We start from the raw sequence: 71,680 nt of genomic DNA on the forward strand, positions 1-71,680 counted from the left end.
ATCCTCACTACTCACGTCCTCTCCCCGATCCCGTGCCTCCTGCTTCAGTTGTTTCGCCTTCTTCATCTCTTCCCTTGCTTTCTTGTCCCGCTCGGCCGCGAGTCGATTCACCGCCGCCATGACCTTGTCCTTTGACAGTGGAACCGGGCTGTCTTTAAAGACCAGCACCCTCAGCTGGTCCCAACGTCATAAAGCAAGTGTTAAAAAATGGAGATCTAGGAAAAAAGAAAAGAGCACGGGAGAGGAGGGCTTACGAATTCAAAGAATCTAGGCTCCGGCCACATTGGGGGGTGTCCGGGCATCGGATACACAATGTTGAGGACCCTACCTGTAGAATCCTTCGTTGGCTCCATCGCCTCCTTGATGCGCTGCGCCACTTACGAGTAAGGGAGCGCCTCGTCAATAAGCACCGTCCCCTCGAACGATATCTTGGGCATCATCCGATGCAGGGGAAGCACACGCGCCATCAGGGGCGCCACCCTCCTAGCGTGGTAGGCACCGATAATCCCTGTCCCCTTTACACCCCAACCCTTCAGGGCTTGGAGGGTGGAAAGAAGGTCGGAGATGTGTTTCTTGTCTTTGGACTGGACGCCCCAACCCCACGACTCCGGAACGTCCACAATAAGACATCCAGTATACTTCGGTAGGGTGGCACTCGCATCATCCCTAATGTAAAACCACTGCGAGTGCCATCCCTTGTTGGATGTCGCTAGATGCATATATGGGTAACCCTTCGACCGGGTATGGCGCAGATGAATGCTGGCACATCTCATCGGCGCGTTCACATCTTTCCCCCCAATTTTCCTCTTTGACAGACTAATGTTAAAGAAATACCGCCACAGATCAAAATGGGGATCGATCCCCAGGAAACCCTCGCACAGGGCAACAAACGCTGCCATGTGCTGAATCCCATTGGGAGTTAGATGCTGCAGCTCTACCTCATAATAATCCAACAGCCCCCGAAGGAATCTATGCGTGGGTACCCCGAATCCCCACTCATGAAAGATGGCAAAAGAGACGACATACCCTTCAGGCGGCATCAGCTCACCCTCGTCGCTAGGTAGCAACCACTCCTGGACGGTGGACAGTGGGCAGAGAAGGCCATGGCGGACGAGGCCCTCTAGATGCTGGGAGGTGATGCTTGATCTACCCCACAACTCCATTAAAACAGTAGGGAGGAAGGGCAGGCGTGAGATTGACGGCGGCTAGAACACAAACGCAGGCCGGTCGACGGTGGTGATGTGGGCGCGAGAGGCTGGGATGATTGGCGGTGGATGTTTCAGAATGCAAAGGCAGGGGAGCAAAATATGGAACCTTGGGGGCGAACCCCGTGGTTTTATAGGGGGCGATGGACGTGAGAAGGGCAACCATCCGCCTTGATCTTCGAGCCTACCACACGCGCCACCGCATCATGTCGCGGGACACGTGCCCGCAGTCCCTATCCTCTAACCCCAAAAATCTTAGCGGACGGTTCGCCTTCCCCAGGCGAATCCGGACTCTCTACCCACCTGGGAAACGCAAGCCACGAAGGCCTTTTTTTCCTCTCCTTGGCCCACCTAGGGCCTCGAAGCTCAGTGGCCGGCCCAACTGAGGAAGGGTCCGCGAACGACCCGAAATCAAGGGCGCAAGCACCAGTTAGGTTAGCCCTGAAATAAGTTCCCCGTGAACAGGATACCACGACCCTCTCGAAAAATGACCAGTTGACGAAAAGATTAAGTCCTTCAGCCTTACCCACAAAAGGACCGATACAACCCCCTGGGCAACTCTACTCAAATCACCCGGGGGCTCGGGGGCTACACCCATCGGATGCGCTCGCGCGCACCCTCTGGCAAAGAAACTCTGACGAAATCAAAAAACACCCTCCAGGCGGTTTTACTCGAATCACCTAGAGGCTCAAGGGCTACTGTCGGAGACCTAATACCGGGGTATCCCAGAAGGTGGAACCAATAACCACCGAACGTTAAAAACTTCTAGACGCACAAGAGCGTTGCTTCACCCCTTATTGGGGTGATAGGAGCTTGGTTCCACCTCGCTCGACGCCTTTGGGGTGGGCTCGGTCTCGCCCAAGGGCCGAGGATTAGTCTCCATCTCGCCCGACGCCTCTGAGGTGGCTCTTCCTCGCCCAAGGGACGCAGGGCATGTCTCCGTCTCGCCCAACGCCTTTAGGGTGGGCTTGGTCTCGCCCGAGGGCTGAGGGATAGTTTTTGCCTCGCCCGACCCCAAAGGGGCAGGGTTGGTCTCACCCAGGAGATAGGGATTGGTCTCCGCTTCGCCCGACGACAAGGATGATAGAGACAGGGCAAGACAAGATGTTCGGGTCAACCATGGCTCCAAGAACCATACCCTACGCCCTGGCAGGAAAAGTACTGCTAGGGGAGGATGGGACGGGTGCTTTAGACCCTTCCGGGCACAGCAGGGCCCGAAAGGTTGTACAGGTGCATGCTCCTCACCCTGTAGAATTGTAGGCGCCGCCTTCAGCCCTGGGACATGGAACCCAATGAAGATATACGACAACCGCTACACTCCAGAAGAAGATTTGCTATCTCTACAAACGATGGGAATTCTGTCACCACGCTGTAGACCCGAGGGAGCAGCGCCCACTTCCCGACCCCTCAGGTCCAAAGCTAGAAGGCCTTGACCTCGGCGTTACTCCAGACCCCGACCCCTCGACACTTCGATGAAGACTCACAAGAACCAGAAGACGTGCGGAGCAAGGCTGGGAAAGGCTAATAAGTCAAAACCACTGTACTACAGCCCATACCCTGAGCAGGACAACATTCTGTAATCAACCTGACACACTATAGGGACATCAACAGTGTTGTAGGCACTTATCTTCCTTAGCACTCATCAGAATAAAGGACCAGGCCGGGTAGACATGAACCACAAGATTAGATAAAGCCCTCATCCTTGTAAAGCCACCCCCTTGATCTATAAAAGGGGATGCGCCTATCCCATAAAGGGAGGGGAAGAGGGGAAGAAGACCAGGCACTCATACACATAGTCAAGCGGCCTCGAAGCTCTTGGCCTCCTTTCAACCCATCCATCAGAGACTTGGGACCAGTCCCCCTCTTGATTGTTTGTACCCCTTACTGCAGACCGTTCACGGTGCTAATAACACGAGCAGCAGCAAACTGGACGTAGAGACATTCGGCCCGAACCAGTATAAATCTTGTGTCCTTTAGCACACCATCCGAGCCTAACACGCATTACTATAAATTTACTTACCGGTGCTTATACGAAACACCGACACCGGTGTTTGTCCAGATAGTTCCAAATGTGCGGCTAAGTAGCCGATGAAATAAGGGTATTGACTAGAGAGTCAATATCCAGCATGTTCATGATGCATGATAAGGAAGAATGAATAAATTGTCAATTATCTTTTACTTAGATATATAGATCTTGACTAGCCGATGAACATGAAAACATATAAAAGGTGTAAGGATAGGCATGTAAGCATTCATGTGAGATACATACTAGCTTTTAAATAAGATGAAAACAAATAAAAAGCATGTAAATAGTGAAAGGTCCTTGTTTGGTTTTGGTAATTGAGTGACAACCTAGGTGGACTAATTGTGTTTATGTGAGATACACAGGTGATTAGTCCACAGGTACATGTGTGTGAGCAACATATGCCATGAAGGTGAAAATGGCTTTGGAATGTTGCAAAGCTCACACATGTGATGATGAAGCAGCTTAAATGCACATGAGACATGACATTGAGTCATGTGATCAAGGTGGAGAAGATCAAGACAAGATTTGGCTTGATGGACCGGTTGCAAGTGTGAAGGGCAAGTCGAAGGCTTTGGAGTGATGGACCGCGTGGCGGTGAAGCTTAAGCAAGACTTGGCGCTGATGGACGATGGCAACAGTGAAGAGCAAGTAAAGTCAAGATCGATGAACCAATATGATCACGTGATGATATGAAGTGGATCATATCATTGTTGATCATGTTGGTGCATGTGTTGCATCAACATTGGAGGAGATGGAATGGAATGCGCAAGGCAAAGGTATAACCTAGGGCATTTCATTTCACCGATCATAGGTGTGTAGAGAAGTTTATGACCGGGTTTAGGATAGATGGCCGTACTATTAAGAGGGGCAAACTTATTTGCATATCGGTCATCTAGTGCCACTCGAGTGATCTAACTTTGCATCGTCGCTAGGATCGAGTGGCGTGGCAAGTTGAGTGGCTAACATCCTTTGGGAAATGATTGTGAAAAGCTAACACACATACACATGGTGGTGTACACTTGGTGGTGTTGGCACATTTACAAAGGAGATGGAGTTGGAGTTGATGTGGATCAACTTGGTGAAGAAACTCCACCAGTGGAGTGTCCGCTCGTAGAGTGCGGACAGTCCGACGGTGCCACCGGTGCCCTACACAGAAAAGATAGAGTCTCACTGGGTGCACTAGACGCTGGCACTAGAAGTGACCGGACACTAGCAGGGCACGTCCGGTCAGGCTGACGCATGGTGACGCAGGAGCTGGAGTGTGACCGAACGCTGGGCTGCGTCCGATCAAGTGCGATCGGACGTGTCTGGTCAAGGTCGGTACCTTACTATAAACGACCAGACGCTAAGGTCCAGCGTCTGGTCAGTTGAAGCTGTTGCGTCCGATCAGGTCAACTGACCGTTGGAATCAAGACACGTGGTCATCTGCGGGTGACCGAACACTGAGGTCCAGCGTCCGATCAACACGACCGAAGCGTCCGGTCGACCCGACAGTTGCCTAGTGAAGGGGTAACGGCTAGTTTAGCCCTTGGGGCTATAAATAGAAGTGGCCTTCGGCCATGGCTGGGGCTGAGCACCTTGGGGGACTTTGTGTCCATGCTTGAGAGTGCTTAGGAGCCCTCCATCTCACACATACTTGATAGTGATCATTCGATTGTGTGAGTGAGCGATTCTAGTGCGATTGCATCGTGAGGTTGCATCGAGTGGCACTAGGTGATTGAGTTGTAAGCCGGTGGTGCTTGTTACTCTTGGAGGTTGCCACCTCCTAGATGGCTTGGTGGTGGTCTCCGTCGAAGCCCGCAAGAAGCTTGTATGGCGCTCTGAAGAAGAGCTTGTGAGGGGCATTGTGCTCGCCCTGCAGGAGCCGTGAAGAGCAACTTTAGTAAAGTGTGTCATTGAGCTACCCTCATTTCCAGGGTAGGTTCTTGCGGTGCCTGACGTGCGGGCTTGGTGGGTGATGCCAATTAGCCGCTGAACTACCAAGTGAGCGGTCGACACAACAGGGAATAGCGTGTTGGCAAACACGTGAACCTCGGGAGAAAAATCATCGTGTCAACCCTGTTCTTCCTGTTGGTTTGCATCCCTGTTACACAAGCTTGCGATTACTTTCATATACATTGAGCTTGTGTTGTTGCTTTTGCAATTAGTTAGCTTGTGTAGCTTGCTAGTTACCTTCTTGCTTATGTAGCATAGAAGTAGCTCCCTTGTGTGGCTAATTTGGTTTGTGTAACCTTGTTAGTCATATTGCTTAGTTTGGGTAGCTAAGTAATTGCGCTATCTAATTTGGCATTGGTTGCCTTGTTATTGAGCATTGCTAGTAAGCTTAGTTGGCTTTGTGCTTTTGCTTACTAGCATGTGTAGGAGCTCCCTTGTTGCTTAAAGTACTAGTGGCATATGTTTGTGTGACCTTGCTCCTAGAATTGGTTAGGTGAGCTCTAACTAGGCTGGTACCTTTGTTGCTTAATTAGTATCTTTGGAAGGTGCTAGAGAATATAGATAGAGGGGTGTAGTCTTGGCTAGACCGATAGTTCTAATTCTGCACTTGTTTCGGTTAGCCGACGCGATTAATTTTAGAAAGGACTATTCACCCCCCTCTAGTCCGCCATCTCGACCCTTTCAATTGATATCAGAGCCCGGTCTCTCATTTGTGGTCTTCACCGACCCGAGAGAATGGCATCTAATGGGCTAGATGTTTGTGAGGCACACATTTTTTATGGCACAAACTTTGCACTTTGGAAAAATCACATGCTTGATCATTTTCGTGCAAAGGGACCTAAATTTTGGTGGGTTGTCACAAGTGGTCTCACCCATATCTTGGATCATAGAACTCTAACCAAAGCTCAAAGAGTCCTCTATGAATTTGATGCATATGCTTGTTGTTTTCTATTGGATGCTTTACATTTTGATTTGATGAAGCAAGTAAACTACAAGGGGACCGCTCGTGAGATATGGGAGTCCATCAAGGAAACCTTCGGTGATTCCTCCACATGGAATGATGGCAAATTCAAGAAGGAGGTGCATGAGTGTGTTGAGCATAACCACAATTTGGTGATTGTGGAAGATTGCTCTACCCCATGGTCAAGTGATGATGATGATGATCGATCCACTACAAGTTCACTTGACAAGGTTGATGATGATGCCACAAGTGTTGCAAGTGATGATGCTACCACATGCACACTTGATGGTGATGATGGTTCATGCTCAAGCCTTGATGAAGATGCTACTACAAGCTCTCTAACTACATCACCACATTGCTTCATGTCACAAGGTGACACCAAGGTAACAAATGATAATGTGGTTGATCATGTTGATTCATATGATGAGCTTGTTAGTAGACTTGCTAGCATGATCATGTCTTTAGAAAATGAGAAAGCTAAAATATTGAAATTAGAAAATAAAAACTCTTTTCTAAAGAACTCTTGTGAAGAACATAAAGACTTACTTGATGCTTATAAATCTTCACATGATAAGCTTAAATTGAATCATGAGACACTACTTGCATCTCATGATGAATTATTAGAACAACATGCTTCTCTCATTAAAGTATTTACAAAGAAACTTAAAAACAATGAGAGTTCATCACATGGGTCAATTGATCAATCACATACTATTGCTAACCCTTGTGATGTAGGCAAGAAGCATGTATCCACCTCTTGTGATGATTTATTAGATATGCCATGCTCTTCACATATAGATGCTTGTTCTACTTCTATGTCTTGTGAGACTAACCTTTTGAAGGAGAACAATAAGCTCAAAAATGAAGTGAAGAAATTGAGCAACAAGTTAGAGAGGTGCTACAACTCAAAAGTCACCTTTGAGCACATGTTGAAGACTCAAAGAAACTATGGTGACAAGTGTGGCCTTGGCTTCAAGAAGAAGATGACAAAGGGTAAAAGAAAGAGAGAAAGAATGATGAAGAAGCTACAACAAAGAAAGCTCTCTTATATCATGTGCTACCGGTGTCATGAAGCGGGACACCTTGCAAATGGTTGCCCAAACATTGAAAAGCTCAAGAATATAAAAGAAGAAGAGAGGCTAAAGCATGTCAAGTGCTTCAAGTGCCGCATTTGGGGTCATCTTACCTCAATGTGCCCAACCAAACAATTAGCGAAGCAACAAGTGAAGCCTCAACCAAAGCCACAAGTTGAGCGAGAGAAGACACCCCAAGAGCAAATCAAGATCAATCATGAAGATGGTGATTTGATGATAAAGAAGAAGAAAACAAGAAGGGGTGGAAAGACAAGGCATCCAATGCAAACTCAAGATGCCAAGATGATAAGCAAGAATGAAGATGAGAAGAAAGATCATGCTCACATCATGTGCTTCAAGTGTGGAAGTGTGGGACACTTTGCCTCTAAGTGTCCTACCAAGCTTGAGAAGAAGGCTCAAGCAATCCATGAGAGGCAAGGCAATGAGAAGCACCACATGAGCAAAGAAGAAAAGGCTTAATCAAAGAGAAAGTGCTACTCATGCCGAGAAAGGGGACACATGGCACATTCATGTCCCCTAGGTAACACTCCTAAGCCTATTTCAATTGTTGATAATAATGTGCTTAGAAAGGATGGCAATGGTACCTCATTGATTGCAATTGCAAAACATCCCGCTATTCATACTAAGGCATTGCCTAAGTATGTTGCTCCTAACTTGAGAGGACCTAAACTAGTTTGGGTACCATCAAAAAGTGGATGATTGATTGTAGGTACCATCAGCATTGGAGACTTGATTCAATTGATCTCTCATTGTTCATCATATGTTGAATCGAGTTATGAAGCTTAGTGTTCATCCAAACCCAATGCTAATTAAAAATTAGATGAAGTCCAAGTGCTACAACATACAAGTGTCATATTCAAGTTGTGGTGATTTATTGGATTATTTGATGACTTACAAATAATTGAGTTAAAGCTTGCTAGTTGGATGATCATGAGCTAACCAAGGTATATCTCTTGTTGATCATTTCATTTGGGTGCATATAAGTTGATTGAATTGGATAAATATACAATGTTGCTTGCTATGAGATGTTTGAATGGATAATTGATTAGTAGTCAAGTTTGGATTGATTTGTGTTGGATAAGTTCATAAGATGACTTTTAGTAAGTGGTTTGAATGGATATATGTCTTATGAAAGTATTCAAACAAGTTAGTATCAAGTTTGATTCATATTTGATGAAGAATAGCTCAATTGTTGAAATCTGTCCTATATTGCAAAATCCGAGCTAGCTGTGAACTTAGCCATGTTTGAGTATTGAAAACTTATTGGATTGGCATAAAAATTGGTTTACATGCTCTAGACTTATGGTATAAGATGCTTTACAATTTTCATGAGAATTGGATAAGAAATGCTTCGGTTTTGGAGTGGATCTTGTCAGCTATAGTACAGCAGTTTTCAGCATGTAGCAGTGGTGGAAGAATTGATATATAGCAGCAATCTAGAAGTCAAATGAAGCTCAAATTTTTACAGCTACTAGATAACTTAGTAAAGAACATCTCCACCAAATTTTGTGGTATTTGGATTTGTACTTTAGGAGATATGCTTATTTCTTTAAAGGGTACAAAATCTATCAGAAAAGTGACAAATATTGGATTGATCTAGAGTCACTTTGATTGAAAGGTCCTCAAGTTGGAAACATGTTTACAAGTGTTTGAGATACCTAAATTTAGTTTTGAGATGATCTAGAAGCATGACAAGATATGAGTACAAGGCCATTTGTTTGTGGAGTGTACTTTGCACACCTTTGGTACTCAAGATGAAGATCAAGATCAAACTCAAGTTGAAGATGAAATTTAAGTTCTAGATATGATTTGAGATCATTTGGTAGAAAGAAAAGGACTTAAACAAGAAGAAAGAAAAGGACTTAAAGAAGGAATCAAGGTTACTCATCAAGTTAAGTCCATCACTTGGATCAATCTATCAAGTCATTTCAAGTGAGTGTCAAGAATGATTCTTGGAGAGAGGTCACTTCTCCCTAGTGTAGGAGCTTGCCGCCTATGTATAGGAAAACCAAATGTGGTATTTGGAAGGCTAACATGGAAGTGGTGATCCAAGGAACATTTGAGATGTTTAGTTGAAGCAATCAAAAGGGTTGATCAAGAAAAGCAAGCAACACCCAAAAAAGAGCTAGTCATGATATTTCAATTGGTATTCACAAATTGATACTCTCATACAAGCAAAGATCAAAAGATAAAGCAAGTCAATCACAACAAGAAAGTGCACTTAATCATAAGTGGTATTCATTTCATATGAGTGAAGAATGAAATTCAATATGGTATCAATTGGTCTTCACCAAGCTTATAATTGGACTTCATATTGCTATTGGAGTAATGAATTAGAATCTATGTGACTATCCTCTACTCCAACATAGCAAAGGTATCATTGTAATGTGCATGATCATTTCATTCCTTACTAGTATGCGGTTAGTGCATATAGTACACGCCTCATAGGATCATACATAACAAATGAAATGTTTAAATTCATAGCCTACCACTATTGTTTGAATGATTACTTGATCTAGTGGTTAGTATATGAATTTGTTCATGAGCTAGTGAACCCAAGTACTTGACTTAATTTAGATTGCTAACAAGTGACAAGTACAATATTGGCAAGATAACCCTTGCAAGAGGTGTGAAGAAGCTTGTCATTGGTTCAAACCGGGCTTGGAAGCTTAGGCAAATTAATTTAGTTCAAGTCAATATTAGAAGCTCATGATAGTGATAAGAGTACAAGCACAAGACAACAATGCAAATGGATATCTAGTTTGTTTGTTTCAAATAGTATCTAGACTCAAGTATCAAGAATCTACAAGTGATGTCTAGATCAACTCACAAGTGATATCCTATAAGTGGTACTCATGAAGATAGCAAATGTTCATGAAATGATCTTTATTGATAAATCAAACAAGTGGTTCCATACTAGAAGATTCTCTCAAATGGTATTCACTTCCTACAAGTGGTATCTATACATAGTATCAATAATGTAAGACGATGGTTCCACAAGTGATCATCAAATAAAGAATGCATCCCTCACCTACAAGAGCTCAAATGTATCAATTGAATGACCCATGCTATCACAAAGGGGAGTTGTCACACAAATTAATAACAAGATCAAAGAATCTAAGTGTGGTATCTCAAGAAGCCCTACACAAGTTACAAGTGGTATCTACAAATGGTGTCATTCCAACAATCAAGTGATGTCTATAAAAAATACAAGACTCAAGCCTCAACCATCTACCCAAAATGCATACCTTTGCATCAATAAGAAGCTCACCTTTTATGAAAATTGATGACAAAGGGGGAGAGATTGTACAAAGATATGAAAGCTTTTGTAAGGGGGAGAGATAAATTGTGTAAGGGGAGAGATAAGATATGAAAGCTTAGGAGGTTGGACATGGACATGGACAAAGAGGGAGCAACATTGAAAAAAAGAGAAGGATCAAAATTCTTGGACAAGAGAAGCACACAAGTAGGGAGAGCAAGCTCATGAACTTTGATTGATTGCATTTGATATGTGCATATTCATGTGCTTGCTTGCATTGCATAAACTTTCAAATTCAATATGCATGCTTGTGTGGTGTATGCTAGTTGTAGAACTTGAATGATGATTTGATAACTAGCATGCATAGGATGATAGCTAGACACTTGGTATGCTTTGCAAGCAATGCTAGTACCTTGCTTTTAATGTTGATCTCACAAGGTATCTAGTGCTTTTATTTCCAAGTGATATCTAGCTAACCATGGTGCTAAGGATGAACTTAAAGGTGCAACTCTGATTGGTACACGCTTCAAAGGTTTATTCTATACACCTTAGCATCATTTTGTAGTAATTACTCTCCCACATTTTTAATCTATGCATATGTGCAAGCTACAATCCAAACTCTTAGCACATATGTAGGGGGAGCAATTGCTACCATTTGGGGTTCATGAAACTTGTCCAAAATCATTTTCACATGGTAAAATTGCTTGGGCAAGCAACATGAATCCAAAAGAGCTTAATTTCCATATCTTTGTAGAGTTGTCATCAATTACCAAAAGGGAGAGATTGAAAGGTCCTTGTTTGGTTTTGGTAATTGAGTGACAACCTAGGTGGACTAATTGTGTTTATGTGAGATATATAGGTGATTAGTCCATAGGTACATATGTGTGAGCAACATATGCCATGAAGGTGAAAATGGCTTCAAAATGTTGCAAAGCTCACACATGTGATGATGAAGGAGCTTAAATGCACATGAGATATGACATTGAGTCATGTGATCAAGGTGGAGAAGATCAAGACAAGACTTGGCTTGATGGACCAGTTGCAAGCGTGAAGGGTAAGTCTAAGGCTTTGGAGTAATGGACCGCATGGCGGTGAAGCTTAAGCAAGACTTGGCGCTGATGGATGATGGCAACGGTGAAGAGCAAGTAAAGTCAAGATCGATGAACCAATATGATCACATGATGATATGAAGTGGATCATATCATTGTTGATCATGTTGGTGCATGTGTTGCATCAACATTGGAGGAGATGGAATGGAATGCGCAAGGCAAAGGTATAACCTAGGGCATTTCATTTCACCGGTCATAGGTGTGTAGAGAAGTTTATGACCGGGTTTAGGATAGATGGCCATACTATCAAGAGGGGCAAACTTGTTTGCATATCGGTCATCTAGTGCCACTCGAGTGATCTAACTTTACATCGTCGCTAGGATCAAGTGGCGTGGCAAGTTGAGTGGCTAACATCCTTTGGGAAATGATTGTGAAAAGCTAACACACATACACATGGTGGTGTACACTTGGTGGTGTTGGCACATTTACAAAGGAGATGGAGTTGGAGTTGATGTGGATCAACTTGGTAAAGAAACTCCATAGGCAGAGTGTCCGCCCGTAGAGTGCGGACAGTCCGATGGTGCCACCGGCGCCCTACACAGAAAAGACAGAGTCTCACTAGGTGCACCAGACGCTAGCACTAGAAGTGATCGGACGCTGGCAGGGCGTGTCCGGTCAGGCTGACGCATGGTGACGCAGGAGCTGGAGTGTGACCGGACGCTGGGCTGCGTCCGATCAAGTGCGACCGGACGCGTCCGGTCAAGGTCGGTACCTTACTATAAACGACCGGATGCTAAGGTCCAGCGTCTAGTCAGTTGAAGCTGCTGCGTCCGGTCAGGTCAAGTGACCGTTGGAATCAGGACATGTGGCCGTCTGCGGGCGACCGGACGCTGAGGTCCAGCGTCCGGTCAATACGACCGGAGCGTCTGATCGACCCGACAGTTGCCTAGTGAAGGAGTAACGGCTAGTTTAGCCCTTGGGGCTATAAATAGAAGTGGCCTTCGGCCATGGCTAGGGCTGAGCACCTTGGGGGACTTTGTGTCCATGCTTAAGAGTGCTTAGGAGCCCTCTATCTCACACATACTTGATAGTGATCATTCGATTGTGTGAGTGAGCGATTCTAGTGCGATTGCATCGTGAGGTTGCATCGAGTGGCACTAGGTGATTGAGTTGCAAGCCAGTGGTGCTTGTTACTCTTGGAGGTTGCCACCTCCTAGACGGCTTGGTGGTGGTCTCCGTCGAAGCCCGCAAGAAGCTTGTGCGGCGCTCCGAAGAAGAGCTTGTGAGGGGCATTGTGCTCGCCCCGCGGGAGCCACGAAGAGCAACTTTAGTAAAGCGTGTCATTGAGCTACCCTCATTTCCAGGGTAGGTTCTTGCGGCGCCCGACGTGCGGCCTTGGCGGGTGATGCCAATTAGCCGTCGAACCACCAAGTGAGCGGTCGACACAATGGGAACTAGCGTGTTGGCAAACACGTGAACCTCGGGAGAAAAATCATCGTGTCAACCTTGTTCTTCCCGTTCGTTTGCATCTCCGTTACACAAGCTTGCGATTACTTTCATATACATTGAGCTTGTGTTGTTGCTTTTGCAATTAGTTAGCTTGTGTAGCTTGCTAGTTACCTTCTTGCTTATGTAGCATAGAAGTAGCTCCCTTGTGTGGCTAATTTGGTTTGTGTAACCTTGTTAGTCATATTGCTTAGTTTGGGTAGCTAAGTAATTGCGCTATCTAATTTGGCATTGGTTGCCTTGTTATTGAGCATTGCTAGTAAGCTTAGTTGGCTTTGTGCTTTTACTTACTAGCATATGTAGGAGCTCCCTTGTTGCTTAAAGTACTAGTGGCATAGGTTTGTGTGACCTTGCTCCTAGAATTGGTTAGGTGAGCTCTAGCTAGCCTGGTACCTTTGTTGCTTAATTAGTATCTTTAAAAGATGCTAGAGAATATAGATAGAGGGGTGTAGTCTTGGCTAGACCGATAGTTCTAATTCCGCACTTGTTTCGGTTAGCCGACGTGATTAATTTTAGAAAGGACTATTCACCCTCCCCTCTAGTCCGCCATCTCGACCCTTTCAAATAGCCAGTGCATTCTCAACAGATCGAGTCGCTGATGCAGCATTGATAGTGGAGTCATACTAGATACCGGCGATCAATGAACCTATCTCTTAATAGAGCGTGCCTTGAAACACCCACCATGTACGATCAGGATTGAGATAGAATAGTCATTAAACATGATCTAACGTCAAGAATCGAATTCGACCATAAAGATGTTTAGCTGACGATAGATCAGAACAACGTGACTAATAAATCTCAATCTAGATCAGGCAATTGGTGATATTGTATCAGCAAACTATTTAACACAATATCGATAACTTTGATTAATACTAGCGTTTATAAGAGATCAGTCATCTGTTGCAGCCTTGTAAAGGTTGATACGAATTGATAACCAATCTATACCGTGATTTGTAAGAGATTAGTCGTCTATTGCAGCCTTACAAACAACAATATAGATCGATAACTAACTTATACCGTGACTTGCAAGAGATCAGTCGTCTGTTGTAGCCTTGCAAGTAACAATACAAGTCATGACAGATATTCACAAACAAGCCGGAGGTCAGGTCGTCCGATGTAACCCTGCTTGCCCAAAGAACTCATCGAAATCTACTCTACTCCTACTCCTAAGGGGTGGCGTAAGCCGAAAAGTAAAGGTACTTGTTTGGTTGATCGATAAGAGATATCTATTACAACAGTCGGGGTCCAATATTTATACCCGAGGCTTGACTACGAGTTCTGGTCGAACAAGACCGATCTCAAACTTGGAAAATAAAATAAAGTTTCCTAAATTACGATAACTTGGACCTCAATCTTTCCCTTCTATGAAGTCCGACGTATCCTCTCGCTTTCTGCCTTGTCATGCTTGTCAATGGGGCCCATTCCCCTGATATGATGCGTCATCTTACTTATTTGACGGCAACTTTGGTTAGCCGATCTTGTTCAATATTTTAGCTTTCCTTTGAGAAATTGAGACCTCGGGGTCCTTTTCTCTTGAACCAAATTTTGGTGTTAACAACGCACATTTCATACCTTTAGCTCATCCATTTACTGCTCTCACGGTGGCCATATTATTCCTCTCCAGTGTATACCGTCTCCATGGCCTGCCGACGTCCATTGTGTCTGACCGCGATAGAGTGTTCACTAGTCAGCTGTGACCAGAGCTCTTTCGTTTGGCTGGTGCCACCCTCAAGATGTCCTCAGCTTATCATCCGCAACCGGATGGATAGACAAAACGCGTGAACCAATGCATGGAAACGTTCTTACAATGTTTTGTTAGTGCTTGTCTAGCTAAGTGGCTCGATTGGATCTACCTTGCCGAGTCTTCGCTGAGTTATTCCCCGTTCTATGTTCTGTATGGTCATCATCCTCAGCATTTCGGGATTTCTGAGGACAATGCAGCTCACTCTGTTCCTCTGGATGATTGGATGAAGGAGAAAGCCGTGATGAACACACTGATTCAGCAGCATCTAGCTCGGGCTCAGAAGCGAATGAAGACACAGGCGAACAAATTTCGTTCTGAGCACCAATTTGCAGTGGGCGACTGGGTGTATCTAAAGTTGCAGCCATACGTCTAGGCATCCCCGGCGCCACGCGCAGAAGCTTGCCTTCAAATTCTTTGGCCCCTTTCAGGTCATCTCCCGCGTGGGCGACGTCACGTACAAGCTCAGGCTCCCGGAGGACTCCGCGATCCACCCCGTCTTCCATGTGCCCCAGCTCAAGACGGTGGTACCTACATCTCACTCTGTGGCTGTCCTGCCCCACACTCTCGACGGGCTGCAGATTCCTGTGAAGATCTTGCTGCGGCGCGTCCACACCTCCGACCACGACGTCGTGCCGCAGGCAGTGGTCTAACCTCCCGCGCTCGTTGGCCACCTGGGCGGACACTGAAGCGCTACGACAATGATTCCCGCGTGCCCCTCCTTGGGGACAAGCAGGTCTTCGTCGAAGAGGGGATGTCAGCATCGCCGAGGGGCTGGAACATGACATGGTCACCAGCTAGGCGGACGCAGCGGGACCAGACCGCGACGCGGTCACCGCGAACCAGGACGAGCCAGGACTCAGGAGAAGCGACCGAGCCAAGCGCGCCAATGTGCGAATCGGTGGGCACGAATGGGTGTGAACCATATGCTAGACACAGCTGCGGCTGTGGATTCACACCGAGACCGAGGCCTTGTATAAATACCGAGCGAGAGATGAGGAAGGACAACAACTATTATCACAAACAGATCAATACTAAGCCTTCCTCTGCCCTCTATCTTGCGTGTATATGCTTCCTGCTCCTTTCTTCTTCCCCAATTATCCTCCAATTCTTCCCAATTCCTTCCCCTGCGAACTTTGATGCTAACATGCTCGTATCCAAACCTGGCGGGCGGCGGTGCTAATAATCAAAGCCCCAGGACGTACACACGTCTCGGCACGAGTGAGCCACCCAGCGTCAAGTGGCACTGTCAAAGACCGCCACTACTACCTCATATATATCCTCGTGCACGTTAGCCACGTACCATCATATCGGTCGGGGCGGTGGCCATGACGATTGACGACAAGGGAGTTCTTGGCGCGGAGTTCATGCATGGACTAGCAGCGTGCAGCGCCCGACCTGCTCCACACCTCGCGTGCGACGGTCGCGTCAAGTCTACATCTACGTTCTAGCGATTTGGGATTTTGATTATTGATAACCACAAGTGTTATGAGTAATATCTATTTTATAACGGGATTTATATTTGAGTTAGTTACAAGTTGCTTGCATTGGCTATGGCTACAAGTATTTTTGCCCTCCAAAATTTGGATTGATGCTTGAAGTACTGTGCAAATAATATTCGTGGAGACTAATTAGTGACAAATACTATAGAGCGAATGTAGCTTCAGGTTTGACGCTTAGAGATATTTATTTATTGTAGTGTGTATTAAGGTTTTTGTTTTTTTCCTTTGGTCCATTGCTATAGAAAGTTTATTATCGCTAGGTCTAAAATCCTTATCATCGTCGGTTTTGCCTTTCGACGATGAAAGTGGCCAGCGGTAATAAATTTCATCCCCATCGATTTTCAAACCGGTGGTGAAAATGATGATCACCGCCGACTCTTTTATATCAACCGGCGGTGATGACTAGAAAAAAAAAACAAAAAATGTAGCTACTAGCAGGCTGAGCCCTCTTTCAGCTTGCTGCTGACTCCATAGTAGCAACATCATCACTCGCTGAATCTGCATCGCCGTCTTCTCACCTTGGCCTGCCGCCACCGCCAGATCTAAGAGAGTGGGAGAGAGACTAATATATGAGAGGGATAGTAAGATAGAGAGGATGAGGAACTTACCTCATGCCCGTGGTGGTGTACTGGAAAGAGGGGTGTTGCCACCAAGACGCCAGCACCGATAAAGAGAGGGTGTGACCCCGTGCTGGGGCGCCGCCGCCATGGTGCGCCGAGGAAGGGGTGCTATTATATAAGTACTACTCCACAATCCATAATATATTTGTATAATTTTTACTATTTATCATACCGATTTAGAGGTTAGCAATTACTTCCTCCGTTTACAAAAGAATATAATTCTAGCACAATACCAGCTTAAAGTATCTCCAGTTTGACTAATCATATATAAAGCTATTAATATTTATGATATCAAATAAATAACATTAAATCTGTCGCAAGATATATTTTTTATAATATGCGTATCTAGTGTCGTAATATTAATATATTTACCTATATATTTATCAAACTTTAATTACTTTAACAAAGAATATATAGAATTGATTTTTTTGACTGAGGTATAAAAAACCCGTCGATGAGTAGCGTTGTAAATTCAAAGGTGCCCTTCCTACCACACCATAAACGCAAGAGGTGTCAGCAGGATAGACGAATGAAACCGGATGTGCCCTGCCCTGCCACCAAAGATCCCTTTCCTTCTTTCTCTCTCCTCACCGTGCCCGCTGCTGAGCAGAGCTGACTTTTGCTCCGCCTGCCTGCACTTTGCCTTGCCCCCAGCCTCATATTTCTCCTTCTCCCCCCTCCTCCTCCCTGTAGCTGTAGCTGTAGCTTTCACCCCACTCACCGCGCCTCCCTCCCCCTAATCTCCTCCGCTCCCTCCCGAATTGGGCCAATAGCCTGCTTCCAGTTGCGGCGTCGGTCAGGGAAGACCCGTCCCGGCCCGCAGATCGGGGGAGGAGCTCCCTGCTCCCCCTCGCCGGCTCGGCCGCTTCCCCGCCGCCGGTCTCTCTCCCGCGGAGGCGTCAGCGTCGCCGATGAGCTGCTTCGTCTGCTTCGGGTCGGCGGCGCAGGACGGGGAGGCCAGGAAGCCCCCCGCCGCTGGCGCCGGCAAGGACGCCCCGCCGGATCGCGCGGTGGCACGCGTCGGATCAGGTACGCTACGGCGGCTGGACCTGGACCTGGATCTCGGACCCGTCCCTCCCTCCCTCGCTCCGCTCTGCTCTTTCGGCTAGTCTAGGCTTGCTCCCCGTTGCTTGCTAGGCTAGGCTAGGCTAGTCTACCTGCGCGTGCGCGTACGGCGTGCCACGAGCTCCGTGGGTAGAATCAGCTGCGATCGTTCCGGTGAGACACTAGTGGCGGCTGTGGATCGGGGGAACCCTGCCTTGTGCTTCGTTTGTTTGGTCGGGGAAACCACGGGAACCGGTGCTGGTGGTGTTGGGTTCTCATTTCCTTTGTGCCTCTTGGCATTTAACTCTACCTCCAGCGTTACTGCGTTACCAGTGCGCGTCGTCCGTGAAGAGTGTCTGAAACCGCGTTGGGCTGTCTGGATACAGACATATGGTGTCCGGACTCCGAAGTAGTAGGAGTATTTGTTTTCTGGGTATGGGTGCCACGAATCTCAGTACCTATTCAATATCGGTGACCTGGTACAAACTCATGGATACGTTGCTGCAGCCCTTGGAATTTGTTAATAGTCGATAGGATTTAGGTATTCTGCTGTTTAGACTATTGGGATGTGCTTGGACTCTACACAAGAGTATTTTTTCCCCCACCTAGGCAGCTCCCTTCCTAGCTGTGTGTGTGCTGTGCAAATTGTGTAGTGATTTGGTGGTTTCATATTGAGAAATGCTGGATGGGTTATGGTGGTGGCCTTCTGCAGTGTAGGTAAAAGATCAGGGATGGGGGTGTATTATATAATAGCTATATAGGTTGTACTTGCTCCGCCTTGACATTTGATCCGTGTGATCTTGATGTCAAGCTTAGCTATTGATTCATGAACTGAACTTTCTTTTCTTGGGCCGACGCCATAGCTTCTTACACAACATTTTTGCTGCTGTGGGGAAGAGGAACATACGAGGATAAAACACCTATTTTTATGAGTCTATTTATACAACCAAATGTATCCTTCAAAGTGCAATGGACCATCTAGAATCGTAGGGGATGTGTTTGGACCCTACACCAAAGTTTTTTTCCCCACCTAGACAGCTCTCAATGTGTGTGATGTGCAATTTGTCTGCAGTGATTTGGTGGTTTTATATTGTAAAATGTTGGATGGGTTATGGTGTCCTTCAGCACTGTACAAAAGAGATCAGTGATGGGGGTTTATAGTCATAGGTAGTACTTCCTTGCCCATTACATCCTTGTGATGATGCCTCGACCGAACTTTCTTGGGTTGGCTGCATAGCTTCTTACACGGTTTTATTGTTGCTGCAGGGATGAGGAACATACTAGGATAAAACAACTGCTATTATGAGTCTATGTACAAGTAAATGTATCCTTAAAAGTTAAAAGTGAAATGCACCATCTAAAGTTGCAGGGGATATTATATTCGTATTTTGCCTTTGTTCCACGCTAGGCTATTACTTAAGCGCTGAAGCAGTTAGGGGCCACGATAGAGGCAAAGCGTCGCCCTGTCGCCTTATGCGCATGCCGCCACCCACTCGATTGCGCCATCTCCCACTCGATGCTGCTCCTATCCCACTCGATTCTGCCTTCTCCTGCTCGATTCCGCTGCTGCTCGCTTGATTTCTTCCATCCTCACTTGCCAATCGCTCAATCTGGAATGGGACGGTGTTGGCGGTTGGTCTGAGGGCGCAGGACAGTGATGGAAGTGAAAGAAATTGGAGAGGTTGCGGTTGGCGGCAGCGCATCTGGAGAAGACAGAGACTCAGAGAGGGAAGCAAGAGTAAGGGTGGGGCAGGAGTGGAGGCGGAGGCGGAGGCAGAACAACAGCTCTGGAGAATGAGTGAGCGAGTGAGTGAGTGAGGGATGCCTCTGGATCGTGATGTATATGCAGGCGAGGGGCACATGGGCTGCCTGGTGGACTGAGCCAGCCCACTTCTTACCCTTCCTTCCTTCCTTCTTTTCCTTTTCTTTTTTCCTATTCTTCCTCCTTCATGCTGATGTCTTGCATTTCCTTACCTTAGTATGGCCTCGCCTCGCCTCACGCCTCACTCACCAAAGTGGTATTGAGTCGCCATGGCTCGCTTTACCGCCTTGATAACCATGGTTCCACATTTCTATTGATATAGTTCTACTTTTCTGAGTTATGCACCCTTTTTAAATGTTGAATCTGTTGAACGTAACTGCTACTGATCCAATGTATGTTTTCTTTCTTCTTGCTTAGATAAATCAAGATCACAGGGTGGACCAGACTCTAAGAAGGATCTAATCATCCATAGGGATGGGAATAGTCAAAATATTGCAGCACAGACTTTCACTTTTCGTGAACTTGCTGCAGCCACTAAGAACTTCAGGCAAGATTGCCTTTTAGGGGAGGGAGGTTTTGGTACGTGTATATAAAGGACGCTTGGAGAATGGGCAGGTAAGTCTCTCTGAAAGATGCATTGACATTTTGTCTGTAAAGCTAAACCCTCTCAAATTTGACTCCTGAATTGAAACAGCAAGTGAAATGTTGGTAGACAATGCTAACATAACGATTATACTTACGCCCTGGATTAGTCCTGGATACTAACAGAGTTTTACTTCTCAGGCTGTTGCTGTGAAGCAACTTGATCGTAATGGTCTCCAAGGAAATAGGGAATTTCTGGTTGAGGTTCTCATGCTCAGTCTCTTACATCACACTAACCTGGTCAGTCTAATTGGATACTGTGCTGATGGTGACCAACGCCTTCTTGTTTATGAGTTTATGCCATTGGGATCACTAGAAGATCATCTGCATGGTTTGTGTATCTCCTCTTTGTCATCTAGTCTTCCGAATATTCCATGAGTGCCTGTAGCAATGTAATGAAGCATAGTGGCATGCTTCATCTGACTGTTAAATCCATTTTATATATAGCATGACTATAACTGTGTGCTTAGGTTGATACTCCCTCCTGTTCCAAATTATAAGTCGTTTTGACTTTTTTGGTTCATCCATTTTGCTATGTATCTAGACGTATTATTATATCTAGATGCATAGCAAAATGGATGTACCAAAAAAGTCAAAGCGACTTATAATTTGGAACGGAGGGAGTAGATCGTAATTCTTGGTTCAGCTTAAAATGATAAGCATATATGTTGTACTACTAATGGGCCTATCATATAAGGTAGGGGTGCTAAATTTTTATATCGTGTGCCTGGCCATGTAATTTTTTTTATACGCTATCTATAAATAAAAAACAACCAAAAGCAAACAAACTCGACTAGAGGGAGAAACGTCCCCCTGATTTTGTTCTTAAGAAGTTTGTGCTAGCCTTCGAACCTGAACTGGTGATGGGGGTTTCATCAACCCCCAGACTTCATAGGTCTAACCAGTGTAACTCAGGAGAAGTTGGCTTTTCATAGGCTAAAATGAATCTGTTGATGTTTGCCTGGGACTTTTGTGTGTATTTAGTGAGACCTTTGGATGAAGCTTGCTGTGAACATAAAAGTGTTTTTTTTAAACAAACGAACATAAAAGTGTTAAACCATATGTAGACAGTTCCTTCTGACTAGAGTTGGTATTCTTTTTCTTTCTTTCCTTCCTTTTTTGCTCTTCCAATTCTTTGCAGTCAGCTCACGGTCTTGTAACTGAATAGTATTTATTTGTATAGATCTGCCACCAGATAAAGAACCTCTTGACTGGAACACACGGATGAAGATAGCTGCAGGTGCAGCTAAGGGCTTAGAGTACCTTCATGACAAGGCAAGCCCTCCAGTTATTTACCGAGATTTTAAGTCGTCAAACATTCTTCTTGGAGAAGGATTTCATCCGAAGCTATCAGACTTTGGCCTTGCAAAACTTGGTCCAGTTGGTGACAAGACCCATGTTTCAACACGTGTGATGGGTACATATGGCTACTGTGCTCCAGAATATGCAATGACTGGGCAGCTGACAGTTAAATCCGATGTTTATAGCTTTGGTGTCGTGTTCCTTGAACTCATCACAGGGCGTAAAGCAATTGACAACACCAAGGTCCAGGGGGAGCAAAACCTAGTGGCATGGGTATGTTTCTATCTTATTTCATCGCATGTAGCCTTTTTTTTATGTCAGTAAAGCACCTATGTGTGCTTATAAATGAATGCCTCATAGTTCTTCCAACTCATCTGAAACTGCTATCTGATAGATTGATACTGCCACAGCCTTTAAAACAGAAACGTCTGTTTGTAGACAGTTTTATCTGGACAACTAATACACTTCATATAATCTGCAGGCTCGTCCACTGTTCAAGGACCGAAGGAAATTCCCTAAAATGGCTGATCCAATGCTTCAGGGCCGCTTCCCTATGAGGGGTCTATATCAGGCCTTGGCTGTTGCTGCCATGTGCTTGCAAGAGCAAGCTGCTACACGCCCTCACATCGGGGATGTCGTCACTGCTCTCTCATATCTCGCTTCTCAGGCATATGACCCAAATGCCCCTGTTCAACACAGCCGGAGCAATTCATCAACCCCCAGGGCCAGAAACCCTGCTGGATGGAACGAAGACCAGCGCAGTGTGCGCTCGCCTAATAATCATCATTCTCCAGACCCGCGGCGGAGGGATGCGGCCAGGGCATCCAAGTATGGAGCAGAGGTTAGCAGGACTAGCTCTACCAGTGACTCTGGCCGACGATCAGGCCTGGATGACATGGACCTGACCGGGTCGCAAGTGGGAAGTCCAGCTCAGACCGGAAGAAGAAGAGAAGCTCCAAGGGCCACTGACAGACAGCGCGCTGTCGCGGAGGCCAGGGTGTGGGGGGAGAATTCAAGGGACCGAACAAATGGCCATGGTAGCTTCGACAGCACACATGAGTGAAGCCGTCAGGTTCCATTCCAGGCATCATTCCAGACCCGCCATGGGTTGAGTTCACTCATCAGCTCCAGTCGGATCCCCGATCTTGGGACATGGCGCCGGTGCCACTTGGTCCCGAGTGTCTGTGAATAAGGCTTTTCTTGCCCTCCTGTGGCAAATGCAATTCTCCTGGTGTCCATTCCTTGCGAATGTGACATGTGTCATGCTTTCGGGGAGCCTCAGGAGGAGCCTGTAGGATTCAGTCAGAGGTAGACAGGTGAGTGAAGAGAGGTGGGGCGCGGAGTCACATTGCCACATTGGTGAGTTGTTTTTGTTTTGGCGGCTAAATGCTGAGTATGTTCAACTGCATGTATCCTCTTTGTCGCCCTGTTCGCTTGGTTTATAAGCCGTACTTTTTCTACCAACGAACAGTATTTTTCTCTCACAACAAATCAGAACAGTACTTTTAGCCATGGCTTATCAGCCAAGCGAGCAGGGCAACATGTGTATGTGTATGTGTATGTGTATGTGTATGTGTATGTGTAAGAGCAATTGTGTCAGGCTTGGCTACCTGAGAGGCCTTTGAAGCTGCTGCTGCTGCTGCTGCTGGCCAGCTGCTTCTTCCTCCCCCCTTTGGGAGTTCAGAGCTGAAATGTAGGATAGGCGATGTTGTTGAGTAGTACAGCAACTGTTTTATGTTAGAGTTGCCGCTTCCCAGAACAGTTGCATATATCTGTATGACCATGTTGTGATCCTTGCGCGGCGCGCCAATCCGTGCTGACGACTGCTCTGCACGCGTCGGGCCGCTCGGCCGCCCGGGGCGGCGGCTGGCCGGCCGGCCGGCGGCAGATTGGCATTGGTGGCCGCACGGTTTGCCGAAGCCGCCGGCGTGGCACACCTGGGTGGGCAGGTGGCGCTGGTACGGCGGCGATTCAGCGCTGACCATACCACATCGGCATCTGAACAATTGTGAACGAAGACGATGAAGAACAGAAGAAAAGAGGCCAATTTGATGATGATCACGGCAGCGGCAGGTAGCCATTTCGCCAAGATCCGAAATCACTGGCTGGTGCGCGGGACCAGGGCCCATATGTCAGGTTATGTTTGACTCGCCTACCCTACCCACCCATCGCGGCGGCTGGCCGTGTAGGTCCACCGCGGGGGTTGGTGAGCGCACCGCACACAAACGCGATTCGCGCAGCCCTGCCGCGCCTGCAGTGCAGGCTTGGGATTTGGCCCTTGGCCGGACGTATTGGCGCTGCTCTCCGCACTCGGCACTCTCCCTCCACCGCGCTGCACTTCAGGGGCGACGCACGGCCGAGCGCGCCTCGATCCAGATCTAACCCCTCGGTCCTCCCACCGCGGCCGCGCCCCCTCCCCTCGTCCGGGACCGGTTTGCACCTTGTTTCGTTCGTCAATCATCGGCAGGATGCCCTAGCAGGGTAGCGCGGGCGAATCTGCTGTTACGTTACGTCCGGTTCTACTCGGGAGGAGACGACTTTTTTTTTCCAGCTTTGCCGTAATTTTCTTGTAGAGAAAAAGAAAAACAAAGGTCGGCTCAGTTTTTTAAGTGGAAACCGGGCAAAAAAAAAAAAGGGAAAATTGGTTTCATAGCATCGAAAGATCACGACATTTGGAAAATACCACCAAAAGATGTCCGTCACGGAAAATACCACTGAAAGAATGGTCCGTTACCGTCTAATAGCATTCTGTCACGCTATCTGCTGTCGCCGTGAATGCCTCCGTCCAGGAACCTTTCTTTCCCAATCCAGTGGCTCTCCGTCTAGCACAGCTGGTCCTGGGCGATGGAGCTGCCGGCCGGCTAGCGGCTATGGCCCCCCGCCTTCTCCTCCTCGCCGCCTTGGCCTTGGTATTCGTCGCGGCAGCTGGGCAGGGCGCCAAGACGGGTGCTGCCGTTGGCGCCTTCCTGCTCGACAAGCGGCAACTACACCGACGGCAGCTAGTACAAGAAGAACCTGGACCACTCCTGGCTGCGCTCCCCATGGCGGCCGGCGACAATGGGTGGTTCTACAACGGCACCGCCGGGACGGGGGGCGACCAGGTGTTCGGCCTCATCATGTGCTACGCCGACCGCAACGCGACGCAGTGCCTGGAGTGCCTCGCTATGCCCGGGCAGCCGGAACGTGAGCGCGGCGTACGACGCGTGCGTGCTCCGCTACTCGGACACCGACTTCTTCTCCGTGGCCAGCCGCGACGAGGCCTACTACTTCTACGTCATCTGGCCCAGCACCATCGACCAGGCAAGGCTCGAGGACGCGCGCTCCAGCCTGATGAACCGGCTCACCAGGACGGCCCCCGGCTCGCTGCTGTTCGTCGCGAACGAGAGCGCTCCGCTCGCTGGCTCGTCGGACTCGGTGTACGGGCTCGCTCAGTGCACGCGGGACCTGACGGCCATCGAATGCAGCTGGTGCCTCAACACGTATATCGCTCTGCTGCCGGGGAGGTTCCCGAACAACACCGGTGGCGCGCTCAAGGGTACAGCTGCTACGTCAGGTACATTATCGGCGCCTTCGACGTCACCCTGCCGCCACGTCGGACGGCGCCACCGCCGCCGACGGATTCTCCATCGGTCTCCATGGGTTTAGTGGTCGGTTTGTCTGCCGCCGGTGCTGCCTCTTTCTTGATAGTTCTATGCTTGTGAATCTGGTTCCTCCTGCACCAATGTCGAAAGCGCGCCCGGCAGACGATGGAGCGGGAGCTGGAAGAGGGCGGCGACGAGCTGGAGATGGAGGACGAGTTCGAGAAAGGGACCGGGCCAAAGCGGTTTCGCTACGGCGAGCTCGCCACTGCCACCGACAACTTCTCGGACAAGTAGAAGCTTGGAGAAGGTGGGTTTGGGTCCGTGTATAGAGGATTCCTCAAGGACATGGACCTTCACGTCGCCGTCAAGAGGGTATCGAAGGGCTCGAAGCAGGGGAGGAAGGAGTACGCCGCTGAGGTCAGGATCATCAGCCGGCTGAGGCACCGCAACCTAGTGCAGCTCATCGGCTGGTGCCACGGCGGCAGCGAGCTGCTCCTCGTCTACGAGCTCATGCCCAACGGCAGCCTCGACACACACCTGTACAGAGCCAGCGACGACGCTCTGCTTCCATGGCCAGTCCGGCACGAGATCGTGCTGGGGCTGGGGCCGGCGCTGCTCTACCTGCACGAGGAGTGGGAGCAGTGCGTGGTGCACAGGGACATCAAGCCCAGCAACGTGATGCTGGACGCATGCTTCCACGCCAAGCTCGGCGACTTCGGGCTGGCGAGGCTGGTCGACCACGGCCGGGGCTCGCACACCACGGTGCTCGCCGCCACAATGGGTACATGGACCCGGGAGTGCATGATCACCGGCAGGGCCAACGCCGAGTCGGACGTCTACAGCTTTGGCGTCGTCCTTCTAGAGACCGCCTGCGGCCAGCGGCCCCTGGTGCGTCGCCACGGCGAAGAAGACGTGATCCACATCGTGAAATGGCTTTGGGAATGGTACGGTAGAGGAGCCATCCTCGACGCCGCCGACACGCGGCTGAAGGGTGAGTCAACGTGCTGCGGCTGGAGGCACCGCTGAGCCTGCCGGCGAGGATGCCGGTGGCAACCTACATGCCGCCGCCTGATGCTTTATACTACACATCTTCCGTTACGACAGGCGGCAGCAGCAGCACGGGCACGGGCACCGGCACCACTCGGTCAAGCACGACAGAGACATCTACCCTGTTCAAATGACCAATGATCGGTGCTTCTGCACCCCGATGATTTTGAATGCAGAGCAGCGGTGGCGCTAAGCTCCGGCCTCCGGCACGGCATCGGCTTCGACGCGTGCGGGTGCTCCGTGCTGACCGCACTCGGCTCCGGTGTGGGGAGCTCTGGGCAGGCCCTGGTGCCCGTGGCTGCGACCTCCGGCGTCTGGCTGCTGCGGGCAGAGTCGCGGGCTAGTGCGGTGCACCTCCAATGGCGGCGGCTTCGGCGAGCCAGGGTGAGCGCGGTTCCGGCAACGTAGGGCGTTGGCGCTGGAGTGCTCGGCGGCAGTGTTCGAGGCAAGGACAGGTGCCGGGCTTGAGCTCCGACGTCCGTGGGACGAGGCTCACCACTGCAGGCGGCCTGCTCAGGTTGACGCGACGTACACGTCGTTTTTTTAGTGAAGCGGAGTCCACGGACGGATGCCAACGAACGATGTTAACAGCGAAACTAACGGAGTGCTAGATTGCAGAATGGATATTCACTTTCAATGGTATTTTACGGTACGATGAACTTTCGATGGTATTTTCTGAATCTCGTGTTCTTTCGGTGCTATGAAACCAATTCTCCCAAAAAAAACCACAAACACCACGGATTAGACGAGGTGCTCCAGCACCACCCTCAACTGCAGCACAACTGCCGACCAGCTAGCCACTCAGCTCTACTAACCACTCAACTAAACGACTAACTACTCGCTCCAAAGAACCCAACTAAGCTGAACACAACCCAACTAACAACTCTACTAACAACTTGACTAGCATAACTTACACGGCCACTAGCCACTAGCAGAACTATCACAACTAACCGAGTAGGCAACATCCTACTGGTGAAGCTGCTCTGAAAAAACTCATTCCCTGTGAGCTCCCAACTTGGCAGCCAGCTTCCTGGATGTGGCCTCTCATTCAAGTGACCAGTGAAGCAGCCTTTTTTGTTTGCTGGTAGTGGTAGCCATGGAAATCGGAGTCTTCGTTTCTGAAACTTGAATGGATACGCCTAGCCATGTCTCCGAATCTCTTAGGAATTGACGCCGTGGACGGGCTTTTTATGCAGGAGAAGATAGATTTCTTCTGTAGATTCGGCTACGGTTAAAATAGTCCTTTAGGTTACTGGGGTGAATTGAAACGCATACTACTGTGGTCCACCTCACCTAGCAGGGGAAGGGGAGTTCGGAGTTACCTTCGAAATCTTTTAACATGCTGTGTCAGACATCCTTGCCATCAGTCAGTCAGCTCATAGCACTCGGTCACTGCATTCATTTGAGGCCTGGTTTAGTTGGAACTTAAAATCCAAAAAAGTGCTACAGTACCTATCACATCGAATATTTGCGGCTCGTGCATGGAGCATTAAATATAGACGAAAAGAAAAACTAACTACACAGTTTGGTGGGAAATTACGAGACGAACGTTTTGAGCCTAATTAGTCCATGTTTGAACACTAATTGCCAAATAAAAATAAACGTGCTACAGTAGCCTAAAATCCAAATTCCTGAAACTAAACAAGGGCCGAATCTTTTGTTCACAACAAACTGCTAGCGCTAAGGATGACGCTTCTTCCTCCTGGTTCTTCACGTGCACGGCCAGGGATCTTTAATGGGTTGTTTGGTTTCGAAAAATGCTCGTTACCAATATGCCTTGTTTGAGGAACGGAATGGGTCTAGTCGCCGCCTTGTTCCTCGCGTGCGCATAATTAGTACAAACATGAGAGATGGTGTCGTCCCTTCAAAATTCACAGTATCTAGCTCATGATGGACTAGTATGCTCTGTCCCTCGCACCAGGCACTAATAGAGGTCCAAAGAAAGTGCATATCCTCTGTTACATTTGGACTGAGGTCTGTGTGGCCTGCATTCTGATTCATAAACCTGATGTTTTTGGTGCTTGTGTGTCCAGGTAGAAGATGGCTCTCACGAGAATTGGTCTCGCCGGCCTCGCAGTCATGGGACAGAACCTTGCCCTCAACATCGCGGAGAAAGGGTTCCCATCTCGGTCTACAACAGGACGACCTCCAAGGTTGATGAGACCGTGCAACGTGCCAAGGTGGAAGGAAACCTCCCCGTATTTGGTTTCCATGACCCCGTGTCCTTTGTGAGCTCCGTCCAGAAGTCCCGTGTCGTCATCATGCTCGTCAAGGCTGGGGCGCCGGTGGACCAGACCATTGCTACGCTCGCGGCGCACCTTGAGCATGGAGACTGTATCATTGATGGTGGCAATGAATGGTATGAGAACACGGAGAGGAGGGTGCCCGCAATGGCCCGTCCTTGATGCCCGGAGGCTCCTTCGAGGCATACAAGTACATCAAAGATATTCTTCTCAAGGTGTCTGCTCAGGTACCTGATAGTGGCCCATGCGTCACATATATTGGAAAAGGTGGATCAGGCAACTTTGTCAAGATGGTTCACAATGGAATTGAATATGGTGACATGCAACTTATCGCTGAGGCATATGATGTTCTCAAGTCGGTCGGTAAGCTCACAAACAGCGAACTGCAGCAGGTGTTCTCTGAGTGGAACAAGGGTGAGCTCCTCAGTTTCTTGATTGAGATCACGGCCGACATCTTTGGTATCAAGGATGAGCAGGGTGAAGGCTACCTGGTAGACAAGGTCCTGGACAAGACTGGGATGAAGGGAACTGGGAAATGGACAGTCCAGCAGGCTGCTGAACTTTCTGTAGCTGCTCCTACAATTGAGGCATCCTTGGACTCCAGGTTCCTCAGCGGTCTGAAGGACGAGCGGGTGGAGGCTTCCAAAATCTTCCAGGGTGACTACTCCACTGGCCTGCCGGTGGACAAGGCACAGCTGATCGAAGATGTGAGGCAAGCTCTCTATGCCTCCAAGATCTGCAGTTACGCACAGGGCATGAACATCATCAAGGCCAAGAGCTCAGAGAAAGGATGGGGCCTCAACCTTGGTGAGCTAGCGAGGATCTGGAAGGGAGGGTGCATCATCCGTGCCATCTTCCTCGACCGCATCAAGAAGGCTTACGATAGGAACTCCAACCTTGCCAACCTCCTTGTTGACCCTGAGTTTGCCCAGGAGATAATGGACAGGCAAGCTGCCTGGCGCAGGGTTGTCTGCCTAGCCATCAACAATGGTGTTAGCACCCCAGGCATGTCTGCAAGTCTGGCCTACGACTCATACCGCAGGGACAGGCTTCCTGCCAACCTGGTGCAGGCACAGAGGGACTACTTCGGGGCTCACACCTATGAGAGGGTTGACATGCCTGGTTCTTTCCACACCGAGTGGTTCAAGATCGCACGCAACTCCAAGATCTGAGTTGCTGCTCTGCTGACGGCACTTGCAACACGATAGAACATGATTTCGTGTTTACATATGCCGCCGTGTCGAGTAATCAATCATATACTGCTTGCAAGGGGAGGAACTGTGGTTTAATTTTATTTTCCATGCGCAGTGCTTAATTTAGGTCAGGAAGTCCAAAGTTGCTCCCATTGTTTTCTTGTAAGAGCTAAGCAGTACCAGATGAAGAACATTATATTTGCCGGAAATTTGCTGTTTATCTTTGTAATAACATGAATAAAAGCATTTTGACATGCTTGTGTTTAGTTCTCTGTCTGTTGGCCAATCAATATATTTTCCTGTGCCTTGACAGAAATTCTCTCCTGTAGTAGTTTTTCTCTTCTCCGTTTGCAGTGCCTGAACTGTTGGCTAATTTTCCCAGTCCCTGCACATCCAAACTAGGCCTGATGGGCAACTTTGCAATAGCTCAGCATTAGTGTCATTTCACGAATGTTCACACTCCCCGTTTATAAGAAAGACGAATGCTCCGAGTTGTATTGTTGCTCATGCCAAATTGGACTGCACTGTTGATTTTTCAGATGCATTTGTCAAATGTCGGCATTTATATTTGCAAACTGAACAATACATTACGTAATCACAGCAAGCATCTCCGAATCGGCATGCTCGTTCCAACCCTCTCTTTGATGCATTAACAATTCAACAGCCAGCATCACAATGGAGGTGAGAGGGAACATATGTGCAGCACTAGCATCTGAACATTACTGATTCGTGATGCTATTATACTATACAAATCATACACTGGTTCACTGGGCACTGAATCCTCGTGTCATTCGACAAACCAGGCTGCTTCGACAATACGAGATTACCTTTGAGGTCCATCTGATACTGCAATCTGCTGTAGTCCATGACGATTCTGCAGGAGCTCCAGTCTTCTGCATGCATGCTGACGCCAAGATAGTATATATGGTCACGCACGCTGTTTCCAATTACTGACCTGAACACCGAAAAATGCAAAAACAAATATGGAAAGCACCCATAAGTTAAAGGGAAAATTTGAAGCCTGCCATTATAATTGGAGATGGACAAAAGTAAATGCTAACAATGAATCTGTTGTGTTCTTTCATCTGAGAGAGATAGAGGACCTGCAGCATGTAGGGTCTTCACCAGAATCGTCGCAGATCTTTTCTACAGAGTACACTAGGGTTCCTAATCCAACATTATGGACCCAGACCTGAATAAATAAACAATAAAGTATATGAGTCTAGGGGAGCATACAAACAAGGAATGCCACATATCTGTAGAAGTAGCAAAGTACAATACCTCTCTTGGGAAGTGATGGTAGGTCTTCTGTGGGAAGAATGCGAAGTACGGTGGCAGGTGAGGCACGATATCGTGGGCATGAGTAACTCGAATTGCTTGAGGCAAGCATGTCTTGAAATAAGAAGCAAATGCAGCATTGCCAATGCGGGGCTGCCCAAACGTCATCAATTTTACGCCATCCAAACCGTAGTTCACCTAAAAGAACATAGACATTTATTTTTGGGTGTAGAAGCTAAACAAGAAGGAAGAAAATTATGGAGAAATATTCTCTTCTTTTTCGGAAACATGGCACTCCCAACATTTTATTTAAAGCTATATTTATGGTAAAATCCTAACTGCTCAGACATGTGGAAGATTATCCGAAACTCAAGACAAGCTTTAGATTGCTAAATGAAAGATGAAGCATTATCCCTACAACAGGCTAACTCGACGCCTGCAAATATTGCCACCGAGCATAAATTTCTGAAGAATGAAGAGAAGCTTAAATAGCATATGCTTCGGGCAAGGTTCAGTACTCACAACAAGATCGAGCGCACAAAATGAAGCCATAGCTCCACCCATTGAATGCCCCGTGATCATGATTGGAATATCTCCGTAAGCTTCCCTAGTCTTTTGAATACCACTGACTACTCCATCACGTAGTGTCGTGTTGTGGTAAGCAGCATAAAACCCTCGGTGCACCTATAACCAGGCAGAACAATAGTATGAATTGGGTTTGCCACAAGTGCTGTTTAAATATAATCGTTAAGCTATACTCACCATTGCTTCAGGCATGCCAGGGTAGTCAAGATCAAGTTGTTTCCATAACAAGTCCTCTATCCAATTCTGGATGCTGAGAAATTGGACAATCAATATAGTTGGGGTAACAGAGTACATTTTATACATTGCACACAGATACGACAAGTTGTTAACTAAAGGTCAAAGTACTTCTAAAAGATAAATGTATACGAATGAACCATAGTAGTACATAATGGGTTGATTAGTGCAGATTTGAAGTAGCGGAGTTCTGAGTTGAGATGAGAATAGCATGTTTAAGAACTAAGCAAAACAGGATATGAGCTCAGTACCTGTTCTCTTGAGTTCCTCTAAAAACAACGACGACGGCAGTTTATATCGCTGGCAAAACCAACATATGCCTGCTTATATTCATTAAAACACAGGATGAGTATACTATAATGACAGGGAGATAATGGTACTGAAGTAAAGCAAGTAGAGAAGAACCTGCAAGCAGTTCTCGACATCTACAATGATCTCTATCATCTCGAACCCCTAGGCCATCCAATAAAATTCCATAATCTATCTCCAACATTGCATGGGGTGGGGCAACAAAACTCAGAATGCACATGAGTGGTAGTGAAGGTTTACCTTGATCAAGTCACCGCATCTGGCACATGTCCAAGTAAACAATTCTGTCAAATCAGCAGTATAGATCTGCAAAATATCGTAATGTTTAACTCCAAACACAACACAATAAAGAAAAGGCACAACCCTAAATAACTGTGGCATATTTCCAGTATGAATTTTGAGGAAACAGTTTAAGAAGTTGAATATTGAGGAAGAAGTAGGGGGGGGGGGGGGGGGGAAGGTAAATGAACTTACTGCAGCAGCATACTCCACAAGTATCTGGGCAAGAGTCGAGTTGTATATGGTAGTGGAAGGGTTCTGTTTGATCGTAAGTTCTATTTGACAAAAGCAAAGCGTACAACAAAGTTTCATTGCGAAATTACTGTGGAGTAATATGGAACACGATGAATACTTGGAGACAAACCAACTAGCAGAAAGAAAAGTATGTAACATGGAAAAATAAAGGAAAAAGTATAACTGCATAGAAAATTTTATTTAAGTGGGCATATGTTGACGTCTTTGAATCAAATCTGTACGCAACTGTTGCTTGTTAGAGTGAAACTGACTCTGAGTAGGCTACAAAACCATACCGACAAGACACGGCTCCAACGTTGTCTTTCAACCTTGAAGAATCGAAATGCAAGGACAATGCAAGATTTTATACTACTAAAGAAACCTGAGATCGAAATGCACAAAACCTGAAGAATCGAAATGCAAGGACAAGGCAAATTTTATTATACTACGAAAATGTAGCTGCCTAAAAGCATTGGCAGAACATGTGTCTGCATAGCAGCAGGATCGTTTGCTGCTAATTTATTTAAGCAACCTTTGAAATCTAAACGCCTTCCCAGTTCGTTTAGAGAATCCTGAGAAACAGACGCACTAAAAGCATCTCATATGTTCTTTGCACATGGTTCCTTTTTTTTTACAGCTCCCACTCATAGCAAGTATACCCAAATTAAGTAAAACAAGCACCTCTAAATACAGACGACGAACATCGCGATAGAACATTGCGGAACCAATAAAGAGAGAAAAGGAGTAATTGCTCTCACCTCTGCCGGAGCAAACAGCAAGGAAGCACAGCAGAAGCGCGGCCGTGAGCAACCCGCGGCGCCCCATCCCCTGAAATGCTGAAGCCACAACAGAGGACAGGACAGGAAAGCCAAGCGCTCAGCCGAAAATCACGACGAGTTCCACACGAGGGGCAGCTGAAATTTGGGCGGAGATTAGGCGAACCACACCGGGGTCACCTTTCCGGAGAGGCCCGAATCGGCGGCGCCCAGCCCGCCCAGGCCGAAATTCCGCCGCGCGCGATCGCGGGGCGAGAGAGATCAGTGGATTTGGTGAATCCAAACTTGCGCGGAATCTTATTCTGACACAAGCAAGCGAGAGCAAGCAATCCGAGCCGGTCTGAGGCACGGGAACAGTCGGGAAGGGAGGGCGAGCGAAATCAATACTAGTATGGTGCTATGATATGATATGATTATATAAGAAATAAAATAAATTAGGACTGGTGATAAATTAAGGGAGCGAAGCGAGACAGAGCACGAAACCGCGATCGGTGGTGGTGTTTTTATACAGAGAAGACAGGGGAGGGAGGGAGGAAGAACAGTAGAACACTGCGTTTGGGTTGGTATGACGAGGATGGATGCCCCGCTGAAGCTTATCGGGATTTCGATCGGGGTACGTCTCCATCGGAGACTGACCCACGATGAGGAAAGGCTGTACCAGTAGTAGATCTTGCTGTTCACCATTGATCGGTCTGTCTCCTGCACAGCACTGCACTACCGCCAGCCCAACAACTCTCACGCACAGTGTTCTCAAAATTTCAAATGAATGTGATTTAGATACTAATTCTTTAAATATTTGCTCCGATCCTAATTACGTTTTGACTTTCCTCGATATATGTAGATTTTGCTCTACACTTAGATATACACTATTTTTAAACAATGTATCTAAAAAAGCCAGAACGTCTTATAGTTTAGTTTGAAACGAAGGGAGTAATATTTTTAGGCCACTAGGATAATCTTAAGGTGTTATCTTAGTCTTCAAACTTGCCACGGTGTATCCTCTGGGTCAAAATGAGTTCCGACTTCCTCATATGAATGCTACAGTGGCGAACCCAATTCCACGCCTTTGTTTCTACCATGGCGACCATCCAGCTAGCGAGCATAGCTTCAACCTTGCGTGCCTTCGCTGCTGAGTATTAAGGACATTGTGTCCTTTGATGTGGAGGAAGATAAAGAGCATGGAGATCAGGAGTGTCTAAGATTATACCCGCATCTTCATGTGATAGGACTTGTTTGGATTTAGATGACGCAATGTGACGCCTTCGATGACTTAAAAATAACAATTTTAACTTAGATTACATCTTACAATATAAGGACATAAATACATTTTAAGAGTTTAAAGATCCAAATAACACCGCATAAAAAGTTTAGTGACCGCCCTTGCATTTTACAAAACCACACAATTATTTCTCAAGAGGTAGCAAGGCAGAGGACATTGATTAATTCCATATTACCTCTAGAATGTCTAGCTCAAAAAATGGTAGATCTAATATAGTTATTTGGTAGTTTGTATTATAAATCTTAATAAAAAAATAATTTAGCGCTATACTAGAATCACATCATTTGTAGGTGTGAGAGAGTAATAAGATTAAGAAAATATAATAGCAAAACGTTAAGAGCAGGTGAGCAAGCGTGCGATGATGGGAACTTTGAGGTGAACGAGGTGAGCGTTAGCCATCAGCCTCACCCAGTGGCCTGCCTCGCCAAGACACCAAACAGATTATTCCGTTTGAATTTCCCTCCTTTCTGAAAATCATTCCGTTTTAATTCTGTTTGAGCATGCATATGCAAAGCAATGCAACGCAACGCAACCGTGCACGTCTATCTATCAGTTTGTTGGGGGTGGTTATGCATTAGCTCGACGTAACTTGATCATGTGGCAACCACCACAAATTTCAGAACCGATCGATACCTTTTCCTTTCCCTAACGTTCTGAAAACGAGGCCTCAGCTTTGATTTGATCTGTCTTCAGGTTAACGGTACATTAGCTTTTAAATTTGTCGCTACATGTTTTTATTTGTATTTTCTCCGATACATACACTATGCTAATATAGCTCATCTTACTACTCCAGTACTCCGTCAAAGTTAACATGCTTCTGGAATCTGGACAGAGAGGCCAACTTCCTGGTCGTTTGGACTGGTTTAGCTTATAAGTCACTGTTGGCTGGTTTGGCATGAGAGAAAAATATCGTTTATTGGTTGATAAGCCATGGCTTATAAATCAAATACGACCAAACGAACAGTGTAGCTACACGCACGTACACGTAAGTCAATTGTATAGCTTGAAGCAATTGGATCGTTACACTCATTTGGTATTATAAATACGGAGTATATATTAATAGTTTTGTTCAAGTTTTTGCAAAATTTTCTCTTATGCCACGTTGATGAGTTCCACGCAGAGGATGACAATAATGAGAAAATAATAGTAATTGCGACGCCTTGATACTGTTGGACACACGAAACGGTGCCGTGTTAGGCCAGTCTCACTGTAGGTTTTATGGAGATTTTATACACATTAAATATGGTAACACATCAGCAGAAATAGAGCTTTTGCATGTTTCAAAGAAAAGATGAGCGAGCAGTTTCCAAAACGTTACAAATCGGATGAAACTCCCAGGGAGCCTTCGTGTTTGTTTCATCCCATTCCTGACTTCTTCTTCCTGAGGCCGCTGCCGGAGGTGATGGCAGCCGCGAGCGCGAGGGGATGGCGGCCGCGAGCGCGAGGGGAAGCCGGGCGTGGACGACGCTGCCGCTGCCAGAGGGGATAGGCGGCCGCGAGCGCGAGCGCGAGGCCGGGCGTGGAAGCCGCCGGCCGCGGACGCGAGCGCGGGCGCGAGCTCCGCCGAGCGGCACTACTACACAAATGATTAACCACGACACCCCCCGATGGCCTCCGAGGCGGGCGTCCATTTTAGCCCGCCACGGTTAATCCCGCGATTTACCGAGGCGGACATTTTTTATTTATCGTGACAGGCTCTTTTGCCCGCCACAGTAAATTTATTTACCGTGGCGAGCGTCTTAAGATGCACGCCACGAAAAATACTCTATTAACCGTGGCGGGCGTCTTAAGATGCCCGCCACGGTAAATCGATTTACCATGGCGGGCATATTATAAAGCCCGCTTTAAAAAATAAGGCCCAAACTCTCAGCCCAGAAGAAGCCCATCTCAGCTTTTCTACTGGGCTCGTATATAAGTGGCACTTCACTTGTGAACCCTAGCCTCAGTCCACATCCCTAGCCGCCTCCCTCTCTCATCCCCGACTCACGCGACCGCGCGCCTCCTCCTCTCTTCCCTTCGCCGTGCGCCACCCCGCGACGGCAGCTCCCGGGTGCTCGCGCGGCGGTGGCCCTCCGAGCTCGCACGCGGCGGCGACCCTCGGAGCTCAGGCGCTCCCTCCCTCTCTTCCTCCCTCGTCGGCGGGGGAGGCCCCCACGGCGCGGATCCACGACGGGGGAAACGCAAGGAGGCGGTCATGGCGTGGTTCCACGGCTGTGCAAGGAGGTGGTGCCAGCCCGGATCCACGGTGGACCCCTCCCTTCCCCGTCGGCGGTGGCGGTCCCTCCCTTTCCCGTCGGTGGCCTCCTCCAAGGGCGCGCGAGGCCTCCAGACGGCAGATCGAGGGCGTGCGGGGCGACGGCGCGCGCGGGACGACGGCGACGGCTGCGCCCTCCTCCTCCCCCACGGATCCTCCATGAACGATGACGGCGTGGGGCTAGGGTTTTGAAAGCTCTAGTTTGGTTTTGGTTAATTGATGAAACCCTAAGTGCTAACCTAGTTTATCAAAGTGATTATGAGATAGGTAGCACTACTCCAAGTGATGAAGCAATGACGAAGACCATGACAATGGTGATAGCATGGTGATGATCAAATGCTTGAACTTGGAAAAGAAGAAAGAGAAAAACAAAAGGCTCAAGGCAAAGGTATAAAATGTAGGAGTCATTTTGTTTTAGTGATCAAGACACTTAGTGAGTGTGATCACATTTAGGATAGATAGCCGTACTATTAAGAGGAGTGAAACTCGTATCAGAATGCAGTTATCAAAGTGCCACTAGATGCTCTAACTCATTGCATATGCATTTAGGATCTAGTGGAGTGCTAACACCCTTGATAATATTTGTGAAAATATGCTAACACATGTGCACAAGGTGTTTGCAAGCTCGGCGGAATTCGACGCTTTTGGAAAAATGAAATGTCTATTTTCTATTGCGCCGGATGCAAAATTCTTGGTGGTTGGCACATTTGAGTAAGGATGAAGAAGTTAGAGTTGAAATGGAGTTGGTCGAAATGATGCTGGCGTCGGTCTACTGACCGGACGCTGGGTCACTCAGCGACCGGACGCTGAAGGGCTGCGTCCGGTCGAGCTGTCAGACGGCACAGTCGCTAGGGTTGAGCACCGGACGCTGGTCTGCGTCCGGTCAAGATGGACCGGACGCGTCCGGTCGAAAAAACATGCCTCGGGGAGCTTACTGGAAACGACCGGACGCTGGGGCTTCAGCGTCCGGTTAGTTTTGACCGGAGCGTCCGGTTAGTTTTGACCGGAGCGTCCGGTCAACTTCGTAGCCGTTGAAATCTGACGAACAACGTTTGAAGCTGGTGACGCGTGGCGTCCATCGGGCGACCGGACGCTGAGGGCCAGCGTCCGGTCAGTATGACCGAAGCGTCCGGTCATAGCGCGTTTTGCCCAGTGAAGGGGTATAACGGCTCTATTTGATGGGGGCTCTATTTATAGCCCCATGGCTGGCTCAAAGGATAACTCTTGCACATTTTCATTGACATAGCATCCTTGTGAGCTTAGCAAAAGCCCTCCCACTCATCTCCATCATTGATCCATCATCATTGTGAGATTGGGAGAGAATCCAAGTGCATTGCTTGAGTGATTGCATCTAGAGGCACTTGGTATTCGTGTTGCGCTGCGGATTTCGCTTGTTTCTCTTGGTGGTTGCCACCACCTAGACGGTTGGAGCAGCGTTAAAGGATCGGCACGAGTTGGTGATTGTTCGTGGCCGCCTTCAGTGATTGTGAGGGGAGTTGTACCTTCCCCGGCGGAGTGCCGAAAGGTAACTCTAGTAAATTGCTCGTGTCATTGAGTTACCTCACTCGTGGGTCGGTTCTTGCGGTGTCCTATCGTGTGGACGAGGTTTGTGAAACATCTCTTAGCCGCCGAACCACCAAGTGTTGGTCGACACAACGGGGACTAGCGTGTTGGCAAGCACGTGAACCTCGGGAGAAAAATCGGTTGTCTCTTGTCATTTGCATTCTCCCGGTGATTGGCTTGATCTTCATCTTGTGATTGGTTCATCCCCTACACGGCGGTATAATCACCCTACTTACTTATTTACATTCTTGCAAACTAGTTGATACAAGCTCTTTAGTATAATTAGAATTGAGAGCTTGCTTTATTATTTACATTCATCTAGTTGAGCTCTTTGGAGTAGCAAGTTTGTGTGCCTAAGTACTCATTGCAACTAGAATTGTTGGATAGGTGGCTTGCAACCCTTGTAGAGCTAGAGCAAGTTTGCATTACGCTATTTGTCATACTAATCAAATTGCTCTAGTTAATTTGTAGATTTTTAAATAGGCTATTCACCCCCCTCTAGCCATATTAGGACCTTTCAGGTTTCAAATCCAGTGAGTTCATCTCCCTCTTCCTCTCCATCTCCCTCTTCCTCTCTCCATCTCCCTCACTCCTCCCTCTTCCTTTCTCCAGATCCGGCGACGGCGACCTCTTCCTCCACGGATCTGGTGGCGGCGACCTCCTCCCCCACGGCGCGGCGGGATCCGCGAGGAGGCGTCGGCGTGGTCCCCTGCGAGCGACTGGCGAGGTGGTGGCGGCCGTGGGAAGCCCGGATCCGTCGCCGGTGGGCTCGCCAGTGGGCTTGAGAACGGGCTCGCTGGCGGGCTCCTGGTTTTTTTGTTTTTTTAAAAATGATTAACCGCAGCGGGCATCCTAACATGCCCGCCGTGGTAAAAGTATATTTACCACGGCGGGCACGTTACACCGCCCGTCGTGGTAAATCGATTAACCGCGGCGGGCAACGCCGCCCGCCGCGGTTAAGCCACGATTTACCGTGGCCTCTAGGCCACGGCGGACGGCTTTGCCCGCCGCGGAAAACCGAAAACGCCCGCCTCCGGTAAAGTTTATGTAGTAGTGCGGAGCTCCGCCGGCCGCAAGCGCGAGCGCGAGCGTGAGCTCTGCAGGGCGCAGGTGCGAGCTCCGCCGGCCGCAAGTGCGAGCGGTGTGGACGAAGATGGCGAAGCCGCTGGTGCGCATGCTGTGGAACTCCGGGACGCCCCGGCCGCTGCCGGTGATCTTGCAGAGCAGCCCTGGCGTGACGAGCACGAAGAAGAGCGTCGCGATGCATCCTCCATCTATATATATTTTATATATCTGCATCGTCGCCGGCCGGCGGCCAGCCGTCCGCCGCGGCTACTATGTCAAAGCACGTGCGTTTACTTGACCTGATCCAAATAGAAGTGACCGCTTTCGTCGGTGAGCGGAGCCTTGCCGGCGGCGTGGAAGAGAGGGAAGAGAGAGACACCGGTGGGACCCACGAAATGCTAAAATAACCTATGACACTGTGCTATGAAACTATGTAACGAGAGAGAGATTTGTTTCATTTCACGTCTTAACTGAAAGGCAGCGCCGGTCCTGAGTTTTCACAGACCTGGAGCGAAACTGGCATGCAGGGCCTCTCAACATAAACATAGTACTAGTAGTAATAATACTTAGTAGATTTTTTATTTAGTAGATTTGTAAGCTTGTTAGAGTTTGGCTTAAGACGAACTAAAAACAACTTACAACGGAGTAAAACCTGCAACTTAATGTCTTAATGATGAGGAAACGCTCAATGAATCACATAAACATCCTCATGAGATTAGGCTTGCTGTGGCCTTTGGCTGTTCCAATCGTTGATCTTGCAATAAACACTAGGGCCTTGTTTAGTTGGCGATTTTTTTGGGAAATGGTACTGTAGCACTTTCGTTGTTATTTGGCAATTAGTGTCAAATCATAGTCTAATTAGGCTTAAAAGATTCGTCTCGTGAATTTCGTCTAAACTGTGTAATTAGTTTTATTTTTTATTTATATTTAATGCTTCATGCATGCGTCCAAAGATTTGATGTGACGAGGAATCTTGAAAAATTTTATAAAATTTTAGGAACTAAACACTACCTAGAAATGACTCGTGGATCCCAAATCTCAGTTCTAAAGATTGAAAGATTAAAAGATAGATTATAGTGCAGTAGGGTAAGTCGGCAACCAGCACGTATCTACCAATATAAGCAATATCCAAGTATTGGTGGACGATGCTATGACGTCCTCTGCTCAACTATATAAAATACGTATACAGAACACATACCTGCTGGCCACTAATGGGCCCCTTGGCGTCAGGGGCCTGGTGCGTGTGCCCCGCTCGCCCTGCCCCAGGGCCGGGCCTGCTGAAAGGTGAAACCTTGCATTGGCCTTATTATCATTGCAGTGGTCTTTTGACATGGTCCGACCGATCGAATGCATCCGCATGCAGTTACAACTTTTAACTGAGTTTTGACATTGGATCGGTCCCAGGTGCTGCTACGCTACGTCGCTACCGACGTGGGACTGATGCCACCTTGATTTTCTCTTCTGTTTCTTCTTTATTACGTATATAGAAAAATGATATGTTAATTTGTAGCTAAAAATAAAACACTGGCATGGGCATGGAAATTCATTTTTTAGGAGAAAGGGCATGGGAAATTCATGTCACATGGACATAGGTTCCTGGTGGGGATCGCTGGACCTAGAAGAGCAGTCCTAGGGAAAGGTGGCAGGGCTCCAAAGATCTTTTTTTTTTGAGCTTGGACTTCCCAGTGTACAAGTTATAGTATTTATACTCTACGCAATACTCACACCATCATACATACGCACATCCCTAGAAACTACGACTTATACACCTCAAACGTTTTTCTAGAGATCACCGAAGCCACACCAATCTCGTAGACGAGGGGCATGTCAACTGGGATTTGAAGACAGATGGGTGGCCTCCACGACGGGAGCGCTCACCACTGTGCTACAAGCGCGTTGGCGGGCTCCAAAGATCTGGTCTCAAATCTGCCTAACTACAGGCCAGAGAGCACATCAGCCTTTCACAGACAGTGGGTACGGCGGAGAAGAAGACTGGCACGAGTGCGGATGTGGATGCGGAAGGTGACGTGTCCGGAGCACGCGGCCGAGGGCGTTTTTGCGGAAGGGTATTTTCATCTTTCGTCGGTTTTAACTGTCTTTAACTGGGTTGGAACATCTACTGGGATTATCTAGTTCCCATTAGCTGAGAGATCTTTTAGCCGCTAATGGAATGAACTGTTTAGATCCAGCCTAACTAAAATCTAGCCGGTGGATCAAACAGGTCTAATTACATATAGAAAATGATATGCTAAATCGTCGCTAAAAACAAAACACTGATATGGGCATGGAAATTCCTGTCACGTGGACATAAGTTCTTGGTGGGCTGGACCGTTGGACCTAGAAGAGCAGCCCGAGGGAAAAGTGGTCGGGCTCCAAAGATCTGATCCCCTACAGGCCAGAGAGCCCATCAGCCTTTCACAGGCAGACAGTGGCAACGGCCCAGCGTGTCCAGTGTGGTGGGCCAGCTCAGAACAGCCTTCGCACCACCGCATCGGCCCATTAGAGGCATGGACCGCTGGCTGAAAGTGACGTCGGAAATTCGAAGAGCCTTTTACCTGGTCCTGAAAAAAATGCATCTTTCTTATATGATCTTTTTTTTTACTTAACTGTACGGTCCCAAACCGAAATTTTCTTGGCCTTCCGTCTTTTTTTTCGCTACTGTTAAGTCAAGAGTAAAATGATCATTTTACCTCTGGTAAAAAAATAAAATAAAATACAGGTCCTGCAATTTGATCTTTCATGAATTTGAGCTAATGCTCCATGTATTGAAATTATAGGGAATCAAGACAAAAATACATTGTGATCTGAAGTCACGGTGAACTGAACTTTTATTCGTATCAAAAAAATTCAGCAAATGCAGAGTCTTGTTAAAAAAACATCATTGTTCTCAAATCTAATACAAGATCATGAAATTGACTCTAATCAAACGCATCATCACCAAATCGAAAATAAGCCTGCGGCTGCCGCTGATGCAGGCTCGTTGCTGCCGCTGATGCATGGAACGCATCAAAATAAGCATGCGGTTGTCGCTGATGCAAGCTCGTTGCTGCTCCTATTTGGACGCGCGGCCGCACTTGCCGTCCACGCGAGGCCTCCCCTGCTGCACTGTACAGGCTCACCGCCACCGGCTAAGCTCCCTTCCCGGCGAGGCCCCCGATACGGCCTCATCTCCAGACGAACTCGCCATAGCCGCCCGCACTCGCTGCTCTCCTGCGCACAGATCCGATGCGGGATGGCGCCGGGCTGCTCGCCGTCGCTGGAGGTGCTGCCTGCGGGAGGGGCCGCCTGGTGCCGCGCCGGGCTGGCCACGCTCGCTGGAGGTGGCCACCGCCCCGGACCAGCCCCGGCCACACGCGCTCCACCAGCTGAGCGGCGGCGCTTCCGCCTACACCACGGCGGCCGAGGGTGGGAGTGGGTCCGGGCGGAGCTGGATCAAGCGGGAGAGATTCCGGCGGCGGCGCCCTCCCCATTCGCTCGCTCGCTCGGTCTCGGTCGGGAGTTTTTTTTTATCACGTCTCGGTCGGAAGTTTTGCCTCGGTCTCAAGGCAGAATAAACAGAAGGGCAATTTAGACATTTCGCGTATCTATAAGTGGGGAAACAAATAGAATACCCCAATAGAATTGACGAAAGGCCATAAAAGGAATGAAAGTTTGGTTTGGGACCATACATGTAAGTTCAAAAAAAAAGAGATCATCCAAGGAAGATGCATTTTTTCCGGGGCTGCACAGGTAAAAAGCTCAAATTCGAATTATCGGATGGTTTGCTTAGACATAGCATGATATGAGCTGACAGGACTTTGACATAAACTTTGTCATGACATGAAGAGGACCTGTTCCTTCGGTCCTCTTTTATATGATTTCAACAACAACAAAAAAAAAAGCGTGCACATAGAATGCATTCGACCTCACCTACTCTATTCCTAGAGGCACATCGAAAAAATTAAGCACATCTTAGAAAATACGAGACAACTTAAAATCTAGATAAACAAATTCCATCTTAAATAACGACCTTGTTTACTTCTAGTAAAGCTATACGCTACTAACCACTCACACAATGAAATACTGAGGGCATTGCAACCATAACCATAGCTCACACCTCTAACAGAACCGAACATCCTCAACCTAACTAGCTAACCTCACTCTGCACAAATCAACATTTTTCATCAAGTTAGCAACAAATGCTTTGGAGATGCAACATAATAAATTAGTGCGACTTGGCTTAGCTTGACCTCTTCTATTGGTGGACTTGACTCTCATTTTCAGTAGTCAACATTTTTGGTTTTTATAGAAAAAACATTTAAATGAATCAGATTATTACTCGTCATGCGACACTTTACTAAAACTCCCCAAAATAGATCGCGACTAATATTCTCGGAGTATATTTATATATGAAATATCCTAAAATGGACTTGCAAATAAAAACCACGACCGACATTATTCCACTTAAGCACCGTAATGAATGATCACGATTTTTAATTGCAATTGGGAACAATATGATTTTTTTTGCACAAAACTCCCTGGAAAAGTATAACAGATTGCGAAATAGTGCTTCCCCGCACTATTCCCCATGGCTGATGCCTTCTCGTCCGGCGACGGCGATGGCAGCTCCCGTCGCGGCGAGTGGGCTCCCATTTCTCCTCCTGCTCTCCCTCCCCTTCCCAGCCGGGTTCCGCGCCGCTGCGCCCCCGTTCCTACAAGTTTCTCATCATGGATATCATCATATCAAGGTGGCTAACCTGCCACGGCGCTACCACCTCAGAGAAAGGGGGGGTAAACAAGGAGGAAGAAAGTGTTCGTATGGATTGCTGCGGATTAGAGGATCACAAGGTGGAGGGATATGGGGATTAGATCGAGGGCGAGTTCGTGGACCATTGGTTTCCCCAGGTGATGCTACGTTTGGCTGCTTTGGACTACTTTATTTGTCCCCACCTCAATGCTCGAACCATGATTTTTCTGCTCCAATATTTTTCTCTCTTATATATAAAATAGATCTGTGTTTATCACGACACATAAGTAATTGTTGACTCTTGCATCATCGGATCATGCTAGTATAAGTTTTTGTTTCCTTCCTTTTGACACTAAAGTAGCACAGACTGAACCTCAAAAAAAGATGTAGCACAGACTGATCATGCAATTCATGAACCGAGACGAACTACACACACTCACCCCTTCAAAATTGTACACAAAATCCTAGGCTCAAAAGGTTTTGTGAAGATGCGATGGATTTTGGTGCCTTAAGTTCTCTTCCCTGATTTGACAGAATATTGGACACAAATAGATCTTGCAGAAGGCAACTCAAATACGAAATCAACAAATTTGAGTAGTCAATTTAGCAATAACTTTCGGATCAGGTTACAGATCAACCTTTTGCAGTAGGCACATTGATAATAATAGAATGCTTTACAACTCAGCATAATTTATTTATTTCATAATTTGAACTTGACTAAAATCAATATCGATGCCTAGCTCGGTGCTCATCTCCTATTCACCCCAGCACACCTCAGAAGATGATCCTCCCTACCTTGAAGCTCGAAGGCATGGCCCCATCCTAGCAGTAAGGGTTGTAGACGACGCAGCGCTTGCGCCGGGGAGGTGTGCACAGCATCAGCAGCAGCAAGGCGAGGACGACGGTGACAAGCAGCCCCAGAAGGTTGAACCCTGGCTCATCATCTTCCTGGCTGCAACACAGCTTGCCCATGTTAGCTGTTACAAAGGGAGGAGCGATGAGTTTTTGGTAGGATGGGGATGAAGGAGGCGAGGGGGGCAATTAAAGACTTCTTGGCTGTGGAATTTCTTTATGTCAACGACTGTGGATGGAAGGTCTTTCTATTCAATGGTATGTCTGATATGAATCTTCTTTGCTTTCGGGCTTTGTTTTGTGGCTGTGTGGGGCTAGTTGTTGAGGCATCACTGTCCACTTTTCCATGTTGTAGTTTAGTTTTCTTCTTCGTCCTTCTGGTTGAAGATGAGACAACTCACTCAACCAATCAATTCCACACCAACTAGTACCACTACCACCCAATCAGGATAAAGTTTGTTACAGGGCTACAGGCACATCAGTAGGAATGTTATATGATCTAACTGGCATCAGCTTACTGCTTTTTCTTTCAGTATATCCTGGTCAAATTCATATTCTTCTGACCTGCACTTTCATTATCAAGTGTTAATTTGATTATATTGGTACCACAATCAACATTGGTAGCATGTGCTGATACTGGCGGAAGTTTAAGGCCATGATGTCTTCAATAATTTGCTTTCTTTTTCCAGTGTTGCGCGTATGGTTTTATTCCTCAAATTTGCTTCATTCACAGGACACAGTCAGATCTATCAATAGCAAATTATATTGTGGCTGGTGGGCCGTCAACATCAACTTGAATTCTGGTAAGCACATCATTTGTACTTTAATTAAGAGACCTACCCAGCTGTTTCGACTGTATCATATCATGTCTTTTTTTGCGAACTGTATCATATCATACTCTCCCTCCATTCCAAATTGTAAGTCTAGATACATAGTAAAAACTATGGATGTAGAAAAGCCAAACCGACTTATAATTTGGAACAGAGGGAGTAGAATACTAACTACAATCAAGTACCCTTCCTCATGTTGATAATGACTTTCAAAAATGTCTACCCAACTCTTGATGCATCATTTTGCTATTAGCATTTGTATATAATTTTTTGAATAAAGACAAGACAACCTGTCTAGAAAAGGACATGCTGACTTCGTTTGTTGTTCTATATGTCCTTGATTTTGAATAATGCAACAAACTCATCAAAAACTACCTACCAACTACATTGAAACCACATGGTCAGTATAGATTTGCCTAAAATGGTATTTTTAGACAGATACCTTAATGCTGTATTACACAGAATGACAGTCACTCTATCAATTCTGTAAGTATGCAGCAGTAAGAAGCACATATAGAACACACATGCATGCACAACCTCTTTGACTAAAAGGAACAGAGCATGTTGAACATTCAATGACGCATACATGTTATCTGGTATGGTACATCATTTTCAGTTCAAAAAGAAAGATGCACTTAGAGCAGCAGCCTTTTCATCATTGTTCTCCTTCTCTGGGCTCAAAAAGACGACGCACTTAGAGCAGCATCCTTTTCATTATCGCTCTTCTTCTCTGGGATATCCGAGTCAAAGAGGTTGTGCAAACCAATGGGTTCTTTCCCATCTGATTCCCCTGCACATGGGACAAATGGTTTTTATGCCAGTACTTAATTCGGTACATGATGGTAACTCTAGAGCAGAATTATATAATTGCTTGCATGTAGGGAGTGATGGTGTCATCAACAAAACAATTGTAAATTAAGGATAGCAGCAGAAGACTTATTACTTTGGCCTGATCAATTAGCGTGAGTTCATGCCAAAATAAAAGAAATGTGTGGTTTAATATGTAGAATGGCACAGTTAACAGTAAGAAAATTCAACCTACCATCCTCGTCTCTCAAAGGTGCAATGGATTTCCCCTCATCTGGCTCTTTGGAGACACTCTCGTCTTCCTCCTCAACCGTGTTCTCGCCTACTGTGTCCACCCTCCCCTCCACTTTGAATTCCTCAATAACTTTGGTTAGCACCTGCTCAACAGCAGTAGCATCTGGCAGATCTGCCTCATTGGTTACCTCATTATCTTCAGAAGGTTCAGACTGTCCTGCTGCCTCCTCCTCAGCTTTTGTTGCACCATCAGCTTCGGTCATGGCCTCCTCATCTTCAGAAACAGTAGGCTCTGCCAGCTCTGCCTCATTTTCCACCTCCTCATTGTCCTCAGAAGGCTCAGGTTTCTCTTCTACCTCCTTCTCCTCTTCCTCCTCCTCTTGGGCAGCCTGTAAGCTGAGAATTTCGTTGTCCTTGGTCATCGGGGAAGCTGCAGAGGCAACACTATCGTAATCCTTGGTCGCAGGGGTAGCCACAAAGTTAATACTGTGACCATCCTTGGTCACAGGGGCCAATGGTTTTGCGAAGGTGACACTGCCATCCTCCTCAGTCACCATGGCAACCATGTCGTGGTCCTTGGTTGCTGGGGCAGCTGCAGAGGTAACACTCTCATCATCCTTGGTCACAGGGGAAACTGGTACTGCAAATGTGACACTTCCGTCCTCCTCGGTCACCATGGCAACCATGTTGCTGGTTGTGGGGGCACTTGCGAAGGTAACACTTTCATCGTCCTTGGCCTCGGTTTCATCTGGTATTGCGAAGGTGATGCTGCCATCCTCCTCTGTCACCATGGCAACCGGGAAGGTGACACTGTCATCCTCCTTGTTCTCCTCAACATTGCCGTTCTCGGTCGACGCAGCCTCATCATTCTCCTCGGTTGCCATGTCTTTATTGTCACCCCCATTTTCCTTCTCAACGGCTGCCTTAGTCGATATTTTGAGCACACCATCCTTCTTGATATCTTCTTCTTTCTCCTCGGTAATGACATTCACATCCTCAGTTGATGACATGCCAGCCTTCTGATCGGCGACCACTGCTTTGTCCTTGACGACCTCATCTTTCTTCTCCTTGGCAGCCTTATCGGTCAATGCTTCTTTGCCCTTTTCAACGGTGACCACTTCTCTAGCATCCGTGACGACTGCTTCATCCTTCTTGATCTCGACCTGTTTCTCCTCCCTGATGGCATTCGCCTTCGAGATCGCGTTGCCCTCCTTCTCAGTGACAGCTTCTTTGTTGTCCTTCACGACCTGTTCGGCCTTGTTGTTGATCCCTTCCTCTTTCTTCTCCCCAATGGCTTTCTCTTTCAATCTGGCTGCCTTGTCCTTCGTCTCAGCGATCACCTCGCCATTGGCCTTCGCAGCGGCGGTGGAGGCATTGTTGGATGGCTGAAGCACACGAGACGATGGCTGGGTGGCGTCGACGACGCTGGATTTCCTCTTGAATCGGTTGCATCTGCTGCTGCCGGAGTTGCCGGTGGCCACCGCTTTTTTGGAGCCACCGCAGCCCATGGTGGCTCAAAGGATGAGAGGAGAGAGCGTCGGAGATGCAAAATGCAACGAGAGGACGAGGAACCAATATGGGGGGGTCTGGGATTTGAGGCAAGGAGAAGTCGCAGGAGATTAATTAGGGTCTTGTATGCCACGTGCATGCATGAATGGACAAGTCTCGTGGGGAAAACGCATGCATGCATGATGTGACAAATTTAGGGAAACCGTAACCAAACAAAAGTTTTTGTTGAAGGGGTTGCGACAGGTGTGCTAGTTGTCTAATTGCAGCGCATCATTGCTGTAAAATTTGCTTCGTTTATAGATTTTTTTTTATAAAAAAAAACTAACTTTGTGCCTGCTGTGTGATCGTTGGGCTCGGCTGGCCGGTCCGTTGCTATCCTTGCTGATCCAAGAAGGAAGGGAACTATTCAGGTGCTTCATTGTCTCCCCTCCCCTACTACTACTAATATGCTGACAGCTTTGATACAAATGTTGACCGGGTAGAGGCAACACCACCATGTTTTTGTAGATCACACAATACCGGCGACAACTGAGGCGCAATTAGTCATGTGGTGAACCAAGCTTAAGAGTGCAAAACACTTCCCTAGAATGCAACACTAATTAAAGACCAGTGGTTGAGGCAGAGACCAGAGGATGAGATGAGATGGAGCTGCTATTGAACGGCAGGTGCATGCACAGCTGCCAGTCCTGAATCTTGATCGCCGGTCTATAAAATCCTCCTCCACCTTGAGCTAGCACTGCATCACATCAGTCCATACACTCACCTGCACTGGTTCACACTCTTCAAAATTTTGTGGCCTGGGCTGAGTTTTTGTGCAGCTGTGGACTGTGTGGTTAGGCAGCTTCCTGTCTTCGTGGGCGGTCGAGATGGGTCCTCATGGACCTGGAGGCCCAGGGTGGGGCCCACCTGGAGGAGGCCCTGCAGGCTGGGGGCCGCTGCCTGGTGGACCGCCTGGTGGACCTGGTTTCTGGGGACCTGGCTTTGGAGGCTTCATGGGATCTTGGTGAGCTGAATATTTAACTACTGTAGCTAACACCATTCCAATCCTTGCATTTGTAGACCGAACAGAACTGTCCAATCAGATGCTGCTCAATGCTTTAGTGTATATTATATAAGATTCTCAGCATCTCTCGTTTAGTTTTTTTTTTGGCTCGTGTTAGCCTGAAAAATTTTAGGACCCTGATGGGCTATGGTTCTTGTACTGCTGTGCAGCTTCTACGTTCTCTGCTGCTGCTGCTTGCTGCAGGACTGCTGCCCGCCGTTCCTCGGACACCCCGGCCCCGGCGGGCCGCCGCCCTTCTGAATTCTGATGCCGATTCCTGATCAGATCCTCCACGTGAAATAATGTATAGCTTGCAGTAGTGCTGTACCCCGTGGTCCTCTGCAGAGCCCATTAGGTTGAATGGATTTCCGTTTGCAGGCCGCTGTGCGTGCCCATCCTTTGTATGCTCCCTACTTTTCGTTGTACTCCGTATTATATATGATGAAGACTGTTGAAAATCCAATCAGGCTGGCTCTTACTACATCTTGGTATCTTGACACGAACTAAACGGTCGCGATTCGTGACTTTCTTGGATTTTCAATACACTGAGTGCCTCTATAGGCCAGCAGGATATTAGACTCAAGTTAATTAACTACACAAAATCAATAACTGGAACTAAACCAGGTGTAAATAGTCACGCAACAGATCAATACCGATTCAGGACAAGCGAATCCAGCAAACTGTAAAAGAAAAGCTTCGGCGGATGGAAGAATCCCAGGTTAGTCTACAAGGCAGCAGGCATCTTTTGGGTGGGTTCTATACAACGCGAAAAAACTGTTCTATACATACAGGCAACCCGCAACTGGTAGTTTAGCACTGCTGTTATGTGCAAAACCATATGATGTTCTGAACTAATAATGCTAATAAATTCATCTCTCCAACATTTTAGAGTGCAACTGCCGTTCGATTCTCTTGCCACATATGAAGCATCCCATCTGCTGAACTTTTTTAAGATTAGAGTTCGGAACTCATAGGCGGAGCAGGTAACCGAGTGAGGTACCAAGAAGCGCCACGTACACCACAAAGAGCAAGGGGAAACCCACTTGACTCCTTGGGGTTCCCTTCTTTCTTAGGAATACCTGGACAAACCATGCATCATATTAGAGATAATATACCGATTTGTAATAACTAAAGTCTAAATCAAAGCAAATTCAATGATGGTAAAAGAGCAGTTCGACAGTGAGAAGTTTGCAACACCCATTAGGTTAATATGATAGTTCAGAGTATCTTCAGTACTCAGTTTCAAACATGGATAAGATATCAGGTGACTATCAGTCGATCCTCCAGATCTAAACGCATAAATTGGGAAATGAATGCATCAATAAATTTTGGTTGTCAGATTCTATCAGGGGACTTTTTTTTTTGTTTGGATATATGGGGACCATTTAGTAAATGAAATTCCGGATGGATGGCTCCTCCAGCATCTGGTACAAATGCCTCCAGCAGAAACATGGCACGGAGAATCTACCAGAACCAGTTAACAGCATGACGCATTGCAGTGCGGATCTGACTAGAAAATGCAACCTCTTTCATTCATTGTGACTATAAATGTGTTAGTTTGCACCTACAAATTTCAGGCCAAACAATAACAGGTGGGAATTGGGAAGGGGGTTGTGGCTAAAAGGCGTTTAGCTTTTTCATGCTTCTTATTTATCAGCCAAGCTAAAAACCCTATGCTTGAATACTCTTTCTTTTAAGCAAGTATATATAGTTGTTCTACATTTTTCAACAACAACAACAACAACAAAGCCTTTTAAGTCCCAAACAAGTTGGGGTAGGCTAGAGTTGAAACCCAGCAGAAGCAATCAGGGTTCAGGCACGTGAATAGCTGTCTTCCAAGCACTCCTATGTAAGGCTAAGTTTTTGGGTATATTCCATCCTTTCAAGTCTCATTTTATTGCCTCTACCCAAGTCAACTTCGGTCTTCCTCTGCCTCTCTTCACGTTACTATCCTGGCCTAGGATTCCACTACGCACCGGTGCCTCTGGAGGTCTCCGTTGGACATGTCCAAACCATCTCAACCGGTGTTGGACAAGCTTCTCTTCAATTGGTGCTACCCCTAATCTATCACGTATATCATCGTTCCGAACTCGATCCCTTCTTGTATGACCGCAAATCCAACGCAACATACGCATTTCCGCTACACTTATCTGTTGAACATGTCGTCTTTTCGTAGGCCAACATTCTGCACCATACAACATAGCAGGTCTAATCGCCGTCCTATAAAACTTGTCTTTTAGCTTCTGTGGTACCCTTTTGTCACATAGGACACCAGATGCTTGCCGCCACTTCATCCACCCTGCTTTGATTCTATGACTAACATCTTCATCAATATCCCCGTCTCTCTGTAGCATTGATCCTAAATATCGAAAGGTATCATTCCTAGGCACTACTTACCTTCTAAACTAATATCTTTCTCCTCCCGAATAGTAGTGCCGAAGTCACATCTCATATACTCAGTTTTAGTTCTACTGAGTCTAAAACCTTTGGACTCCAAAGTCTCCCGCCATAACTTCAGTTTCTGATTCACTCATGTTCGGCTTTCATCAACTAGCACTACATCGTCCGCGAAAAGCATACACCAAGGGATGTCCCCTTGTATGTCCCTTGTGACCTCATCCATTACTAAGGCAAACAAATAAGGGCTCAAAGCTGACCCTTGATGTAGTCCTATCCTAATCGGGAAGTCATTCGTGTCTCCATCACTTGTTCGAACTCTAGTCACAACATTGTTGTACATGTCCTTAATGAGCCCGACGTACTTCGTTGGGACTTTATGTTTGTCCAAAGCCCACCACATAACATTTCTTGGTATTTTATCATAAGTCTTCTCCAAGTCAATAAAAACCATGTGTAGGTCCTTCTTCTTCTCCCTATACCGCTCCATAACTTGTCTTATTAAGAAAATGGCTTCCATGGTTGACCTTCCGGGCATGAAACCAAATTGGTTCATAGAGACCCGCGTTATTGCTCTCAAGCGATGCTCGATAACTCTCTCCCATAGCTTCATAGTATGACTCAACTTAATTCCCTGGTAATTAGTACAACTTTGAATATCCCCTTTATTTTTATAGATCGGTACCAATATACTTCTCCTCCACTCATCAGGCATCTTGTTCGATCGAAAAATATGGTTGAACAGCTTGGTTAGCCATACTATAGCTATGTCCCCGAGACATCTCCACACCTCGATTGGGATACCATCCACAGTCCCATCGCCTTAACTCCTTTCATCCTTTTCAACGCCTCTCTGACCTCAGATTCTTGGATTCTCCGCACAAAACGCCTATTGGTGTCATCAAAAGAGTCATCCAACTAAAAGGTTGTGTCCGTATTCTCACCATTGAACAATTTGTCAAAATACTCTTGCCATCGATGTCGGATCTCATCCTCCTTCACCAAGAGATGCTCCCTTTCATCCTTAATGCACTTAACTTGATTGAAGTCCCTTGTCTTTCTCTCACGAACTCTAGCCATCCTATAAATGTCCTTCTCTCCTTCCTTCGTACTCAAACGTTGGTAAAGACCCTCGTATGCTCTACCCTTTGCCACACTTACAGCTCGCTTTGCAGTCTTCTTTGCCACCTTGTACTTCTCTATGTTGTCCACACTCCTGTCATGGTACAAGCGTCTATAACACTCTTTCTTCTCCTTAATAGCCCTTTGGACTTCCTCGTTCCACCACCAAGTATCTTTAGCCTCGCCTCCGCTTCCTTTGGTTACTCCACACACCTCTAAGGCCACCTTCCGAATGTTGGTTGCCATCTTCTCCCACATGTTGTTTATGTCTTCTTCTTCCTTCCAAGAGCCCTCTTTGATAACCCTTTCCCTAAATACCTCTGACGTCTCCCCTTTCAGTTTCCACCATTTTGTTCTTTCAATCTTAGCTTGTTTATCCCTACGGGCACGCACCTGAAAACGAAAGTCTGCCACCAAAAGCTTATGTTGAAAAACAACACATCCCCTGGTATCACCTTGCAACCCAAGCATGCTCGTTTGTCCTTTCTTCTTGTGAGGACAAAGTCAATCTGGCTAGAGTGTTGTCCGCTACTGAAGGTCACTAGATGAGATTCTCTCTTTCTAAAGAAAGTGTTGGCTATCATCAGGTCAAAAGCTACCGCGAAGTCTAGAACTTCCTCCCCCTCCTGATTCCTACTACCATACCAAAAACCTCCATGAACTGCCTCGAAACCCGCGCTTGTAGTACCTACATGCCCATTAAGATCTCCTCCTATAAAAAGCTTCTCACTACTGGGTACAGCTCTAATCAGGCCATCTAAGTCTTCCCAGAACTGTCTCTTAGCACTCTCGTCGAGGCCTACTTGGGGGGCATACGCACTAATTACGTTCAAGACCATATCACCAATGACAAGCTTGACTAAGATAATCCTATCTCCTTGCCTTCTCACTCCCACCACACTATTCTTGAGGCTCTTATCAATCAAAACTCCTACTCCATTTCTATTCGCAACTGTCCCTGTGTACCAAAGCTTGAAACCTGTATTGTCCACCTCCTTCGCCTTCTGACCCTTCCATTTAGTCTCTTGAACGCATAATATATTTACATGCCTCCTAGTCGCGGTATCAACTAATTCTCTTAACTTACCTGTAAGCGACCCTACATTACAACTGCCTAAACGGATCCTAGTTGGTTCGACTAGCTTCCTTACCCTTCGCACTCGTCGAATCAGATGTGAAGACCCTTGCTCATTTTTCACTACACCCGGGCGCCGATGTAGCGCGCCACTAAGGATGCGACGACCCGATCCTTGATCACTTGACACCGTGCCCAGATCGCGACACGGTGCGTCACGGGGGTGACGACCCAGCCCTTGCTCATTTAACACCATACCCGGGTTCCGATATGGCGCGTCGCTAAGAGGGTTACGCCCCAACGATTTTCTTTCGGGTTTCATCTCCATTAGAATGGCTAGATTTAACGTTGGCTCGCCACGCCTAACACAACCCTCCTCCTTTACCAGGGCTCAGATGGCAATATAAATATCGATGAAGTTCAAGACAAACCATTTCTTGCTGTAGCTTATCCCGCTCCTGGGTGGTACTTCTGCTCTCTTCTCTTAGCCTTATTATCATCTTTTCAGCCTACGAAACAGAAACATATTAGAGTATCTTCACCATTTAAAATCTAATCCTGATACTTGTTTAAGTAATGGAAAGTATCCCATGGTGTTCAGCTTACCTCTTCCAATTTTGATTCAAGATTGTTGAGCTTTGACTTCATATTCTGAACATCTTCTGTTACCTGGTACATATGTAAAAGGAGAAAATAAACACATTGCTGTACGAAAAGAAAAACAACAAAACATCCCCATGCAAGTTGGGAGTTTTATGTATATACGTTGACTTGAAGGCTGTGATTCTGTGAAAGAAATAAATCAGAACTGTAGAGCCAAGATGAGGGCCACAATTCCAAGTTCAATCCAGTTTTCTAAGTAACTCTTCACCATTGTATTTCATAACTGTATTTTTAAATAAAGATTCAGTAGAAAACAGGTGGTTTTTTGCCAAAATATAACCAGTATTAAGGCTTGGTTCTGCTTGGGGTGTATGTGACTCTGTTGGGCTAGAAGCTGGGTTGTGACTAGTGTATCAAAAACATGTTTAACAGCTCTACTGACCATTCGCTTATATTAAGCTAAAATGAGGAAAATGGGCATATGGTGTACTAGATAATGGAAGCTTACATGATATAATTGATGGTTCTGCACATTGAAAAGTCCTCGGCCATTTAGCATAACAGCTTCTTTAGGAGTAGTTTCCGCCAGTGGAGGAGATTCCTTAAAAACTGGAACGCTTTGTTTCAAAGGAGGAGATTCCTTAAAAACTGGAACGCTTTGTTTCAGAGGAGGAGGAGATTCCTTAAAAAGTGCAACACTTTGTTTCGAAGGAGGGGATTCAATGGAAATAGCAGGGGCATGTTCAATTGTAACAGTAGGGGCATGTTCAACTGTAATAGCAGAGGGGTCTTTTTGAGCGGAAGGAGATTCTGCCAATACAGCTGGTGCTTCATTCAGTGGCACAGGAATTTCTCTCAGGCCTGGAGTCTCTTCGACAGGTGAAGGTATTCCAGTCACAATTGCTGGAGCTTGTGCCAGAGGGGCAGGAACTTCTTTTGCAACATCTGGCACTTCGTTCTCTATATTTGGCATCTCTTTCAGTACAGGAATTCCAACAGCTGGCTCAGTGTCATGAATTCCATTAGTCGGTTGCTCTTCGAGGGATTGGCATGCACTAACAAGAACAACTCTTAATTTGCTTTCCTCAATGTATCTGCCAGTTTCTTTGGAGAACTGATAAGAAAGAATTAGTGAGCATCACAGTTACAACAAATGACATGAAAAGAACACTATGCAACTAAAGGTTATATCTAGGTGCTTACAAAAGCAGGAACGAGTTCCTCGTCAGATGTACCATAAGGAACAACTGTGGTCTGTACCAAAAACTTGTCTTTTAATTGCATGTCTGGTGGAGCAGTTCGGAGTGCTTGCATGGTAACTACATATATAAGTAAAAAGCAAGCACAAATAGAATAAGAGAAAAGAATAATGTAGCCAATATAAGAAAGAAAACTGACAAGGTATACAAAAGACAGAAAAGTTTAATAACTATTGCCCTTGTACCAATAGCAAGCACAAGTGTTTATTTAATGGGCAGTGAAAGTAAAGAAGGAATCCACTTGTAATGCACATCAAACAAGAGTCAGAATTACTACCTCCGGTCTGAAACTTATCACTTTAGCTTCATGCACATTGATACCGAACCAGGACTCCACGAGGATGTTAAGAATTACTGAATTGCCTCTTTTTTTTTACTTGACAATATTATTGTGCTTCCACCTCTCAAACGCCAATACCAGTAACCACATAGTGAAATTTGGTGGAAAATGTTGCCTTGAAAACCCAAACTGACTCGCCAAAATGACATCGGACAAGATGGCTATGACATGTCTCTTTTAACTTCTAACCCCCAAGTAAGCACAATTCTTAGAAGTAGGTTCAAATGATATCAGAGTACTACCAACATGGTTCTACTTCAATAAACACAACCATTATCAATGACAGTGAGCGTAGATGCATACCTGTGAATTCACATGTTTTCCTCGGAAGGATAACTCCGGTATTTGGTCGAACACAGTATCTTTTAGGAGATGTTGTTTTAACCTAGCCAATTTGAGGAAAAAGGAATGGATAATTGGATATTCAATATTTCAATGTCTAGACATCACATATGAGCCATTAGCATGATTGGAGAAAGACTTGAGTAGAAAATAGGACTTGTTTAAGATGCTAAGTCAAAGTTGTTGACAAACCTTGAAAGCAACATATTCGTTGGACTTGTTGATTAGGTGGACAACACATGAACTTTGTTTCTTCACCTCAACTGTAAACAACACAGAACAGGAAAAAGGGGGGTCAGATTTACATTTAAAAATAAAGAAGAACAAATACAGAGTCCAGGGTTTGAAATGAAATGACAAAACTAGTGAAAACAAAATAATGCATTTGAAAGCATGATTAGAAATCCAGAACGAAGATGTAGCAATGCATAAATGTTAAAAAAAAGGATGCTGAGTTCAGTACAATAACCAAGCTGACCAGCCGAACAATTTAAGGTTTCAACATGGTAGGTTGGATATCTGTGAGAGACAGTTAGATTTTTCCTGTGACTAGTGTGTTACCTGCATTCACACAGAGACCAGAGCAAAAATAGTGATGGGAAAAACTCAAGTACACTTTCTTATAGGAAGGTCACTAAATATAACATTTCACTACAGGTCCCCCAACTATTACTTTAAGCATACTCATTGTGTCTTTTTTATTTTCTTCCCGAGAACACTCATAAGACCATTTTTCACTTAATAGTGTAACCCGACTTTTTTGAGACAAAATCAGTTACAGCCATGATTGTACTCAGTCCAGGTCCGGCCGAAGCGCACCGCAACACATTTGCAGTTTATGGATGCCAAATAATTTATCAAGTCAAGTTCATAAAGCTTAAAACCTTTCCCTCTCATCAAGGTCCTTCTCTCTCAACACAACTAATATCAGTAGTGTTGTGAGCCATTCATGGGCGATGTATATAGTCATTAGTGGGTGCGGTCGCACCCACGCAAAAACAGAAAAACAGTGATTATAGCTATATTTTCGATATATTCGCACCCTCAAAATAAAAGTCTATGCACCCACGAGGCAAGCGCACCCCCCTTGAATTTTCTCTAGCTCCGCCACTAGAGCCATTAGTGCACTTTCATTTATGTTAACAAGAGCCAACAGCCAAGCAGATCCTTCCCTCCGTCCCTGCTTCCGTAACACGCTGACACACGCCCCATCAGCAGCAGCCACCGGACTTTACAACCACTCGCACCACAAAATCTACCTGTCTGTGACCAAACGAAGAGAATGGAAGCAACCAACTAAAGTAGTCGGCTGGAAGAAAAGTTACGGCCTCTACAGTCGACACTGCCACACATTACTGACAAAGTAAAGGTTGAAAAAGGCTAGGCTTATTGCCTCGATTGGATACCGAGAGAGGGATTCTGCGAGGTGGTCCTCTAAAGCTCATGGAACCGTTACAACTGTAGTATGAGAAAGCAAAGGTGGGGGGAAATCAAAAAAAATGGACGAAACCGTTAGCTTCCCGAATTCACAAGGGGTTTAGCTTGGCTCCTACTCCATCGAGTACATCGCAGGTTCGGAAGCCGATCCCCAAAACCAAACGCAACAGTAGTGGTTCACTTGTGGGCTACTCTCTGCGCCTATCCTCAATTCAACGCACGCGAACAAATCGGCAAAAGTTAACTCGAATCATCAGACAGCGTCATGCATAGACCTTGGCACGAGACACACACATACAGACGATCCGCAACGGGGGGGGGGGGGGGGGGGGGGGGGGGGGGGGGGGGGGGGGAAGTGAGCTACGCCAACGAAACACGGAATCGAAGCAGATAAGCACGCCCCCAACAAACAAGCGCGGCGCCGGCGTCACGGGCTCGTGCGTTTCATCGGCGTCGGCGGATGAGGCCAGGCCAAGCGAGCGGAGCGGGGAAGTGGAAGCGGGCGGGGACTTACAGGTGAACTGGAGCTCGCGCGGGTGGATCTCGACGAGGTCCTGGCCCATCGCCGCCGGCTGCAGGGACGGCCACGAGTAGACGCACCGGGTACACAACAACAGGCACAAGCGGTGCCCACCACCAGTAATCCGCTGGCGAGGTGTGGCGAGGCGCGAGCGAGGCCGAGGCCGAGCCGGCGGGTGGTGCGCGATGAATCAGCAGCCTGTCCCGGTCACGAAGGCTCGGCGTCGCGCGCGACAGGGACCGCCCCCCTCCCAATAGCGGTAGCAGCAGCAGGGGGAGGCGTCGGAGTGAAGACGACGGGAGGACAGGAGCAGGGAGGAAGAGGGATGGCGGTCGCTCTCGCCCCCCGCGCCGATTTTGACGAAGTGGGACGGCCGGACGGGGTTTGGGAGGGAGTTGGGGACTTGGGTGAGAATGGGAGTAGACTAGCGGAGGGAGGGCCTCGGGGGACGCGGAGCGGGCAGCGACGTCTCCCAGGCGAGGCGCGTGTGGGGCCTGCCTTTTGGCGGTGCGGGGTCCAGCCGGCAGACCTTTTTTTTGCATATTGGTCCCTACACAGTACACACACCCCACACCCACCCTTTCCATTTGCTCACGACGGAAACGGCAGTGGCCCTCGTTCGTAAATCGACGATAAGGTCGGGGCACTTGAGTGAAAAAGTTGTACCGAGCCCTGCCGTCGACGCGAGCCATGCGAACGCGACACAAGCGGCGTGGGTTTCTGAAGCGGAGGCTGACAGGCGGGTCCCGCCGCCTTCGGTGCCGTGTCGGCTGGCTCGAGCGGACGCTGGGAGCGGGAATTCGTGATCGTCAAACGCAAACGGTACGGTGGGTCCAGTGGGGCGGCGCCACCTGGAGGCTGTGACGCGCCGGGTTGGCTGGGAGGCGGGCGGGTCAGCGTCAGCCCGGATGATTTTTTTTTTTAATTTTAACAATTTTTTATAACTAATTTTAAATTACAAGTTTTTTTTTAAAAAAAACTAACACTTTTTGCCGCGCCTATTGTCCTGGCGTAGCTAAATGGCTGTGCCGTGCCATGCATGGTGGCGCGGCAGAGGTCTGACGTGGCGACGACCGGTTTCGGTGACCGTTGACGTGGCAGCTCTTGCCGCGCCACCGACCTTGGCGCGGCAGTGCCACGCCCTGATCCGTGGCGCGGCAGAGCCGAATAAATACCGCGTCCAATTCCGCCTGCCCAAGCAGTAAGCCCGCTTGGCCGCCGCGCCCGCCACCCGGCCGGCGGTACCTGAACGGTTTAATCCGAACGCGTCGCGCTAATAGTGGGAGTTATTCTAAATATTGCTTGACGTAAAATCAAGAGTAGATTTGTTTCTGTCTTTTGTTGAATTTTTTTCACGGCCGAATAGAGAATTTGATAAGCCAATGATTTGTTTTTCGTCTTTCATAATACGGTTAACCACCAATTTAACTAATCGATTATGAAAAATTACCACCGGCGTCGAGATACGCCGGGACTGCCGGTTCCTGAACTAGTTGATACTTAATCTCGCCGACAGTGCTGTCGCGACGCAAAGAAACGAATATGAAACAGATAAATAAAGTCCGTGCGCAAGTTGACAAGCTGCCACATAACATTTTCATTGTTTTGACATAAGTTTGACATAACATAACCAAATAACCCCGCAAGTTTCGGACGTCAATATTCGTTTGACCTAACAAACTAAGACACAGGAGTGTAAGGATCCCTCGGACGTCTCTGTCTCTTCGGATTTGTTGGCAACATATTAGGAGTGTAGCTAACGTCGGTATGGTCGCGTCGACGGTGCGTATGGCTCGTACCCTGCAAGTATATGATACGCACGATTACTTATAATTCTTTATGATCGTTAGTTCATTGAGCCTACGTATTTAAATAAATTATCTTTGATAGTACCTGTGAGGCTCCTTGGGTACCCAGCGGGGCACCACCTAGCTGAGACATGCCGATCTCGTGCTGTGGCCAATCGTCCCACAGGTCGTGCTGTCTGCGGAAGCCCGGGGGTCGTCGTCATCGCCATCCTCAGTTGCAGGGTCTTTCCCAGCGCTATGATGTGGTGGTGTATGTACCGTGGAAGTGGCATCTGTCATCTGCTGAGAAGAGCCGGCTGGTGTCCTCAAAGAGGCTGAAGACGTGTCACCCGACCGCGCCGGGAGTGGCGGTTTCTCATAAGGAGTGTCCATGCAGCTCAGCTTCTGAGCTAGCTTACTGCAGCTCTTCTTCACCTTCTACATAAATAGACGTTAAAGTTAGTGCATTACCCAAACGCATATACACTAAAGAAACATTTTCGGAATGGACAAGTTTATGTTACCTCCACAAAAGCCACGAGAACGCCTGGCCCCTAACCTCTAGACTCGTGAAGCCAGAACGCTGCTTCGTTGGATAGCCTTGACAATTATATCGCCTTGATACAGAAATGCGGTTAGACAATTTTAGTACACATACTTAATACCAAAAGGATAACAAATTATATCATTCAAGTATATTACCACGTATCTTTGAAGCGAGGCTCTCTCCAGCTGTGTGTCCTCCCTAGTGGTAACGTCGTACACATCTTCGATGACATCTTCCTCCGAGTCCTCGTCAATCGCCACGTTAGTGTACGGGGGCTTGATATGTGTCTTCGTAGACCTATGAAGCCACCATAGGTACTTATCAAAGGTGTGTTGGTCGTGTGGAGGACCCGTATGAACCGGATGTCGTACCCTGTTCTGCCACAAATGGATGCGCGAGTTGTGTCACGCGCCAATCCTTGGTCTTGTACCTCTTCCTGCGGTCATACCTACAACAAAACGATGTTAGTTGTACCACACACCTCTGGATCGTAGCATTATTATTAATCGATAACGCACCTATGTAATTCTTGGTTTGTGGAGTAAAGCGGTGGTGGGTAGCCTGTCATTCTCCCAAACTGTCTGCAGACTCGGATGGGCAAGTGAATCTCGACCACATGGAAAAAATAAGAGGGACATCGCAGCGATACTCGTCTGACTCGTCCCTAGTGACAGGACTGAGATAGTACTAGAGCTCTGGAGCATCCCAAGGACACCAATGCACCTGGATTTTATAATTGAGTTAGGTTGTGATATAGTATACATCGAACAAGACACAGGTATGATAGTAAAGAGAGCGTAACCTGGTGCTATGTCAGGACGTCGAGACCGTCCGTGTACTCCCTGTACTTGCGCCACGCATTCTCTCTAACTCACTCTGCTTCCGTCCAGATATACAGAGCTGTAGAGAGTATATCCTACCCGTTCCATCACTGCATTGAACACGATAATGAAATTGCCATTAATTATGAATTCATATGTAACTGCCTCCAAGAATATAGTGAATCGAAGTACTTACCGGTAAACCATTATTAAGGGGTCTCTCAATGGGCCATCGTTCCCAACACCACATCTGAAGTAGGTACGAGCAACCCCCAAGGTTCGCATATTCTGAGGTGCGACGGCAGGCAACGCATAGCTGTCGATACGTTCATACCAGGACTGCGCTGCCCCAGCTGTACGTCGCTATGTTCTCCCACGGTTGTCGTAGTATGTCTATGAACATCCAGCTGATCGTGTTGCCCGAGGCGTCTAGGAAGAGAAAAGCACCAAGAAAGTGCCAGAGCCACACACGAGCGAACCTATCGATCAGAGCCTCCTTAGCCTGTGGGTCCAAGTAATCAAAGCGCTCCGTGATTCAGGACGACGAAACCTCAGAACTTTTCCTAAAATTGACCAAAGAAAATGAGACCCCATGGCTGCAGGAAAGCAATGCAAGTATTAAATAGGCTTGAATTACTCACTTATTTTTCTTGGAAGCATCATCGTCCGGTGGAAGAAAGCCAGTAAACTGAGCCACCAGCTCCCTCCAGTGATCGTTGTCAACTATCCCTGTCACTGGAAGTCCCCCCAACCGAAGGCCTAAAATAGCCTTCACGTCCTGCAACGTTAAGGTCATCTCGCCACAAGGTAGGTGAAACGTGTGGGTCTCAGGCCTTCATCTGTTATAAGCATAGAACGACTGTTAGTTGCCTCAAATTTGTTAGAAGAAAGTTTATATACAAAGAATGCACACCTATCTGTCTACAGCTGCAGTAAGTAGTGCTGGGTCAAAGGACGAAAGACCGTGGTTGACAACACGGACAAGCTCGAGGAAGCCAGCACGCCGTATGTACGGCGCATAACGCTCGTCCCACTGGTGCGCCCTGGTGTGCGTGCGGGGCCTCAAAGGAGGCAACGACATCTCTGCGTCATTGTTACTCAAGATGTGTGCTCGGTGCTGGTCATCGTACTCCACCTCAAGAATAGGGTACAACGGGTGCTGCTTGGGAGGAGCCATCCTGTTATGAATTGATAAACAAAACGTTAGAATATTTAAATTAACATAGTAAGTTCACAAACAAATCACTAACCTAACTATCCTAAATTCCTAAACCCAAAATCCTAACTATACTAGATAATAAATACATAATCAATCCCTAAAATACCTAAACCCTTTTGGGTTTAGAGTAAACTAGTATCTATACCCAAAATCTCTAACTAAATAACTAACTATAAACTAAATAATAAATACATAAACAATCCCTAAACCAAAAATCCTAACTATACTAGAACACACAACCTCAAACCTACGTAAATCATAAACAAATTCACTAACCTAACTATCATAAATCACTAACTATCATAAATCAATACCAATCATAAACCCTAACTATCCTAAATCACTAATTATCCTAAATCAATAATAATAAAAAAATATGAAATCAACCCTAACTGTCCTAAATTACTAACTATCCTAAAAGACTAATTATTCTAAATTAATAATAATCAAAAAAATATGAAATCAACCCTAACTATCCTAAATCACTAATTATCCTAAATCAATAATAAGCAAAAAAATTATGAAATCGAGAGGAGGTACCTTAGGAGCGGACGGCCTTGACGCGTCGGCGTTCGTGGCGCGGCCGGCGCGGGAGCTGCGGCGGGAGTGGCCGGGCGCGGCGTGGTCGGGCGGGCGAGGCCGAGCGGGTGCTGGCGCGGCGGCTGGCGACGCTGGCGGCGGTGCGGGCGCTGGCGGCAGGCGGGCGGGCAGGGTCGTGCTGGCGGGCGGCCGACCACGAGGTATTTATTCGGCTCTGCCGCGCCATGGATCAGGACGCGGCACTGCCGCGCCAAGATCGGTGGCGCGGCAAGAGCTGCCACGTCAACGGTCACCGAAACCGGTCATCGCCGCGTCGGACCTCTGCCGCGCCACCATGCATGACGCGGCATAGGCATTTGGCCGCGTCAGGGCAATAGGCGCGGCCAAAAGTGTTACTACCTCCGTTTCGTTTACTTATCACCGAATTTTTACTGTAGCAATTTTGACCATACGTTTTTTTCTGCAAAAGTTTTTTAGATATATCAAGTTTTCACATATATGATTCTTTATTAAACATACTTCATTAGTGTTATATACATTGAAGTATCTAAGATTTTTTTTGAAGAAAAAACAGATGGTCAAATTTACTACAGTAAAAAACTGCTGACAAGTAAACACAAACGGAGGAAAGTAGTTTTTTTTAAAAAAAAAACTTACAATTTTAGATTTAAAATTAGTTATCAAAAAAATGTTAAAATAAAAAAAAATCGCCCGGATGCGGTGGAAGCGCACCTGCACGTCTGCACCCCCACCTGGCCGTACGTACACTGTACCAAAGAGAGGTGGCCAGAGCCCGGAGGGGAGACACCGTGACAGGGCCCAACGTGGCTGCAGGGCGCATACCATCATCGTCTGTCCCGATTTTTTTGTTTTTCAGCTTTTTTTTTTTAGATTTTCACAAATACATCCACGTTAGTATTTAAAAAAAAATAGACCCGGACCTCGGCACATTGATAATTGGCGCCGAGCTTACACGTTGGCGCCGAGGTTCAGGGTCATTTTCTGCGTGTCGTTGACGTGGCTGCTTGCATGGCGCGGACGTGGCATGAGCTCGGCGCCATGTATCTTGACATCGAGCTCGGCGTCGTAGATCTTGACGTCGAGCTATGAAAATTGACAATTTTTAATTTTTACCGTGACTTGGATATTGAGAAATGTGGCTAACTCTAGATTTTTTACGGTGACTTGTTGTTTGATCACTTAAAATAATTTAGAAATACTTAAGATAAAAAATGATCTAGGGTTTATATTCATGAACTAGCCTAACAATACTTCTAAGTGTTGGATTAACGGTTAACTCCTTTTTCATGATGTTGTTTTGACCGGGGGGTAAAACTATAGTTTCTTTTGTAGATATGAAGTTTGACCTTTAATAGAAGTTGTAATTTAAGTTGCGTACAATAAACTTTGCTTTTGGACCTAAACCTAAATCAGTCTTTAATATGGCTGAATTGTGATGCTGTTTTGGCCCCTCTAAATCTTTCTAATTCCCTTATTGCGCGGTAGTGAATTGACATGTTTGCGACATTTTATCTTTCAAATTTGTATAGCAACTCAATTTGATACCGTACTACGAGTTTGAATACTCTCTGAGGAGATGACAACAAAACAAGTCTCGTCAAGTTTGGACTTAGACACGGTAAAAAATCAGACTTAGCCACGGTCATAAATTCTAGACTTAGCCATATTTCCACGTGCTTACAGGTCACGACGTGCTTACATGTGAGGTGTGTTGCGTCCGTGCTTGCATGCCTACACATGCACGTACGGTTCGTTGCCGCACTGATGCATCTCCGGTTAGCAATACAATAGACGCATAGAGCCGAGCCATGTATCACCCCGTCGTACTATAGGAGCTGAGCTCTGTACTATGTCGCCCGGACGTGCTATAGGCTCCATTTGGTCAGGCAAATTTTTTATCTTAAGTATTTTTAGATTGTTTTAAGTGATCAAACAGCAAGTCACTGTAAAAACTCTAGTGTTAGCCACATTAATCAATATCCAAATCATTGTAAAAGTTAAAATTTATCAATTTCCATAATTCGGCGCCGTAGCAATTGACATTAACATATCCATAAGAATATTACAAATGCATTTATCATTCATTCTTACATAAAATCCATACATTATAAAACACAAGTCACTAATAGTTTCCAAAGTGGTAGTACTAACTCCAGTGTTATGAAACACCATATGCTCAGCAAATGGTCGAGCTCCCTTCTTTAGCCTCCCAAGTCTGCAAAGATGGATTAGTGGTACAGACTCGTAGCGGTGTACACTGCACACAACAGCCTCTAACCCTGGGTAAAAATAACTGAGAACCGAGAACCGAACCAAAATAACCGGAACTGAAACCGAATTAACCGAAACCGAAAATTTCGGTTCCTAGTTCGGTTCCTGATATTGAAGAACCGAAATAACCGAAGAAAATTCGGTTCCTACTCTCGGTTAACCGAATTAACCGAAAGAACCGAATTACATGAATTATACTTCACTTACTTGTATTTTGTAGGATCATGTTTGGTTTATATGTAGTGTTTTATATTTGAACTGCTATATATTTGTGTTACTATATTGCTATTGTTTTCTTATATATTATTATTATTAAAAATGAATATAGTGTTGCATAAATTTACCTTAGAACAAGTATATTTATTATTGTCTTGAGGTCTTCTGAAAAAATTCGGTTAGTTCGATTAGAACCGGAATCGAACCGAAATAACCGAGAACCGAAATGCACGGTTCCTAAATTTTTTTGGAACAGTTCCCGTTTTCTAGGAACCGAATTTTATCAATAACCGAGGGAACCGAACCGAGAACCGAATGCCCACCGTGACTGTAAGCCTCACCTTCACCTTGTATAGCAGTCCCCTGCAATGACACATGGTAAGATGCACAGGAGAACTGGATTAAGAGTTCAGAACCAACTAAATATGCTTGGTGAACAATATCATTTGTTCTAGGAAAAATATCAATTATTGCACCAATAAATGGAGACAAGTAATTCCACTGTCCAGTAATCAGGTACTTCACAGCTTACAGTCCAATCTATCTCAAAAAAAAGCTTATAGTCCAATCTCTATAAGGAGCAGTATATAGAGAATTAAAAATGAAGAATTCCTGGGAGCATGAAAGAAGCACCTACCAGGAGCAGGTGAGCCTTGCCAGCGCCAGTGGCACAATTACCATGGTCACTGCTTCCATGTATAATCAAATGTTAGTATTATTTGAGGAAGAAAACCAATCCAACTAAATAGGTGACACTCATAGCCAGGTTTGGCAATCTGTTCACACCAAAGAAACAGCAGAAGAAAAATGTAGTATGATAAATACTTGTCAGAAAAAAGCATGACATAAACAATAAAACACCATATGAAAAGTATGTATTAGGAAAATTTAAATACAAACACAGATAACTTGAAACGGATTGATTAAAAAACATTGTAATTGTAATTCTAGATAATTATTGGATACTCTGCTAGTTAGACTGGATTCTTGGTTCTTAGACTGGATACTTGTGTTCAACTGCAACTACAATATTATCTACAGAAATACTTAAGTACGAAAGATTGGGGAGTTTTTTTTCCCTCATAAAGAAGCCTCGTGCGGAAGTTGATAAAGAGTAAGAAACATACAATCTGGAGAACCACAGAAACAAGGAGAATTTTGCTAGAAACAGTTTAGGTCCGAAGGTAGAATGCTGCACATATAATTGAATCAAAATTACTGCTGTTAACTAATGGTAAATAATGCCTGCATATATATATATATGTAAAATACCATCATGCATCATCTATATGTGCAGTGAGATCATGAATTTCTAGTACAAAATAAGATCCTCCATGGCAATTAATCCAACGAAAACAACAACAAGATCAAATAAGATCCTAAAAGAAATGTCAGAGCACATTGCATCCCAACCAGTTCAGCACCTAGTTTTTACTGAACATACTATCAATTGTCTAAAATTTATAGTTTGAGCACCAAATCAACGTTAATAAAATTAATCCACCAAGCTTATTCATCCCTTCCGGATATAAGTGAAGGTGGCCACTTACCAGAAATAACTGAAGATGTATGACACCTCAATTTCAGAAATAACATTGTAGAAACTAAGAGAACACATGTATGCATGTTTAAATCATGTACTCAGTCGTGTTTGGTTGTCTTTGTTGTTGGTCCAGTTTGAGATAAGATCTTGTTTGGTTGCATGTTTAAATCGTGTACTCAGTCGTGTTTGGTTGTCTTTGTTGTTGGTCCAGTTTGAGTCGGGATGGAGAGCTGGTCTAACATAGTGAGATGCATGTTTAAATCGTGTACTCAGTCGTGTTTGGTTGTCTTTGTTGTTGGTCCAGTTTGAGTCGGGATGGAGAGCTGGTCTAACATAGTGAGATGCATGTTTAAATCGTGTACTCAGTCGTGTTTGGTTGTCTTTGTTGTTGGTCCAGTTTGAGATAAGATCTTGTTTGGTTGCATGAATGGATGAGAGTTTTGAGTGTATGACACATGGGTCCCTGCGCTATGCCTGAATCAAGCCATCCTGTATGGAGAGGGAAGTGGAAATTGAGAAGATGAAGTCGTGCGGGATGGAGGATGGTAGATGAATGAAATGATACAGGCGAAAGGTGCGAGGAGGACAACCAAACACACCGCATGAATGCGGTCAGACATTAAAACGGTGCGGGGATGGTCCGATTCAGTCTACCAATCACGCCCTATGTGCAAGGTGAGTACCTAGGAGCTGTTGATTAAGCCACCTGTGGGCACTTTTGTCTACAAGGCAGTTGCTTCAAGCCGTTGATTTTGATCGTCCGGCGGCCGAGATCGATGCATCAGCAGGCTACCTGGTAGGCCACCAACCAAAGGATCGAGCCCCTAGTGCAAGGGTTGCAAATTGCATGCTTGTAGGGCAGCGGTGCAGCTCACCTAGCAAGTACCCCGTATAAACGGCGGCACACTAGGAAAGTAGGAAGAGAAAGGCTTGACAGCTACCACATCTTTCTGCGTCGAGCAAGCCATTGTATAGTGGGAAGGAAGAAACATATATTTGTCCTCTCGTATGAACAATATATCGTCTCCCTCTCTCTCTAATTTAATCCAATGATCTAATGACATGGGCTAAGTCGCAAAAAAAAAGATATAATGGCATGGGCTCATGATTAAAAGTTGCTTAAGTTGTAGTAAAGCATTTCTTTTGCCAAAAGCCAGTACTAGATATTATTGTTGATTCGATCGCCTTTGCATGTAAACAACTGTTCTGCAATGTAAGGGGGTTAGTAGGTCCTTTCTGTGTGGAACGCGCATGTACCCTATATATACTTATTTGACTATCGTGCTCATAATACATATCACATTTACAAAAAAATGATCCAACAGACGCTTTCAGACTTTAGGATGTGTAAAAGTGTGTATATATAAAAGAGTAGAGCCCCCGCCCTTTTAGTTCAGCTAATAAAGAAACTAAAAGGAAATCCGAATGTGCAACCACTTCAAGTACTAGCTAACAGTGCTGCTAAAGTTAAGATTCGGTTTAGATTCTCAAGCAATGAATCAGTTAATGTTTTACCGACCACCTATATAGTAATAATTAGCTATTACCTGGGTTCTCTTGGCTAATACTCCGTTTTGGACGGGACGAGCGAGCTAATAAATGGATTTAAATACGGCGTTAGTCATACAGAGTACTACTGTGTATGTATACATGTGTTTTGGAAGTTGATTAATTCCCTTGCAAGGTACGTGTATACCGCTCATGTTTCTTTTGCGGTGGTTGTGGTTGAGGTTGAGCTTTCATCGTCATCGTGTCCAATCTAACCAACCGACACCGAGAGTAGCGTACCAACAAGCGAAGGGACGAGCGAGCGCCGTCCTGCACTGACCTTTGCGATCCAGAGATGTGTCACGTCGTGGTCGTGCCATTTTCATTCCCAGCATGCACGGTGTGAGAGATGACCAGCTATATGACGGGCTGTGGGGGCGGCATCAGGACCTTTGCGATCTTTCTTTGCGTGGGCCAGCTGCAGGCCTTCCGGCCGTTGGGCCTCTCGGCCTCTCCTGAGATCTATCAGGGTCAGACACTGACAGGCCTGCACCTCACGAAAGAAGGCCAATAACGGGCCTCGCCTCAAATAAGGCTATACGCTACTTGGACCATGCTGCTCACTTGCGTGGCCTGCTCCCTGCTCGGTGGGACGGGCCTCTATATTGGATCCAAACTCTTATGGTCTTAGAATGGACCGCACGAATTCAGATGGACCTGCAGTGGATTGCGATATTTGTCCGTATAGACCGGCAACCGGCCAACCCAGCATGGCACGGCACGGCACGGACCGTGTCAGGCACAGCTCGAGTGAGGTCGGTCCGGCACGGCACGACACGTCGTGCCTGCCTGACCGTGTCCTGTAGGCCTGATTTTCGGCCCATACACTATATTATTGGTCGTTTTTCGTACCATGCCAGCCCGCTTAGCCCGGCCAAATTTACGGGCTATGCCAACCCACAGCCTAATACCATTGAAGCACCACCAAAAACTCCTCTCATCCAATACTTCATCAATTTCACGGTTTCATTCAGAGATTCATATCAGATTAACAGAATCAAAGTTCACAGAAAATCATAGATTCAAACCAAAGTCGAAATCCTACAAAATACCAGCAAACTGAGAAGGCAGACAAGTGACAACATCAGAATTCAGAAACAGAAATTTATAAATAAGCTGTTTATGTAATGCTACCTCATTAAAAACATTTCTAGGTAAAACTCATCCTTATGAAAAACTCTAGAAAGAAAAAAAGAGTTCAACCAACTCTTAAATGTATTAAGTTACAAATCATTGTTGAAAGGCAAATGATACGCAAGTGACAAGTCTCACTCTCACTCGGTCACTCTCTCAGACTCACACACCCTCACAAGTCACACCTCAGTCTCACACTCTCAGTCACCAGCAGCAGCACCACTCATCTTCATCAAGATACAAGTTCTTGAATGATTCTTGTAGCTCTTGGTTGTCAACGGCATGTTGTTCCCTTCTTTCTCCTAACTCCCAGTTAAAAGGTCCTAAATGGCTAGAGATGGGTGAATAGCCTATAAAATTTCTCTACAAAATACTAGAGCAATTGGTTAGATAACTAAATGGCTATTTGCCTTTTACTCTAGCTCTAAATAGGGTTGCAAGCCACCTATCCATAATTCTAGTCAAGTATGATCTTTAGGCACACAAGAACTATATATGTCATTACTCTCTAAACCAATGAGCTAGCTAATTTGATCAACTACTTACTTCTGGCTACTCAACTATGCTACTATAGCTAAACAAGTGTAAACACTACACAAGTAAATATATGAATGAAATACAAATGAGGGAGAGAGTGATATACCAAACGTCGCAAGTGACAATCAATTAAGAATACTAAGTGAAATCCAAGGAGACAATTGACACATATTTTTTCTCCCGAGATTCACGTGCTTGCCGGCACGCTAGTCTCCGTTGTGAAGGCCAGTTCACTTGGTGGTTCGCGAGCTAATAGGCATCACACCTAGCCCAATAATTGGGCGCCGTAAGAACCTACACAAGATGAGGGCACTCAAATTCACGAGTAATTTACTAGAGTGGCTTTTGGCACTTCGCTGGGGAATAAGCCCAAGAACCCATCACAATCTCGATCGGGAATGGCCACAAACAATCTTCACCTCGTGCCAACCACCTCAAGCTGCTCCAAGCCATCTAGATGGCGGTAACCACCAAGAGCAACAAGAATAGCCACAGCTAGAATGATCCCTAAGTGCCACTAGATGCAATCACTCAAGCAAATGCACTTTGGACCACTCCCAACTCACTTGGACGATGAATCAATCAAGAGAATGAGTGGAAGAGGTTTGGTTTAGCTCACAAAGATGCAACAATGATCAAAATATTCAAAGGAGTGAGGTAGAGCTGGCCCTCTTCTATTTATACAGTCCCAAGGACTCATCCAACCGCTACCCCTTTGAAGGGCGTTCAGACCCTGTCTTGAGGGTGTCCGGATCATGCTCCCTGGGTCTGGACCCACGCCCCGACCAATCAGGTGTCCGCCTGAAAGCTCTAGTTTAGTTTTGGTTAATTGA

The 71,680-nt window shown here is 46.4% G+C and overlaps 2 protein-coding genes, 1 long non-coding RNA gene and 4 pseudogenes across 6 annotated transcripts; 4 read left to right on the plus strand and 3 right to left on the minus strand.

Annotated features, from left to right (window-relative positions):
- Positions 1–17,556: 17,556 nt before the first annotated feature.
- Positions 17,557–23,233, plus strand: LOC136457081 (receptor-like cytoplasmic kinase 185; annotated as a pseudogene).
- Positions 23,234–24,340: 1,107 nt separating this feature from the next.
- Positions 24,341–26,684, plus strand: LOC136461323 (L-type lectin-domain containing receptor kinase IX.2-like; annotated as a pseudogene).
- A 1,310-nt stretch (positions 26,685–27,994) lies between these two features.
- Positions 27,995–29,984, plus strand: LOC136457082 (6-phosphogluconate dehydrogenase, decarboxylating 1-like; annotated as a pseudogene).
- A 451-nt stretch (positions 29,985–30,435) lies between these two features.
- On the minus strand, positions 30,436–33,953 carry LOC136459814 (probable feruloyl esterase A; annotated as a pseudogene).
- Positions 33,954–45,277: 11,324 nt separating this feature from the next.
- LOC136457086 (uncharacterized) lies at positions 45,278–50,031 on the plus strand. Of its 4 annotated transcripts, none has more exons than XR_010759647.1 (5): positions 45,278–45,404; positions 45,880–45,949; positions 48,918–48,936; positions 49,034–49,529; positions 49,739–50,031. It is a non-coding gene; the product is annotated as an uncharacterized lncRNA (long non-coding RNA). The 4 variants fall into 4 exon arrangements; XR_010759648.1 differs by having other exon boundaries at positions 48,921–48,936; XR_010759649.1 differs by having other exon boundaries at positions 45,382–45,404; positions 45,836–45,949.
- On the minus strand, positions 45,933–48,818 carry LOC136457083 (uncharacterized). The gene is made up of 2 exons (XM_066457124.1): positions 47,019–48,818; positions 45,933–46,766 (listed from the first exon to the last, which is right to left on the minus strand). Exons 1-2 carry the CDS (start codon positions 48,523–48,525, stop codon positions 46,654–46,656), a joined length of 1,620 nt encoding a protein of 539 aa, XP_066313221.1. The 5' UTR covers positions 48,526–48,818; the 3' UTR covers positions 45,933–46,653.
- A 491-nt stretch (positions 50,032–50,522) lies between the features above and the next one.
- Positions 50,523–59,031, minus strand: LOC136457085 (vesicle-associated protein 2-2-like). Its single transcript, XM_066457125.1, has 8 exons — positions 58,658–59,031; positions 56,899–56,969; positions 56,668–56,749; positions 55,969–56,084; positions 55,274–55,879; positions 54,769–54,831; positions 54,594–54,671; positions 50,523–50,647 (listed from the first exon to the last, which is right to left on the minus strand). The coding sequence occupies exons 1-8, from the start codon at positions 58,704–58,706 to the stop codon at positions 50,537–50,539; spliced, it is 1,176 nt and encodes a 391-aa protein (XP_066313222.1). The 5' UTR covers positions 58,707–59,031; the 3' UTR covers positions 50,523–50,536.
- Between the last annotated feature and the right edge of the window lie 12,649 nt (positions 59,032–71,680).

This window comes from Miscanthus floridulus, chromosome 6 (genome assembly GCF_019320115.1).
Source record: "Miscanthus floridulus cultivar M001 chromosome 6, ASM1932011v1, whole genome shotgun sequence".
In the NCBI taxonomy this organism is placed as follows: Eukaryota; Viridiplantae; Streptophyta; class Magnoliopsida; order Poales; family Poaceae; genus Miscanthus; species Miscanthus floridulus.

Excerpts from the sequence above, each read along its gene's own strand:
- LOC136457083 (XM_066457124.1), bottom strand. The coding sequence starts at position 48,525 with ATGGGCTGCGGTGGCTCCAAAAAAGCGGTGGCCACCGGCAACTCCGGC. Across the intron at positions 46,767-47,018 it reads ACCTTTGAGAGACGAGGATG|GGGAATCAGATGGGAAAGAA; the intron begins GTAGGTTGAATT and ends TCCCATGTGCAG.
- LOC136457085 (XM_066457125.1), bottom strand. The coding sequence starts at position 58,706 with ATGGGCCAGGACCTCGTCGAGATCCACCCGCGCGAGCTCCAGTTCACC. Across the intron at positions 56,970-58,657 it reads GCGCGAGCTCCAGTTCACCT|TTGAGGTGAAGAAACAAAGT; the intron begins GTAAGTCCCCGC and ends TGTTGTTTACAG. Across the intron at positions 50,648-54,593 it reads ATAAGCTACAGCAAGAAATG|GTATTCCTAAGAAAGAAGGG; the intron begins GTTTGTCTTGAA and ends TGGTTTGTCCAG.